Raw genomic sequence first — 71,632 nt, forward strand, 5'->3', positions numbered from 1 at the left:
TTGAACTCCTGTCTCTGTGAGAATGTATACTTTATGCTCTCTGAAATGTATGACACCCAGCTTTAAAAAAAAAAAAAAAAAAAAAAAAAAAAAAAGTGGGGGTAGGGAAAGAGAAGAGCTCCGCACTTCCCTTGTGATATCAAAGTACAACAAATGTGCTAATTTTTTACATCCTCTTTAATGCCAGAGATTGGCATAAATGGTACATTCACTAAATTCATCAAATAAATTAGAAAAAATAGTTTGGATCAAAGTAGAATTTCCACAGGAACGTGCCGTTAAGCCATTAGAGTAGAACTGTTGTTACCTGTCTCTCTAACACTAACATGGATAACCTAAGGGAAGTGCCCACCGCTGCGGGTGGGGTATTAAACGTGGATAACCTAAGGGAAGTGCCCACCGCTGCAGGCGGGGTATTAAACGTGCATTTTTAATCAACTACCTCAGGTATTCAGGAATACAGTTAAAAGCAAAATTATTCCTTTTTTGAAAATTTTATATACTTTATAAAGAAACTCCAACCGTTTTTTAAAAAAAATAAAATTTAACAGTTATCAGCTGATAGGCAAATAATTGAGAAAGGAATTTTACATCTGGCTGGTGACAGTAAAGTTGGAAAATTAATTTTGCATTTTTTGAGCCTTTTGACAATAGTTGGAAAGTCCAATAAATGTTCAAAGATTTGGAGCAGTGCCTATTCTCGGAGAGCAGCAATGCCATGTATTCCTTTGTCTATAGTTGGGAAGGCTGATGTACTAACAGCAGAGTGGTGGCGGGTTTTGGAATGGCTAATCTAGAAAGAGCTTCAGAAGACTTGGATTTGTTTTAGCTATGTTCATGAATGCATAAATGCTTTGTCACTATCTAAAGGAAACACGTCACTGAAGAAATGCAGAATTTAAACAAAATCAGCTTGAGTTTGTCTCACAGGATGCTCAGCTTGCTAACACACGAACGAGATCAGGTGATACGGTGAACAGACACCAAGAGAACTGCTTTGTGGAGACCGGGGGCAGTCAGGTGGTGTGCCGGTGAAGGCAACAAAAAGCTCTGTCTCCTTGTGCTAGGCACTGTCATGGAAGATTTTTTTATGCAGTGGAAGTCAGTCCACTGAAAGTATTATCTAGAATGTAGCAGGGTTTCTGTATACCCTGCTCACTTGACAGTAAGTACAAGTAGGGAATGCACCAAATGGTTTTGGTTTGAAAAGATCTGTGAAAACACCTAACTGTTGAAAGGAAAACCCTTTGCCCCTTCCCTCACTTCCCTCCCTGTGGGTGGTCCTCAAGGCCATGCTGCTCTCTGAATTGTTTTTGTTACTTTGTTCTAAGGTGGTTACAGTCTGATCACACTGGCCTTGAGGGCATTATGTAACCCTTCAAAAAGTCATTTTGCCTCATTTGTATTTCAAGATTAACTTTACATGTTTCTTTTTTGTGAACATCAGCATATCATTTAGGCATTATGAAAATGATTTGAAATGTTTTCCGAAAAATTTTCATAAGACCAATTTATTTTGTAGTTTTAACCAAAAAGTGCCCCTTTTACAACTGAATTCACCTAACATTCATATTTTTTTCATACAATGGAGTTAAACTGATTTAAAAAAAAAAAAAAAAGTGATCGGTTCTTGTCTTTGGATTTCAGAGGAGATGTGTCTAAGGCCAGAACACTGCCTCAGTATTTGGTTTTTACAGTTTTCTTTTTAAAAACTGACAGGTGCTACATTCATGTCTGCTGGTCTCAATTCTGCCATGCTCACATCTAGCCTTCAGAGTGGCAAATCATGTGTTACTTTCACTTAAACATTGGTGGTGTGGAGTACCTGGCACAAGGAGTAATCCTATAATTGAGTTTTGTATTCACCATGTACGGATCATTCTCATCTATAACGTGCCCCAAACGCAGCTTCGTTTTCCAGGTACCTTGATACAGAATAAAGTTTTCATCATAAGCCACAGCTTTGTGTAGCGTTTTCAGTTGTGTGTTCTTGAGTCTGTTTCTACCACACACTTCTTACACTAGACAGTGATCGACTGGGAAGTTGTTTGTCAGCCCTGTCTGGTACACAAAGGAGAACCTTGATTATCCTACTTATTATAGACTAATAACTACAGATTTGCTTGGCTTTTTCCTAATCATCGAAATAATCTGAACAGAGAATCTGAGTTAATCTTGGAGATCAGTACTAGGATCCTAACCCTGATAGGATCTCAAGAGGAAAGGCAGTGTGCTGAAAACTGGAATTGAATTACTGGTTCTTGGCCTGTGAGCTAGTTTTTATCTACAGTCTGCACAGCCGTCATCAGCATGAGTGTCCAAGGGGTTGAGTAGACAAGGCTAGAACCTGCACTTACAGATGGCTCAGACACATCTTAGGGATGAAAGGCATCACTTTGTTTATTCACATTTGAACTCCACTGGAGTCAGGATCATCTTCTAGTCCAAGAATGAAGTCTTCAGGTAATGTCTCAGCTGCTATCTGGGCTAACTGATCATCAAAAGAACGTAGAGTCCATAATTTCTCTAATTCGTAGGTTTCTCTGGTTTCTGGAAGCATCAAATGGATCACCATACTGCCTATCAAGAACAGATAAAAATTACAATGAATAAAATTAATTTGCTTGTATTTTTATCAATGCCTCTGTCCCTTACCTTGGACTTCTGGGCAGATGGTACATCCCTTCCTACAAAGTGATGCACATCTGCCACTTAGCATGGAAATGAGGTCACCATGTAGCATCAATGACTGGTCTGCCAGATTCCTTCCTGTCTCCCAGGTTTTACTTTTCTGCACATTTTGTGAGCAAAGGTTTCAAAGACAATAGTCTATCAGATAGGGCTCGCCTCCAGGACAAAGGACAATTCTGCTCCTAACAATGCTTGAGTATCTATAAACATCTTTGATTGTCCTAACTGGAGAGAGGGGATCGGATACAGCTAATAAGCACCCTGTTCTGCAGTAGTCTTGAAGATGTTCTTCAAGGCCACAACAAAAACATCTGACCAAAACATGAATGTGACAAAGCCCTGGTTACAGCCTTGCTGTTGCACAGCACAGCAAATGAGCCCTCTTCCTCCATAAAAGACTCTTGGTGTATATGTTATCTGGCTGCACAAAGTTTATGATGCTGGTTACTGCCATTGCTGTAAGAAACGAGCTGCTTTTTCAGAATGGTCTTCATGAAACTGGAAAGGCAACTTGTGACCTGGCTAGTTTCCTGTCAACTTGACACAAGCTATGATCATCTGGGAAGAGAGAACCTCCATTGAGAAAATGCCTCAAGATTGGGCTGTAACATAAGCAGGCAAGCCGGTAGGGCATTTAATTCGTGATTGATGTGGTGGTGCCATCTCTTGACTGGTGGTTCTATTAAAAAAAAAAAAAAAAAAAAAAAAAAAAAGCAGGCTGAGCAAGCCACCAGTAAGCCCTAAGCAGCACTCGTTCTTGGCCTTTTCATCAGCTCCTGCCTCTAGGCTCCTTCTTGTCCTAGTCGCTCTTTTCAATGATCAACTGTTACATGGAAATGTCAGTGAGACAAATCCTTTTCTCCCCAAGTTGCTTTTGGTCACAGTGTTTCACCGCAGCCACAGTGACTATGACAGCTGGAAAGTAGGCTAAAATCTCAGATGCCTGCCTCCTGGCCCCAAGCAAGCAAGCATATAGCTGGCTATCGTTTCCCCTTAGTACTACAAATGTGACTGGGGGGGGGGGTTGAAACTGGCATATTAATACACCCATTACACATCTGTGTGGCCCCTTACATATATAGCATATAGTATGTCTTCTCTCAAGAGTTTACTATCCAGAGTACTTTGGTTAGGCAAAGCTTTCACATGTGAATGACACCACCTGAGCTATAATTAAATCAAACTTTTGTTACTTGAAACCAATTTCAAAAATCTTAATTTGCACACACCAGCCATCTTTTTGTAGCTGAAAACAAAGTTTAAATAATGGGTATGTATCTGTAAATTGCATTAATAGTAACTTACCAAAGTCCACACACAGCCAGTCATCAGCGTCCTTCCCTTCGATCTTGACATACGGATCACTTCTACATTTCAGGTGTTTATACTGGGAAAAAAAAAATTGGGTCATACATTTAGGGGAGAGTCTCTGCACCTACTTAGGACCTGTGAGTTTTCTAGGGCTGAATTTGGAAACTAGCTATTCATTTCTCACAGCCATCACGGGCAATTATGACTGCCCCATGATTCATAATTTACAGAAAATAATTTTATCCCTGAATCCTCTCCTCAGCTATATTTCTGTGGACTCAAATTGCCCAGGTCCTTCTAAGAAGGTCCCCTCACTCATCCTGAGTGCTAAGTACGCATCCCCCCCCCCCCCAGCTCCCCTCACTCTCTGGGGAAGCAGACCCTGTTTAAGACTAGGTCTCAGTACTGATTCCACACAAGCTTAGGATATGCTATAAAGCATTTTGTGTCTGATTTTCACCAAAGAACTATGGACATCAGTGCTCACCTGTTGCTGATACCATAGAAAACTGTTATAGAAGACAGGGAATTTGTTTGCTTGTTGAGACAGGGTTTCTCTGTGGCTTTGGAGGCTGTCCTGGAACTAGCTCTTGTAGACCAGGTTGGTGTCGAACTCACAGAGATTCACCTACCTCTGCCTCCCGAGTGTTGGGACAAAAGGTGTGTGCCACCAACGCCCGGTGAGACAGGGACATTCTAAGGACAAAGGCAGCTGAATGTGACCACACATGTTCTTAATTCAGGGAGGCTGAAACAGGTACTCAGGCTTTTTTATAGCAACTACTTTACTCACCAAGCCATCTTCCCAACCCTTCTCCACTTCTTACACAGGGTCTTGCTTTGTAGCCCTAGCTGGCCTCAGAACTGTGATCCATAACACTTACATAAAAAAGAGTGTAGCTGGGCTGTGGGGTCACACACCTTTAACCTCAGCACTAGGATGCAGGAAGATCTGAGTTCAAGGACAGCCTGGCCTACAGAGTGAGAACAGTCAGGGCAACACAGAGAAATCCTGTCTTGACAACCCCCCCTCCCCCCAAAGCAGAGTATAGCAGTGTGCACCTGTAACTACAGGCAGATCTCAGGGGCTAGTCAAGACTGAATCAGCAAATCCCAGTTTAGTGAGACTGTCTCAAAAAGTAACTTTGAGAATAGAGGAAGAAACTGGATGATGACCTCTGACCTCCACATGAACATAATTCCAAAGGCTAGTTGAGTGTGGTGAATTAGTTGGCAATCACAGCACCTGAAAGGCTGAGGCAAGTGGATCACAAGTTCAAGGCTAGCCTGGTTACACAAGGAGTCTGTCTTAAAAAAAAAAAAAAAAAAAAAATTACCACAAAGATTTAATGTGCAAGTGTGTGTGTGTAAAACAGCTGAAAGAGTAAACATCAGACTTCAATTACCCTACCTTCAATAATGGTTAGAGCAATCACATTTTTAAGGGACTTAATCAATGCTATCATCTAGACCCACTGAACAAATCATTCCATGTCACAACTGTATACTACTTTTCTGGTTATACCAGGAACAGTCTATGGCAACACATATTAACCAGACCACAAAGAAATGAGTAACTTTTTAAAATCTGTCATTTTGAGACAGGGTCTCACTATGTAGCTCTGGCTGGCCTCAAACTCAGATCTGCTTGCCTCTGCCTGCTAAATGCTGGGATTAAAGGCTTCCGATACCATATATTTATTCCTATACCATATAAACTTAATATATTTTTTTAATCACATAAAATATGTTCTCGCAGGGTGTTGGTGGTGCACGCCTTTAATCCCAGCACTCGGGAGGCAGAGGCAGGCGGATCTCTGTGAGTCTGAGACCAGCCTGGTCTACAAGAGCTAGTTCCAGGACAGCCTCCAAAGCCACAGAGAAACCCTGTCTGGGGGCGGGGGGAGGGGGGAGTTCTCATAGTAACGGAATGAAACTAGAAATCAACAAAAGGCAAATCTACAGATCGTGGAATTTATCAGTGTGCTTTAGCTAGCATGTTTAGAAAAGAGATGAAACGAGAAAACGTGGAGACATGAACATTAACTTTTGAGATACAGCAAAAGCATTGTTAAGAGGGAACTAAGAGATGCAGATGCATGCCCTGAAATCCTGACTGCAGCTCAACAGCCAAATGTGTACTGTAGAGAACAAGGAAATGAAATTGTCCATCACAGGGGCTGGAGAGATGGCTCAGAGGTTAAAAGCACTGGCTGTTCTTCCAGAGGTCCTAAGTTCAATTCCCAGCAACCACATGGTGGCACACAACCATCTGTGAGATTTGGTGCCCCCTTCTGGCCGGCAGGCATACATACAGGCAGAAGAACATTGTAGACATAATAAAAATCTTAAAAAAAAAAAAAAAAAGAAAGAAAGAAAATGTCCATCACCTAGACACATGACAAGGATGCCCACTTCAATTGGAAGGTCTAGCCAGAACAATTAAATGAAAGATAGAAAAGGCATCCAAATTGGAAAAAGAAATTTTTTTCAAAGAGTAAAATAGGAGCCAGGTCATGGTGGTCACACCTTTAATCCCAGGCTAGGGCTGTTACACAGAGAAACCCTGTCTGGGGAGGGGTGGGGAAGGGATAAGCTTGGCAATGGAGGGAAAGAGGCTTGTCCACTGCAAACCATAAAGCACTGCAAAAAGATACTAATAAATGGACAGATGCCCATGCCCATGGACCGTTAAGATGCTGTACTAGTTACTCTCTGTTGCAACTTATAAAAGGAAGAGTTCGTTCTGGCTTCTGGTTCCTCAGAGAGCCATAAGAGTTGGGGAGGGATGGTGGTAGGTGCTGGGGTGGGAAACTGAGATGACATCTTTACCACAAACATAAAGCAGAGGGTGACTGGAAGTGGGATGGGGCTATGAACTCTCAAGAGTCCACACCCAATGACATACTTTGTCCAGCACAGCTGCACTTCCCATAAACTTCCCAAGTGGTACCACCAGCTGGGGACCAAGTGCTCAAACATCTGAACCAATGAGAGATGCTTCTCATTCAAACATTACAGACGCCAATACTTCTCAAGCAACCTCAAAATGGATTAAAATACCTAAGCATAAAACTTGAAATTAAAACCCTCAAGAGAAAAAGGAATAATTGTTCGTGAGAATTAAATCCTTTTGGAGCTTAGGGGTATAGTTCAGTTGTAGGATGTTTGCATGGCATGCTCAAGACACTGGTTTCAACTGGAGCACTATAATACATCAAACGACACTATCCACAAGGTCACATGACCACCACAGAACGGCAGGATTTGCAGGTCACATATTTGACAAGGAATTTATATACAGAGAACAGAACTCTTTAACAAGACTGATTTTTTAAAACCAGGCTAAGCTTCAACTCCAGTGTGCCCAGGGTCCCCTGATAAACTGGGGCTTTGGTTCCAGTGGTATCCAAGGTCCATGTGGGTGTGGGGTTCTGACTCTAAGATTCCAGGGGCCACTGCAGGATCCTGAGGATTTTGCTGTGTTCCCAGAGGTTACTTTGGGCCTTAGGCTATAACCACAGTCCCCACTTGCTTGGGTTTGAAGTTTGGTGTCCTTCCTTTAGCAGTTCAGACTCCACCTGGCTGCCTTAGTACAAGCTGTGCAGCCCCACCCCTGGTCCTCGCACGTGACTAAAACAGGAGCACCTCAGCAACTCAATTTGGCAATCAACACCAAGCTTCACCAGTCCACACAGCCGAAGCTCAGTGTATACTCCTGTAGCACAGTGGTTCTCAACCTTCCTAATGCTACAATCTTTTAATACAATTCATGTTGTAGTGATCCCAACTATAAAATTTTTTTCCTTGCTATTTCATAATTAACTTTGCTACTGTTATGAATCATAAATATCTGTGTTTTCCAATGGTCTTAGGTGACCACAGTGAAAGACATTTGACCCTAAAGGATCACAAGCCACAGGGATAACCCACAGGTTGACAACTGCTCCTTTAGGAAGGGTTTCATAAAATATCCAACAGGCTCACAAGGGGAAGTCAGAACAAATCCACTCTAACAGACATATAAAACATGACGCTACCACCTATACCAACCCACTAACTGCCCTAAGAAAAAACTAGAGATAGTTGAAATGCATGAGAAAGAATTCAGAGGTTTACTTTTTTTTTAAGGCAAATTTTTTTTAAGATTTTATTTATTTATTATGTATACAACATTCTGCTTCCATGTATATCTGCACACCAGAAGAGGGCACCAGATCTCTTAAGGGATGGTTGCGAGCCACCATGTGGTTGCTGGGAATTGAACTCAGGACCTCTGGAAGAGCAGTCAGTGCTCTTAACCTCTGAGCCATCTCTCCAGCCCCGAGGTTTACTTTTTTTAAAGAATTAATGATCATATATAAAATACACAAATCAGGAAATCTATCCAAGACTTTCACAAGGCAGTCTCCAGAGTGGACTGTAGCAGTTACTAAATTGAAGGTGAAAGTCTAAAATGTAGAGGCAAAATTCAAGGAGACTGAAACATTGAAAAACAAATATTTGAATGTCGTGTGTGATGGCACATGCCTTTAATCCCAGCATTCAGGAAGAAAAGATAGTCATCTCTTCGAATCCAAGGCCAGCCTCGTCTACAAAGCAAGTTCTGGGATAGGCAAAGGCAGGGCTACATGGAGAAGTTCCAGGATAGGCTCCAAAGCTACACAGAGAAACCCTGTCTTCAAAAACAACAACAACAACAACAACAACAACAACAACAAAATAATAGTAAGAAGAAAAAAGAATCAAAAGGGGGAAAAAGGAAATTTAAAAAAAAAAAAAAAAAAAGGACTGGCCACCATTGACAGACAAGGGAATGCATAATAACAATTCATTTTGACCAAATGGGCTCCATCCAAGAAAAGCAAAGTTAGTTCAACATAACAAAAACAAAAACAAAAAAAATCAATGATGCTAGAATGGCTCAGCATGCCTTTGTGATAAAAGTTCTGGGGACTTTAGGAATAGATGGAACATACCTCAAAATAATCAAGTCTACTACATATAACAAACAGGTATCCAACATTATGTTAAATGGAGACACACAGTATTTCCTCTAAAATCAGGATCAAGACAAGAATGCCCATTCATTCCTCTTATATGATACAGTATTGTAAGTTTTAGCTGTATCAATTAGGTAAAAGAAAGACAAAAAAGAGAAAATAGAGAACTAGGCCAGTTTAATCTCAGTAATTGGGAGGTAGAGTTGAGTAGATCGCTGAGTTCAAAGCCAGCCTGGTCTACAGAATAGTCCCAGAACAGCCAGAGAGCTACACAGAGAAACCAAAAAAAGCCAGGTATGAAGCACACCTTCAGTCCCAGCACTCAGGAGGCAGAGATTATGGATCTCTGAGTTCCAGGACATCCTAGTGTTTTACAGCTGAAACCTTGTCTCAAAAAAATAAATACATAAATAAATAAATGAAAGGCAAACCAATCCTTTATTTGTAAAGAACACAATTCTTTATATAAAAGACCCAAGAGTCTACTAGAAAACTCTTGAGCCTAATGAAAACTTCATGTTGCAGAATACAAAGTCAATGTGTGTGTATCTTTAGTGACTTTCACATACATCAACAATGTACTCTCAAAGAAAGCAACTGTGTATATACGTATATGTGTCTTTAATTACCACTATATATATCAACAACGTACTCTCATAGAAAGCAACTGGGGAAAACAATCACATTAAAAATAACTTCAAGGGCTGGTGAGATGGCTCAGAGGTTAAAAGCACCGACTGCTCTTCCAGAGGTCCTGAGTTCAATTCCCAGCAACCACATGGTGACTCACAACCATCCGTTATGAGATCTGGTGCCCTCTTCTGGTGTGCAGATATACATGGAAGCAGAATGTTGTATACATAATAAATAAATAAAATCTTTAAAAAAAAATAAATAACCTCAAGCCGGGCGGTGGTGGTGCACACCTTTAGTCCCAGCACTCTGGAGGCAGAGGCAGGCAGATCTCTGTGAGTTCAAGACCAGACTGGTCTACAGAGTGAGTTCCAGGATAGGCTCCAAAGCTACAGAGAAACCGTCAGGAAAAACCAAAAAAATAAAAATAAAAATAACTTCAAGGAGCTGGAGTGATAGCTCAAGTGGCTGAGAGCACATGCTGCTATTCCAAGGAGCAGGGTTCAATTCTCAGCATCCACATGGCAGCTCACTCCTGTTCCAGGGATTCTGATTCCCAAATACAGACATACTTGCAGACAAAACACAATGATTATAAAATAAAAAATATTACTTTTAAAAACTTATAAAAAAATAACTTCCAAGCCAGGTGCCTTTAATCCCAGCACTTGGAGGCAGAAGCAGTTGAATTTCTGTGAGTTCAAGGCCAGCCTGGTCTACAGAGTGAGTTCCAGGACAGTTAGGGCTACACAGAGAAACCCTGTCTTGAAATTTCAACAAAACAAAACTTCAAAAACAAGTATTTAGGAATGTATCAAGCCAGAGAAGAGCTCTACAACAGAAACTTGAGGACAGGGAAAAAGAAACTCCCAGAAGACACTCAGAAGGAAAGAGTGAAAATGGCTTTACTACCTGAATTAATTTACTGATTTAATGCGATACCTACCAAAATTCCAGTGCCATATTTCACAGGGTTAAGAAAAAGAAAAAAAAAAAAAAGGAAAAAAGAAGGAGAAGAAGAAGAAGAAGAAGAATTTATATGGAACAAAAGACCATGAATAGCCAAAGCAATCCTAAGAAGTAGGAACAATGCTGGCCTCAAATTATACTACAGAATTATTTTGATGGACAGACTGTCACAGGTATAAGAATAGACAAGTAGGGGCTAGAGAGTTGGCCCTGTACTTAAGAGCATGTATTGCTTATGGTAGCCAACAACCATCAGTAACTCCAGTTGCAGGGAATAAAACACCATCTTCTGAGCTCCAAGATAACCAGGTACACAAGTGGTGCACATACATACATACATACATACATACATACATACATACATACATACATACATACATTCTGAGCATGTATGCAAGCATATGCATGCATGCAAGCATAAAATTTTAAAAGTCTAAGAAAATTGTTGGGCATTTGTGGCACATACCTTTAATCCCAGCACTTGGGAGGCAGAGGCAGGTGGATCTCTGTGAGTTCAAGACCAACCTGACCTACAAGAGCAAATTCCAGGACAGCCTCCAAAATCACAGAGAAACCCTGTCTGGAAAAAACAAAAGAAAAAAAAAGTCTAAGAAAATTATAAATGTAAAAGATTTATAGGCCAATGGGATAGTAGAGGACCCAGACATAAAACTGCTGTGCTTACTTAATTTTAAAGGAGACAAAAACAGATATTGGGGGGGGGGGGGTCTGATTGAACAAACGGTGCTGGTAAAACTGGCTATCTACCTCAAAATAATTAAATGAGATACCTTCTACCGAACTCATGGATCCAAGTCTTTAATTTAAAACACTAGAACTTTTAAAAGAAAACATAGGGAATTCTCTTAAGACATTGGGGTAAGCAAGAATTTCTGAATAGAATACCAATTGCACAGGAACTGACCCCGAGTGTCAACAGACTGGGGTACATGGAAGTAAAAGACTTTGAGTCTGGTTAATTTCACTATGTGATGTTTACTATTCACAAGTCCTTGATAATAAATTTTAATTTAAAAAAGTTAAAAACAGAATGACTGTATGATCCAAATATTACACTTCTAGAAGCACACCCAAAATAATTAAAATCAAGAACATGACTAGGCAGTTCTATGCCCACATTTAAAGTAGTCACAACAGCAGAAAGCTGGACACAACCTAAGTGTCCATCACTGGGTGAATGATAACCAGGGCTATACAGAGAAACTCTGTTTAAAAAAAAGAATCTTCCTCTCTTCCTCCACACTATCATATTGTACCAGGTCTGCTTTCAAACCTGGTATTTTATGGGCCTTCTCTAGTCATCCTCAGCTGTTCTTAATTGCCTTTTGTTTGACCAACTTTTAACAATTATGGTCTATTCCCCTGTATAATGGTGCAAAAATCCGACAGAAGCTTCAGTATGTATACTTTCCTTGTTCTGAATCACACTCAACTGGAAAATGAACCCTCTTCCTTTCACACTGTGAATTTACAGGGCAAGGGTTACCTATATTTCACTTTTACCTTCCCAATACTGCATAGTGTTTGGGGAACATCCTAGCAGATGGGCCTGGGCTACGGTAGCTGAACAAGATAGACTAAGCAAGACAGAAAGGCAGAGATCCTCTTTTAAACAAAACACCTTTCCTAAGGTGCTTTTGAGCTTGGCCATCGCCATAGCAACAAAAAAGAAAACTAGGACAAGAAGCATTGCCTAGAACTTTTTGAAAATTATGCAAATTTATATGGCTGTCCAGTGGCAGAAATCACAGCCACACGTGGAAACTGTGGCTAGTTTAACTGAAGAACTATATTTCAAAGTCTGATATACATCTGAATAGCCATTTCTGGAACTGGAGAGAAGGTTCAGCAGTTAAGAGCACCTGTTGCTCTAACGGAGGACCTGTTTGGCAACCACATTTGGTGCCATACACTCACACAGGCATATACACATCCATTTAATTTAAAGTGTTTTTTTGTTTGTTTTTAGAGACAGGGTTTCTCTGTGTAGTCCTGACTGTCCTGGAGCTCACTCTTGTAGACCAGGCTGGCCTTGAACTCAGAGATCTGCCTGCCTCTGCCTCCCAAGTGGTGGGATTAAAGATATGGGGTCACCACACCTGGCTAACTTGAAATGATTTTAAGGGCTGGAGAGTTGGCTCAGAGATTGACAGTACTTGGGCTCAATTCAGAGCAACTACACGGCAGCTCACAACTTTCTTTAACTCCAGTTCTATAGGGTCAAACACTTTCCTCTGACCTCTGAAGGCATGCATGAGGCATACACATAAAATAAACATGCTGAATCTTTTAAATAAATTTTAAAACTCTTTCAATGGCCACTTGTGGCTAGAGGCTATCATACTGGTGTTGTTCTAAAACACTCTGGCATGTACTATCTTCTGGCTTGTTTCAGGGTATTAATCTTTCCTGTCACAAAAGACAAGAATTTGAAATACCTGGATTCAACAGAGTTAAATACTTGTTCCCAAGCCTTTCACTGTGAAAAACCATTAAATGACTCTTGGAAATTCTGAGATCTGTGCTTTCTCTGTAGCCTCTCACAGTGGCTTATCCCAAGGATTATTCCCACCCTAATGTACTAAAGTTATTCTCTATGTAAACGTTCAAAACAAAAGATTGCATAGCATCCTACCATCTTCACAATGTAGTAGGCCATAGCGTGTAAGTGTCGGCTGGAAGTCCCACTACCAACTACAAAGTAGTCTGCGTATCTCATTTCTGGAGGAACCTTGATCACACAAATGTCTCTTGCATTTTCTTGCCTCAGAAGTGAAACCAGCATATCGATGTCAAACTTGGCGCCAATGTGATCTGAAATGTAGAAGTACCTGTGTCAGATGGCCAAGGAAAAAAAAAAAAACAGACCTACAGGTATCCAGAGAAGCAGACAAGTCGCAGCTCCTCCAAGAGTGTATTTACATCCAAAATGATTTGGTGAAAAACAGGCAGGAGGGTCCCAAGTTCAAGGCTAGCCTGAGCAACTCAGTGAGACAATGTCTAAAAAAATTAAAACAAAACAAAACAAAAGCTGAGAATGTGGATCAGTGGAGGGATGCTTGCCTGGCACGTATAAGGCCCTGGATCCAATTCCCAATATCATCTGCACTCAAAACCAAGCAGCGAACCAAAACAAAAATGAGCTCAAAACTGAACCTGGGCAGCAGTTTCTTAAAGCACAGTTCAGTTTTTCCAGGCAGAATGATCAGATCACACAGACACTGAATACATTTGCTATTACCAAAGCAAATGTACCAAAGCAAGTAGCAAAGACACAACATAACAGCAAATGCAGAGACGCTACAGGCAAAGCAGTAGCACGGCTGGCAGAGACGTCAACATCATGGGGCATGTTAGATTGGATCACAGCTAGAAAGGTCACTGAACCGTAATTGCGAGGTAGGTGGGTTCTCAAGAATTATCTGGTCTACAGCCATCCACGGGTAGGAAGAAACATGGCTGTCGGGACTAGCGCTGCTGAGACCAACCAGTTAAAAGAGTTAACAGTGTAAGAGGGTCTCATTTTGAGACATGTTTTTCTTGTTAAGCAATCAGGGTTAACAACTGTTAACTTGTCTTTTTCTTTTTGTTAGCGATTTAGACAGCGTTCTAAAAACGAATGCTAGAGTGTATAAACTCGCAGTATTTTAATTTCAAAGCACCTGGGAGTTAAGTCCACCGAAGGCTCGCCCTCTCCTACTCTATCACCTCTCAGAGAGCATCTTCTTGCTGTCATTGACCTCTCTCGCGAGCTTCCGAAACCGCTGGCAGTAACTGACGGGTCTTAATCGGGCCGCAACTCCTCTCAAATCTTACACGGGCGGGAGCTCCAGGCTGCTCAGAACCCTCACGCCCCAACACACTCAAAATCCCTTTCCTACGCCCCTGGGTGGACCCTGGGGCGGGGTGCGAGCAGCCGCGTGGCGGGGCTTTGCGGACGGCCTGTCTCCTAGCCTCCGGGTCTCTGGGCTGGAAGAGGGAAGCGGCCCGGGCAGCCTCCTCTCAGGTCCCTTCCAGCTCCGCGTGCGCCCTGCACTCGCCCCGGAGGCCGCCGGGGCCGGCCCTGCCACCCGCTGTCCCGCCCGCCTACCTGCGGCCCGGGGCGGCGGGGCGGCGTCGCCACCGGTCCGCTCCTCCGGCTGACGCCCCCGGGGCAGGCTGCTCTCCGGGCTCGGGGTCAGGCGGGTCGCGGGCCCCGCCGAGAGCCATCGCTCCGCCGGCCGAGGAGGCCGCGAGGGGCCCGCTCGCTGCGAGGCCAGCCCGCGCCACAGCAGCGGCCACAGACGGCGCGCACAGCCCGCGCTCATGGCGCTCGCCGCGACTCCGCTGGGGGCGGGGCCCTCAGAGCGGCCCCGGGATTCTACGTCACGGCGTGGGCGGAGCCCGCGACCGAAAGCGGAGGCGAGGAGGGCTCGGCCCAAGCTGGGGCGGTTTCCAGGAGAGCAGGACGGGAGTGGCGTTGCCGCTTTCGGTCCTAGGCCGGGCTTGTCTCAAGAGCTAGTTCGCAACAGCCAAGACTACGTAGAGAAACCCCGGCTCCAAAAGCCAACAAAAAAACAAAACAACTAAAGCGAGTCCAAATAGTCCTCATGGGACTGCAGAGATGGCTCTGCGGTGACAAGCACCAGCTGCTCTTCCAGAACCCACAAGGTGGTTCACAACCTTCTGTAACTCCAGTTCCACGACGTCAAACGCCCTCCTCAGGCCTTCAAGTGCGCAGACATATGGAGGCAAAACACCTGAAACACATAAAAAAATAAATAATCCAATGACTCTTTCAAACAAACAAAAAAAAAGTTTTGGCAGTGTATCCAATATGGTTAGTTGCCTCCAGAAGAAGATATGGGTTATTAAGTGAAAGCCTCAATGCCAGGTTTAGGATACCATCCTCAGTACATTACTGATCAGGGAGGCCCCAGCCCCCCCTAAAAACAACCTAGGCTATTGCAATTATTTTTCAAGACACGGAGAAACCAAGCCGGAACTAATCTGAAAACTTTCTCCCTGCAGGCCAGCTTTCATAGTATCAGGAGGTGGTGTGCAAATCACTGGGGGAGAAAAGTAATCAGACTTACCAGGCAGGTTGTGCCTGCCCACTGGTGCAGCAGTGGGATGCGTTATGGGGTTCACCAACCACTTTCTGATTAGATTTGATTCTACCTTAGGGGAGGGAATTCATGCCTCGTACTGTAAACCTTGTCAAAACAAAAACATGCCTGGGGAGGTTATAGGCCCTAGGGGTAAACCTACTACTATTGTTTTGCTAAGTGGACATGTTGTCAAACTGCCTTTTAAATGTTTACATTAGGGCTGGAGAGATGGCTCAGAGGTTAAGAGCACTGGCTGCTCTTCCAGAGGTCCTGAGTTCAATTCCCAGCAACCACATGGTGGCTCACAACCATCCGTTATGAGATCTGGTGCCCTCATCTGGTGTGCAGATATACATGGAAACAGAATGTTGTATACATAATAAGTAAATAAAAGCTTTAAAAAAATAAATGTTTACATTAATGGAGTAATGCCATTCTCAACCCCGGTCAGAATGACTTCTTTATGCAGTGGATAGCAGTTAATACCGAGACTCATAAGTGGCCAAAGTACTGGAACTCTGTGAATGTTGAGTGCTTACCTCTAAATGGGACATCTATGTCAAACCCTCCCCTAAGGTACGGGAACCATCATGGTGCCGAGAATGGGAAGCCGTAAGAACTGGGGACTGGGAACGTGTGTTGTGAGACGCTGTCCTGTGGACATGACTCACAGCAACTATAGTTACCTGCATGAAATCAAACCAACTAATATTACAGCATAGAGGGGCCATGAGGCCTCACCCCTAGCTGAGGAGCTACTGGCAACTGGTAGCTGTTGGGGGAAGAGGAGTTATTTTTCTCTCTAGGTGGACCAACTGGTAGGTCACTCATGCTTCGGAGCATAAAGGTAGCACTGACTGAACTCAGGGGCTACACAAAAAAACGGACATGAATGTGGGAGGGGCTGTTGGGGGAAGAGGGAGGAGAGAATTGGGAGCAGATATGATCAATATCAAGATATATATATATATATATATATATATATATATATATGTATTATGTATATGCATATATAAAGTTGCCTATGGGTAAATTTGTAAATATTCTTTAAAAATATCCAGATTCCTTTGAAAACATGAAATCCTATGAGAAAACCTACTATCCTGGATTAAAGCGGGACAAAGAGTAAAGGCCATATTTAGGAAATGTTCGAGGGTCAGCCCCTCACTTACAGCCCTTGCATGAAGTTTCCACCAGTGGACAGCCGTGTAGGGGCCACCTCTGTGAGAATGCTGGAGTGACCAGGGTTATATACTTAGTGGACAAACTGAAAACAAAAGGCAAATTTCTGAGAAGAAAGCTTCCTGAGTAGCCCCAATACCCAGAGCTCTGCCAAATACATATTAGGTATCCCAAGTTGACTGATACTGCTTAATTCTTTTTGTTGCTCTTGTTCATATGTTTGTTTTGATTTTTCAAGATGGGGTTTCTCTTCATAGCCCTGGTTGTCCTTGAACTCTGGAACTCAGTCTGTAGACCAGACTGTCATTCTTTTTAGTTGCTGTTTTTCTGAAACAGGGTTTCTCTGTGTAGTCTTGTGCTATCCTGGAACTCACTCTGTAGACCAGGCTGGCCTCGAACTCATGGAGAGCTGCCTGCCTCTGCCTCCCCAGTGCTTGGATTAAAGTCTCGAGCCACTATCGCCAGGCTGTTTTGTTTGTTTTTTAAAGGAACATCAAACATTAATGTTGGGAAATGTTTTATCAAATTCAAAAACTTGCGAGGAGTGGCGGTGTATGCCTTTAGTCCCATATTGGGAAACAGAGGTAGGTGGATGTCTGTGAGTTCAAGGCCAACCTGGGTCGACTTAGTAAATTCAAGGCCAACCAAGGTTACATGGTAAAACTCTGTCCCTAAATAAATAAATAAATGCAGAAAGAGTGTAAGTTCCTGTGTGCACAGCCATAGTGATAAGCTCTGAGTGATTCAAGCTGCAACATAAGAATGTGAACTGACTACACCACCTCTGCCCTTGGCAACATCTGGAATAGATGATTGCGTTATGATAAAGACTCAAGACTCATTTCAAGAGGCTTTTGGTCCCTTTTATGGAATTGTTTTTGAAAGGGGATAAACTAAACTAAAAGGCTTCACTTCTAAGAATGAAAGGACCAGACCCTCACTCAGCCCCTGCTTTAGCAGCCATGACAGGCTATAGAAAAGTAGTCCTCTGACACAAAGAACTCCCCAGCCTCCTAAGTACTTGGTTCCTGGGAACTGTTTGGCCACAAAAGAAACTCCAGGCCAGACCAAAACCTCCCCTATAGTCTCCAGGATACAGTTCTGAAAACTATAGGTATCTATGAACAACAGGCCACCTGCAAATAACAAGACAGAGCCATAGAAACCACAGAATGTCCCCTCTCAGCACTGACCAATGAGAATACCTGGTACACAGGTATTTCATGCCAAAATACGACTTTGAGAAATTCTCCTGATTGTTCCCAAATGTCAACCAATCAGAAACCAACCTGTACCTACTGATGTAATCCTGTAACTTTTGTCTTTAAAACCTAGCAGTAGACAGGGAACTTCACCCCCTCTGGAGGCTGCTGCATCAGCTAGCTAGACGGGGTCCCTCCCTTGGTAGGATAAACAATTAATACACCTTGTGCATTTGCATCGGTGGTCTGTCTCCCTGGTCTCTTTGGGGATCCTTGTGACTCAGGCACAACACTACGATCAGACTTAAACTTTGTTTCCAGATAACAATTTCTTTTATAAGGTGGGATTAGATAGTCTAATGACCCCTATCTTTGAAATGCTTAGATGGAAGGAGTTGAAGCCCAGGGGAGTTTCCTTGAAGGAGTTGGGGATTATTAATTAACCAGGATCCATGACTATGAGGCCTTTCTGAATACGGACCTTAATTACACTTCTGGTGCCTCCAGCTTCCTGTGTGACCTATTAGCAGCTAAGTCAATTTCCCCCAACTCTGTTTCCTGGCATTTTCTGGGAAGGTGAGAACTGCATTTTCAAGACATTCTCTGCTGCTAGTCCCAACTGTGAGGGCAAGGAATCCAGCCTGGAGTGGGGATGGAGGTCTGTGACACAAGGAATGTTAGCTTCTTGGGGAATACAGGGCAGTGCCTTGAAGTCACCCCAGCACTTCTCACAGAGGATCCACAGGAGAAGTCACCTCTTCTGTCATGTGTACTGTCATGTGACACCAGGCAGTCCCTAAGGCCCTGCAAAAAAAAAAAAAAAAAAAAAAGAGGCTGGTGGTGCTAGCAACTTATCTTAGTGGATAATGACTCTTGCCATCAAGCTTGAGAATCAGAGTTTGATTCCCAGACCCAATAAGATAGAAGTAGTGTGCTGGGCCGTGGTGGCACACGCCTTTAATACCAGCACTCAGAGGCAGGGCAGGTGGATCTCTGAGTTCGAGACAGCCTGGTCTACAAAGTGAGTTCCAGGACAGGCTCCAAAACTATACAGAGAAACCCTGTCTCAAAAGAGAAAAAAGAAAAAATTATTTTGTTACCTACCTTGTAGAAGTCCTACTTGAAAGTGGGGGTGTGGTAGTTATCTTGCTGTTACCAAATACCCAACAAAAAGCAACTGAAGTCGGGTGGTGGTGGCTCATGCCTGCTCTCTGAAGGCAGAGGCAGGTGGATCTCTGTGAGTTTGAGACCAGCCTGGTCTACAAGAGCTAGTTCCAGGACAGCCTCCAAAGCCACAGAGAAACCCTGTCTCGAGAAACCAAATAAATAAATAAATAAATAAATAAATAAATAGCAACTGAAGACAGTTTATTTGTGCTTACAGTTCGAAGGGACACAGTCCATCCTAGTGGGGAAGGAAGGCACAGTGGTCACTCTATGTTCATAGTCACAAAACAGAAACAAGTCCCAGTGCTCGGTGTTCTGTCTCCCTCATACTCAGGCTGGGACCACTGAGTGTACCCTTCCTATCCATTTAAACCTTCCTAGAAACACCTCATAGCCATACCCAGAGATGTGGTTCCATGGTGACTCTAAACATAGTCAAGTTGACAAGACATAGGGAACAAATTCTTTTTTTTTTGCAGGGGGTGGGGGGGTGGGGGGGTGGACAGGGTTTCTCTGTGGCTTTGGAGGCTGTCCTGGAACTAGCACTTGTAGACCAAGCTGGTCTCGAACTCACAGAGATCCACCTGCCTCTGCCTCCCGAGTGCTGGAATTAAAGGTGTGCACCACCAACACCCAGCGGGAACAAATTCTTTTAAAGGGACGATAACAGGGAACAGGTAGCTTAGTGGCATTGGCTTTCCAGTGCCTCAGGGCTGCTCACAACTATCTATGACTCCAGTCCCAGAGGATCTGATGCCCGCTTCTGTACTCTGCTGGCACCACTCACACATGTGGTGTACTGTTTGTAACAAAACAAATTTTAAAAAAATTAAGAGAGAGATAAGTCAGGGACATAGCTCAGTGGCAGAGCACTCCCCTTTGAATGCCCAAAGTCTTGAGTTCCATACCCAGCACCACAGGAGAGAGATGAGTAAAGGATGAGTCATAAATGTAGGGGTACAGCATTGTTTCTGACCCCTAAGGGATGTGGAGTCTGGTGTCCACCTACTCAGATGTTTTATGTTGGAGCTGAGGCATGTCCAGTGAGCTTCGGGCATGTCCAGTATGCCCTGAGGACAGGGAGTGGGCATGGAGGCTTGAGATAGAAGGAATGCCAGGATGTACAGAGCTGGTGGATTGAAGGCACCCAGAACCTCTCACACAGAAGTTCTTACTTGGGGAGGCATCACTTCTACCATTTCTTCATAGCCTCTTTATTAAGCCAGGGTGCAAGCTCTGTTCCCCACACTTTCCTCAGGCAGCAGGTTTCCTGAGTTTTCAGGGCCATTGTTTTCTGGAGTTCAGGTTTCTACACACCTGCATTGTTTCTGGATTGCTGGGTCCTGTCCTGCAGCCAAGCTAATGTTTTCCTCCATAGCTTGCATGGGCTGGCTAGAGACCTGTCTGTCTCAAGTACCCTGGCTTTGGATAATGAACCAACGTCTCTCTTCACACCAACAGAGGCAAGGACAGTTTCCATATTCTACATCACCCTGAGTATGTGATTCACACTTCCTTAAGGGCATCCCCCTCCCCCACCCCCACCACTGCCATCAGTGTCAAGCAGCAAGCGTTGGGTAGGACAGAGGAGGAAAGGTAGTGAAGCTCTGGGAAGCTCGTAGGCTGAGAGACCAGGCTGCAGCACACACCCCCAACCCTGTTTCAGAGAGGAGAATCTAAGCTGCTGCCAGCACTGGAGAGGCCACCACAGGGAGGAAACACGAACAGAGCAGGGAACGGAGTCAGAAGGAAGGTGAGAAGGTTGCAGGACCCCATGGCATCTACCTCCAGGGGTTTTGCTCACCTTGTGCTTTGCCGAATGGGCACCTTAAAGGGAGGTAAGATGGGGAGACCAATTCGAGACACACTAGGCCAGCAGCATACGCTGGAGAAGGAACTGCCCCCCTGAGCAGTCTGGACTGTAGAGATAAGATTTACATACCTGACCTAGAAAACATTTTGTTCTCAGAGCCCCAATGCAGTAACATTAAAGAATGATCCAGGGGACAGAGAGAGGGCAGCTAAGTGGTTAGAGCACTTGCTGCTCTTGCAGAAGGTCCAGGTTTGATTCCAGCAGTCAGTTGGTGGCTGGAAACTTTTTTATTTATTTATTGGTTTTGGGTTTTGGTTTTTTGAGGCAGAGTTTCTCTGTGTAGCTCTGGCTATCCTAGAACTTAACTCGGTAGACCAAGCTGGTCTCAGAGACCCACCTGCCTCTGCCTCCTGAGTTCTGGGATTAAAGGTGTGCACCACCATCTCCTGGCTTCACAACCATTTGTAACTCCAGTTCCTAGGGAATCCTATTCCCTCTTCTGGCCTCCTGGGGCACCTTGCACTCATGTGGTGCACATAGGTACATACAGCCAAAACACTCTACTATTTTGTTTTCTGTTGCTGTGATAAAACACTGTGACCAAAAGTGAGTTGGGGAAGAAATGCTTTATTCCATCATTAAAAGAAGTCAGGGTAGGAATTCAAGGCAGGGACTGGAGGTGGAAATTGAAGCAGAGGCCAAGGGGGAACACTGTTTACTGGCTTATAATTCATGGCTTGCTCAGCTTGCTTTCTGATGCAACCCAGGACCACCAGATCAGGGATGGTACCATCCACAGTGGGCTGGGCCACTAGCTCTATCATTAGTTAAGGAAATTCCCCCACAGACTTGCTTATAGGAGGTCTGAAGGAAGCAACCTTCAATTGAGGTTTCCTCTTCCCAGATGACTCCAGCTTGTGTCAATCAAATTGACAAACAAAACTAACAAAAACCAAAAAACTACCTAGGGCACACTTATACCCACAAAATAAAAATTTAAAAAGATTCAGAACTGCCAGGCTATGGTGGCACACACCTTTAATCCCAGCACTCAGGAGACAGAGGCAGATTGATCTCTTGAGTTTGAGGCCAGCCTGGTCTATAGAGATAGTTCCAGGACAGACAAGGCTACAAAGAGAAATCCTGTCTGGAAAAAGCAACCAAACAAAGCAAAATTCAGAAGTACTGTGGGCTAAGCTTCATTACAACCCCATTCTCAGGAGGTAAGACATCAAGTCCTGGGTGACTCACGTCTCCTGAGACCTAAGTAGCTTCTCAGGCATTTTGTCACAGTGGCTAAGCTCTAACTAATATACCACTACTGTCAACTATCAATGTGCACCTTTAGTCTGCATCTTTCTCCCGAGTCCCGAATTTACATAACAATTACATATTTCTACTTGAGCATTTGACAGCCTCTCCAATATAAAGGCACAACAGCAAGCTACATATCTGTAGCTTCCTCACTCTACTTATCCAAGCAAGTCCTGCCTACCCCTTCAAAATGACATCTGGACTGATACGAGATACAATGTGGACAAAATGTTAAAGCATGCCTACGTGAGGCTGCTGAGATGGCTCAGCCAGTAATCACTGCCACAGCTGATGATCTGAGTTCCATCGTTAGAGCCCCAACAAAATGTGGGGATCAAAGGACACCTTGGACAACTTGTGGGAGTCAGGTCTCTCCTTCCACCATGTGGTTTCTGGAGATTGAACTCGAGTTGCCCGCATTGGTGGCCTTTACCTACTGAAACTCCCGATGGCAAAGTTTATGGTGCATGACTACAACTCAATACAACTTAGAGAGGAGGAATAAGAAGGCAGAGGTGAGAAGCGCGGGTGATTACTGGCTTCGGAGAGAGGTCTCAGTCTAGAAAGAGTTTGTCTAGAGAAGCTACTTAGGCCTCAGGGGACTCGGGCCACCTGGGATCTCAGGAAATCTCCACTATTTCAAGCTGAATGAGTCAGGCCAGTGCTCCAAAGGCAAAGGACTCTGGAAACCTAAGATCAAGGTGTTAGCACATTGGCTTCTGGTGGGGCCTTCTACTTCTGCTGTGCTCACTTCCCCTGGCAACACCTCATCTGCTTGTAAGGACATTAGCCTTCAGGCTCTCACCTTAGGAGACTTTAATCTTAACTCCTTAACTGGCTTCAACATTTAAATTAGTTTTGGGTTGGGACACATAATTCAGTCATAACAGATATCTTTGTCAGATTTCCCTTGGTTTATGATGGTGTACACCCCAAATAAACTAAATTTAAATGAAATTATAAATTGTAAATTGAACATATGGTAATAAAAATGGCAGGGGTTCAATGCTCTTACCCACCCAGCATCCCAGCCAAACACACGTACCACAGAGAGCTGGCCTTCTTCTCACGACTGTGCAGCTGACTGGGAAACTCAATGGCCACTGCCCAGAATCAGAGGAAATATTACATACCACAGATTGCTATCCTGAGGGGGAGAAAAAAGTCAAAACTCAAAATCTCATTTCCAATTTCTACTGATTGTGTATTATTGTCAGCCCACTGGGACATGAACCATCCATTACAGTTGAGGACCATATGTCTAGTTCTTGAAAATGCCTAGAAATCCCTTTTGTCTTTTTAAAAGCTGTTGATTTGGGGCTGGAGAGATGGCTCTGTGGTTGAGAGCACTTGTTCTTGCTGAGGACCATGGTTCAATTCTCAGCACCCACATGGTGGCTAACAACTAACTCTCTGTAACTTCAGTTCCAGGGAATCTTGTGCCCTCTTCTGGCCTCTAAAGGCACTGCATGCACATGGTGGTACATAGACTATCTGCAGACATAATACTCATACATGTAAAATAAACATTAAAAAAATGTTGATTTGTATAGGAGTTCTCTGTATGTTATTCATGATTATTCTGTGTCAATTATATGTTTTAAAGATATATTTTCATCTTTTCCAAGTTTGTTGTAAGAAGTTTCATGTTCTTTATTGGGCTTTTTAATGATTTTAAATTTTTTATTTCTTTTGAGACACGGTATCATTATGTAGACTAGAGGGGCTCAAGCTCACAGTATTCCTCCCTCAGCCTCCCAGGCTAAGTAAGACATATTTTATTTACTGAAGTTGGTGGTTTTCTTTTCACTTGAGCTTTTATTGTCTTGTTTAGGAAATTTTGTTGTCCTGAAGCCACAAAAATATCCTGTATATTCTTGTAAATTTCAAAGTTAATCTGTGTCTTATCCAGTGTTTTATTGTTATGAAGAGATACAATCACCATGGCAACTCTTATAAAGGAAAATAATTAGGAATGGCTTGCAGTTTCAGAGGTTTAGTCCATTGTATCATGGGTGGGAGCACTGAGCCATGCTGGCAGAAGTAGCTGATAGCTCTAAATCAGGATCCGAAGGTAGCAGGAAGAGAGTTTGGAATATCAACACCCACCCCCAATAACACACTTTCTCCAACAAGGCCACACCTCCTAATCCTTTCAAATAGTGCCACTCCCTGTCGACCAAGTGTTCAGTTTATGGGGGCCGTTCTTATTCAAACCACCACAATCTGCACATTCAGGTCCTTGGGGGTTCTGTCAGAAACTGTTTTTGTGCATGCTGCATAGCCAGGGTCCTCTCCTCCCCCGGGACCTGGGCACTGTCTGTTGCGTGGCTCCTCTTCTTGCTGCTCTGCAGGGTCACTGCTGTCAGAACCATACTCCTGGACCACTGTCTCTGTCTCTTCAGGGCTTTTCTGTCCACTACCACACAGCCTGGGAAATTCCTTCTGTGTATTTCCCAGCTCATTGGTTCTCTCTCTAGCTATGTCCAGTGGGCTGTTAAGCCCTTTTGAAACACTAAAATAAATCATGCAAAAAGTCATTAACACACAAAATCTGAGCACCAACTGGATGTTGTGGTAGAAAAACATGACTGCTAATTATTTTATATGTGATGAGATAATTGTATTACATATTTTAAAAAAGGTCTTGTTTTTTTAGAAAAATATACTGAAATATTTTGGAGTAAAATGACATAGCTTCTGGGGTTTTCTTTAGAAATTAAAGTGATTAGGGCCATCAGACGGCTCAGTAAGTAAACGTACTCTCCAAGCAAGCCTGGTGACTTGGGGTTGATCCCTGGAACTAAAGGTGGAAGAATAGAACCCATTCCATTATGTGGCCTGTTGTTGGTTGTTTTTTTTTTTTTTTTCACTCTTAGCTCTTTCTCTTTTTTTGGGGGGGGAGGTTACCCAGCTCACAAATAAGTACACACAGAGCCAGCTTTTCTTAACCTAAATTATCCCATCTATCTTTTGCCTCTGGGCTTTTATCTTTCTCTATTTCTGTATACCTTTCTTTACTTCTTTCTTCATGGCTTGCTGTCTAGCTGAGTGACTGGCCCCTGAAGTCCTCCTCCTCCTCTCTCACTCCTCCATCCCTTTTCTCTCTTTTTCTCCTCCTATTTATTCTCTCTGCCCGCCAGCCCTTTTTATCCTTTCTCCTGCCTTGCTATTGACTTTATTGGACCAATCAGGTGTTTAGACAGGCACAGTAACATAGCTTCACAGAGTCAAACAAATACAACGTAAAAGGATGCAACACATCTTTGCATCATTAAACACACAAACAGCATAAACAAATGGAACACATCTTAAAATAATATTCTACAACAATTGCCTCTGACCTCCACACATGTACCATATTGAATGTGTGCCCCCATTCACACACGCACACACACACACACACACACACTTTAATAAGTAAATGTGATAAAATAAATTTAAATGATTGAAGAGATCAATTAGATAAGGTTCACTATAAATTGAATGAACCCTGAATTTGAAGCTACACTGTGAGTTTGGGGCTTTGTTGTTTTTTTGTTTTTTGTTTTTTGTTTTTGTTTTTCTGGAGACCAGGCTGGCCTCAAACTCACAGAGATCCATCTGCCTCTGCCTCCCGAGTGCTGGGATTAAAGGCGTGCGCCACCAACGCCTGGCATGCGTCTAAATTTTAGTGTCATGGTTTTGGTTCATCAAGACAAAGTTGGGTTCTCTTGCATTGCTTTAGCAGTCTGTCAGTCTCTTTCAGCTTTCTCTTCCCAAATATATTATATAGGCTGAATTTTATTTTCAAATTATAATGCTTGCTATATTACCCAGGCTGGCCCTGAACTCCTCCGGCCTCAGTTCCTTGGGCTGAGTCCACGCCACCACACCCAGATGAGACTCATTTACTCTATGATCAGTATCGGCAGTAGTTGCTAGTCTGTTTCTCTTGGCTCTTTCATAAAGGATTATTTGTACATATGTTCAGTGAGTTGCTTTTAATTGCGATTCCATGTTCTTGAGGTTTTATCTGTGGCTTGGCATTCCTGCAGGGAAAGTTCACGTGGCTTCTGCCAGGCGGCCAGAAGCAGCCATAACCACTTTAAGCATGATGTTTCGCTTTTACTTTTGTGCTAACTTGAGGTTTTAAAAAAGATTCATTTGTATTTACATGTCTGTATAAATGTCTGCCACGTGTGCATGGGTCCCCTCAGAGTCCTGCCTCAGGTCCCCTAGAGCTGGAGTTATAGGTGGTTGTGAGCTTCCTGACATGGGAACTGAACTCCGGTCCTCTGGAGGGACAGTCAGCACTCTTAAAACCCAAACCACCTCTCCAGACCCTGTAAATTCTTGTTCTGAGCTCACATGCACAAGGATCCCTGTTAGGAATTCCTTTCTCTTCAGCCTCCAGCCCAGCACAGGCCCTACCCCCACCCCCTTCCAAGGAGGTCTCTGCTCTGCCTCTGTGTGGAATTCTCTGTTTTGTTCCAGGATGTCACTAAGCATCCTGGCTTTATGCGGAGCGCCATGCATGGCAGTGGAGGGTTGGAGGACAGAAGGAGGACCCTTCTGTCCAGGCTTCTTCATTTGCTGATCTTCAACCCAAAGACTGGCTTTTTTTTTTTTTTTTATGTGTGTGTTTGCTTTGCTTGAGTGTACATCTGTGCACCATATGTGCCCACAGAGGCCAGAAGAGGGCATTGCACCCCCTGGGACTGGAGTTGTGAGCTGCCATGTGGGTGCTTGTGGTGATATTTTGTTTATGCTATCACAAATAAAGCTTGCCAGAAGAGTACAGAGTTAGCCACACTAGTTAGCCATAGAGGCCAGGCAGTGGTGGTGTGCACACCCTTAATCCCAGCAATTGGGACACAGAAGCAGATGGATCTCTGTGAGTTCAAGGTCACCCTGGGCTACATGAAATTGGTCCAGTCTAAAAGAGAAACAGAGTTCACACAAAAGTGATCCTAGTACCTGGGATCACAGGCCTTTAATCCCAACACTAGGGAGGTGGAGACAGGAGTGATATGGCTGGGCAGAGAGAGGTATGTACGGTGGGAGGAGACAAGCTCAGAGCAGTCTGAGGATGTGGTCTGAGCCTTCCTAGAGAGGGCCGTCGTCTGAGGATTTGTAGAGAGGGATGCAGTAAGAAGATGCGTTCTGAGGACTGGTGGGGACAGGATCTCCCCTTCGGCCTTCGCATTGGCAGAGGTAAGAACTCTGGTGGCTGCCCTCTCTGCTTCTCTGACCCTTCACTTTTCACCCCTGATAGCTGACTCCAAGTTTTTATTATTGAGACCAATTAGAATTTGTGCTAGAGGTGCTGGGAATTGAACCCAGTTCCTCTGCAAGAGCAGCCAGTGCTCTTAACCACTGTGCAGCCCCAAAAACTTTAGGCCCCCAGGTTGTCTCTTTGCCCCTCCTCAGAAAACTGCTGGTTTTCCCCTCTTGGGCAGAGTTGTCTTTTGGGGGCAGGGGCTTCCTGTCACCTCAATCATGTGTTAAAAGCTGGTGAGACTCCCTTTTCCAGCCTCCTGACAGGATCCTTGGTGCTGCTTCTTCTCAAAGGCCTGGCACTCCAGCGTTCCCTACACAGTACAGCTTATCGTCACTCAGATTCGAGTAACAGAACTTGATTAAGAAAACGGAATCTTGGGGCTGGAGTGGTGATTGCTCTTGCAGAAGTACCCAGCTTGGGTTCCAGCACCCAAGTCAGGCAACTGATGATTGCCGGTAACTTCAGCCCTGGAGGATCTGATGCCCTCGTCTGGTTTCTGAGGGTCCCCCTTGTACATAAGTATAAATAAATAAATCTTAAAAAAGAAAAAAATAGAGAAGGTGACATATACTTGAAGTTCTCTGCATAATTCTTGTTTTCCTAATAAGGTCCAGATCACATAGGTCACAGATGGGCAAACTCTCTGTAAAGCGTCAGGCAGCAAACTCTCTGTAAAGCGTCAGGTCCTTAGGTGTTGAAGGACCTCTCGCCCTCCCTCAGAACCACCCAGCTGTGCTGCTGTGGGGTGAGCAGCAGCAGATAAGAACTAAGGGTTGCCTGCTTGGAGGTGTAGGGAGGCAGGGAGGCAGATAGGAAAATATCTCAGATCCATCGAGCCCAGGATTTAAGGCTAGCCCAGGTCATATGGTGAGATCTTGTCTGGAGGAGGAGGGAAAGGGGAAGGAGAGGGAGCTGAAGAAGGAAGAAGGGGAGGAAAGAGAGGAGGAAGAAGAAAAGGAAGGGGAAGAGTGAGAGGAAGAGGAGAAGAGAGAACAGTAAATACTTATGGATACTGAACTCTGCATTTTGCATAATTGTTTTTGTTTTGTTTTGCTTTGTTTTTTGAGACAGGGTTTCCTGTGTGTCCCTGGCCATCTTGAAATCACTCTGTAGAGCAGCCCGGCCTAAACTCACAGAGATCCGCCTGCCTCTGCTTCCCTAGTGCTGGGATTAAAGGTGTGCGCCTCAGCCACCTGGCCACATGATTATTTAATATCGTCATGAATTGCACTGTTTCCCATCCCTGCTTTCTTTGCCTCCTTTTTCTTTCTGTGCGTGGATGGGGACCACACGACCTACCTTGTGTAGGTGGAAGTTTCCTGTCTTGGAGCCCCTCAGTCCCAAATACATAGCAGCTGCTTTTTTAAATTACCACACAGAGGCTTAGTATTACTGATGGCTCAGGCTTATTATTGGCTAGCTCTTACAACTTAAATTAACCCATTTCTATTAATCTGTGTATCGTCACATGACTGTGGCTTATCAGTGATGCTTGGACATCTTTCTCCTTTGGTGGCTGGATGGCATCTGCTCCACTCTGCCTTCTTTCTCCCTGTAGCTCTCTTTGGATTTCCTGACTAGCTATATTCTGCCCTGCCATAGGCCAAAGCAGCTTTATTCATCAACCAACAATAGCAACGCATATCCGCAGCATACAGGACATCCCACATCAACCTTGACTCTTCATTTTTCTCCCTAACCATTTACAAGTACAAAAACTACACTTTGCTTATGAGCAGGAGGGTGGTTTGGGCAGGGAAACTGGGATCTACCTGATGTAGAATATCAGTCTCCCGGAGTCCCTGTGGAGAAAGTTAACTGTCCTCATTTTCCACAGTAGAGTATCAGAACCCGAAGACTTAGAAGTGGCCTCCACCTCACCCCCTCCATTTGACAGTTAAGGGGCAGAGAGGGAGAGACAGGCTTCTAGGTCCCTTGCTAGTGACAATGTGATGTCAGGCTGGAGCACAGGCCTCTCCACTCCAGCCCTATCTACTCTGGCACTCACTCAATTCCAAGCCAGATTTTATGATTATCTCTACAACCACAAAACCCTCCTGCCACGTGCTCATCAACAGCTCATCTCTTTCCAGGAAAGCGGAATTTATTTCATGCAAACATTCAAAGTAAGGACTCAACCTCTCAAGTTTTGGTGTTTGTGCTGCTGGCATCTGTGCAGCTGTCATAAACAGCAGGATTGTATTTTGAGTGTAAGAGGCATTTTCATTAGCAGAGTGACACTGTGAGATGCCTGGGGAAGTTAAGCACAGACCAAGAATTGGCTAAGTACTAAAACCAAAGTGCCAAAGAACCTGTCTTAGTCACTGTACTACTGCTAAGAAGAGACACCTTGACCAAGGCAACTCTTATAAAAGAAAGCATTTAATTGGGGCCTTGCTTATAGTTTCAGAGGTTAGTCCACGGTCACATGGGGCTGAAAGTTTACAACTGATCCACAGGCAGGCAGGTAGAAAAAGTGAGATTGGGCCTGGCATGGATGTCTCCCCCCAATGACACACCTCCTCCAACAAGGCCACATCTCCTATTCTTTTCCAAACGGTTCCCTCAAATAGGGACCAAGCATTTAGATATATGAGCCTATGAGGCCCATTCTCATTCAAACCTCCACAGGGCCCATAGAAGGGCTCTAAGGCAATTTTCATTCTAGAATCTTGAGAATAGGGATGGCTAAGGATGTGTAAACACAAGTTGCCCTTGCAGGTGAAGTGAAGGCCAGGCCCCGGGTCAGTGAAGTTGCTGCAGAAACCCCGTGTCCAGTGACATACTACACTGGCCCAGTGACACACTTTACTGGTCCAGTGACACACTACGCTGGCCCAGTGACATACTATGCTGGTCTGGATCTAAGCGCCACAAACTCAGTCCTTGTGTCTCTTAATCATCTCTTTGTTCTCTTCTAGACCTAAAGCCACCCTAGCATTCAATAAAAACATGATTAAGTGATCAAAATTAGTCTTCAAGGGACCCTTGAATGTGGACCTTTGGAATAGGTGCCCTGAAATGGTACCTAACTCCAGCAGCATTAAAAGCATTCTTCAACATCCATGACAACAACAAACACCTTCAAAGGATTGCCCTCCCCTCCTCCAGCCAGGATCCAACCAAAAGGAGGTCACCTTCACCCTCAGGATGACTGTCCACTCGTCATCTCGTTGTCACCTGAGCCTGAGAGTTTTGTGCGCTGTGTGTACAATGAGTTCTGACAGCATCGTCCTTCAAACTTTTATATCACAGAAATCAACCCTGGGAAACTAGTATTTCTGAATGACTCAGAGGTACTCAGAATGTAGACATTTATGAAGGTCCTAGGAGTAAGAAATTCCTGGAATAATTTGTTACCTGTACACTCACTTTCCTTGGGACGTTCCAATTCTCAGCCAACATCCATCAAATCATCCCACTATCTCCTATGCTGTTTTCTCCATTTTGCAGATAATGCCCTTGGAAGTTAAATGAGTTCTCGTCAGCATCACTTAGACAATATAAATCGACACTATGTGCTATTTCAGGCCTCTTTCCTGCTATTTGCTAGATTAAAAATTGGTTAAATGAAGCTAGATAAAATTGTGGGCCCGAGGCCTTAGTGACTGTTACGGATTTGCTGTTCTCTGCTGCCCCCTGTGGATATGAGAAAGGGAGAGCAGGTTCCAAACCCAATCTTACTCATGTCCTAGAACCCCAAATCATGGGGTCCCACCTCCACAAGAGTGCCTTAGAAGCCAAGGGGTTGTGGCTTGGCAGTCTGTCCATTCTATTGCAACCTGAAATCACTGTTCTGTTTTAGGTACTAATTATCTGGCTCTTTAGTCATTAAAAAAAAAAAAAAAAGCCTCTCCCTGCACACTGCTTCTGTCCTCAGGCTCAACATGCACTGTATAACAGGAGACATATCAAGAGTACCTTTACTTTCATATTTTTTTTCATTGGTGGGAGTCAAGTCTAGGGCCACCCGTCTGCTAGGCAACTGCCCCACAACTACCTGTCTATCTGCAGTCATTCTTGGAGATGGCTGTGGAGCAGCCCTGTGAAGTACATCCGAGAGCACAGCATACCCTGTAATATGAGACAGAGGTGGGAAAGGCTCCTAAAATATCACGGCACTAGGTCATTTGGCTTGAAGTGTCAGGGTTGGTCTCAGATTCAAGGCCTCTGTTTGGGTGTCCATGCCCAGGACTTCTTCAATTGCTCTGCAGCAGGGCCCCTGTGTTGTGGGGCTGCCCTGCAGGTTTTAGGGTGTTCAGCAGCATCTCTGGGCTCTCCCCTCTACATGCCGGTAACACTCAACCCTAGTTGTGACAATGACAAATCTCTCCAAACATTGCTAAGCATCCCCTGGCTGAGAATCCCTGCCCTACAGCCATCACATAAATAGCTGGCTGGCAATTTTTGCATTCTTTGGAGGCAATTTCCAAACAAAAACCTTCTTTTTGCTTCTAGGCCATCGGGGGTCAAAAGTACCAGACTAAATGTTGGTCCCCTGAAATACCTCAAAATGAAGTTATTCTATAATACTGTCTAGTATTTGGGGGTTTATCCAGATTTACCCAGTTGTCCCCTAAACTATTGTTCATGGCCATTTCCCACCCTCTACCATACTGGACTCCAATTGCACTAGGCTGCTGTTAAGTTTCCGCTGGTGTAGAAGAGTGTCGTGTGGGTCAAATGTGGTCCACCACATGCTTTTGAAGTAGGTTTGTGCTGGAAGGTAGCTGTGCTCATTCAGCAATGCACCATCTCTGGTTCTCATGCTACTGAGAACTTGGAGGGAAACTACAAACCCACAAAGGCTAAGATATTTGCAAACTTCATAGAAAAAGTCCACCTACTTGTAAACTAGTACCTATTCCTTATTTATAATAAGATGTTGACTGCTCAGAATCAAAGACTAAGGCCTCTTCTTTATTAAAAAAAAAACAACAAAAACAAAAAATAAAAAACCCTCCCTTATTTAATTAAATTTCTTTTTCTGTGCTAGAAATAGAGCCAAGGCAAGCACTCTGCTGCTGCACTGCTTTTCGCCTCCCCAAATTCTTCCTTTACATGTTTATATGGGTGGAATGGGGGTGGGTAGGATGAGGGATGGGGGGGCATGGGAGTATGGGAGGGAGAGGAAACTGGGATTGATTTGTAAAATAAGATTGTTTCTTTCTTTCTTTTTTTTTTTTTTTCAAGACAGGGTTTCTCTGTGTAGCTTTGGAGCCTATCCTGGCACTCGCTTTGAAGACCAAGCTGGCCTTGAACTCACAGAGATCCACCTGCCTCTGCCTCCCAAGAGCTGGGATTAAAGATGTATGCCACCAACGCCCGGCTTAAAGGACTTTTCTGTGCTAAAATCATAAATGTAATTGAAAAGCAAACAATACGTTAGAAAAATAACAATCCCACCGAGGGCTCATCTCATCCCACATTTTATTTTTCAAGAAGGAGAAAAAAAGAATGTCATGTCTAACATATGGCACAGGGTTTTACTTACAAATAGAGGTGAGATCCTTGATTATTTCCTATATGACTTTTCACACAGAAACTGATAGGAAAAGAAGTGGCCTACCTTACAAAAACCATAGCACGCCATTCTACATAGGAACCCTGGAAGGCACCAAGAGCCAGGATGTGCACAACAGCCCATCAACTCTGAGTGCAAGACCAAGTCTCAGCATCACTGTTGGTATACAGAAAGCACTAAATAAATGTTCCTGGATAAAGAATAGATGAGGATGTCATCCAACTAGACAGGAAAAGTTTTCACCCTGATAAAATAATCACACCCGCTAATTAGACTGTCTTTAATGAGTATAGCATGTACACACACACAATACAAAAAGCTTGTATTATCTTTCTGCCAGGAGCTCAGGCATGTTCAGTTAGATGGAGCCTGGTCTTCAGGTCAAGAATAATAGCACATGGCTATTTGGAAAGCTGGGAAGCATGTAGTCTCCTCTCCTAGTTAACCTAGGACCTTCAGGAGCAATGACTTTCCCGTCACTCTTCAGACACAGTGTGTGCGTCCTACTTACACAGTAAAAACCAGGACACAAACAGGAGGAAATACTAAGTCATTTCATGCCTTCTCTAAAGCGCCATATAACTAGCCTCCTAAACCATCATAGATATTTTACAATGATCCTTTGGAAAAGAGCGTTTCTAGTCCCGTGCTTCTGCACGGCTCACATAAACACACTGGAGTGGGCTCCTGGTCAGAAAGAAGGCTGAAGACTTAGGGCATCCCCGGCTTGCTGTGCAGCAGCGGATCCTTCTCCCGGTTTCTCCGGAAGAACGGGGCCTTTGCATGGCTGAGGAAAACACTCAGGCTTTTGCCTTTGACCATCTTCCTGGGGCGGCTTCCTATAGGCTTGTATGCCTGGTGTTTTCTGAAAACAAAGGATTTTAAAAAATACCTTCAGCCTAACTAAATTCTTTTCTACAGTGTTTTTCATGCCAGGTGCTAAAAGAGCTAACCATCCAACCCAGTCTGTCTCTTGGGAGACCCCCACATCTTAGAGGAGTACAGCTACTTTCTCTTCAAGAAGGAAGTGCCCACGTGGAGATTTTGTTAAACATCACACAGACACAATTTTGACAAGTTACTGACATCTGGGAGCACTTTTGGGTTTAAAACAAACAAATCCAGCACCACAGTAAAATTAATAGGTCCCAGTTTGGTACTCATGGTTCTGCGGATGAGTTTCTTCTCCTACACAAATATTTAAATGGAAAAAAGAAAACGGCATGTTGGTACGGAAGAATGCTACTTGCTTTTGACTACCTGCTGTAGAGATGTACCCTGTTAAAACGAGAAACTTACTTGTACAGCAAGATACCGGTAACCATGGTGACAAACAGGCCCAGGCAGCCGATGGAGATCAAGGCACCGTTTGCCATTCTCAGAGGGGAGGCTCGGTCTTTAAAGCAGAAGGAAACCCACGTGAGCTGAGCTGCGTTTGTTCGGAGGGAAGACATGCGCTTGTGGTGCCGCTCAATGAGGGGGGAGCCGAAGACCCCGCAGCACTCTGGGCATGAGGTTCCCTTTCCCATTAAACAATATATAGACTGTGTGCTGAGAATACATGGCAAGCATGGAAGAATGTCACAGTCTCGTGACACCCTCTCAGGACACTGCCGAGCTGTTGGCACCTGGGTGCCAACAGGTGCTACCTGTTGATCCACTGTGCTGGCTACCTGCCTGCCTCTTCACCTCAGGTTTCCACAATTCTGGTGCCCTCCCAGCATTCCTGAGTGCACCATTCAGCCCTTCTCTGTCACTACCCTGCCTGCCTCTCCTAGGCAAGCACTATAGCCATGTGGTATACAGGCAACACACACACACACACACACACACACACACACACACACACACACACACACTCTTTAAAACAAAACCGGCTGGGTTTCAGCCAGTCACAAGCAGTTTAACTGATTGACTCCAGGCCTCACTGAGAAAGCAGTCCACGTTGGCTGTCCCTGGGTCCTGACAGCATGTGCCTCTTTGAGCCTCTTCTGACTACAGAGCTGCTCAGTTTGTAAAATTGAATTGGTCTAAAAATTTTTGTATAACATCTGTTATTGCTCAGGAAAGCAGGGGTCTTCCTTGTTTTGTTCTTTAGCCAGTGTAGACTTCTATCCTATTTGTGCTGGGCAGCAAAGTGGACCGCTGAATGACAGACTACCAACCAATAACAAGAATTCCAGCTTAAACGTCAGAGGGCTTCCTTTTGAACTATGACTATTTCTGAAATTCTGATTTTGAAATTCAAGTTACCAAGTTAGAAGACTCACTGGATTAGTTTTTTTTTTTCTCCCTTCAGACTTTTGTGTGTGTGTGTGTGTCTGTGTGTGTGTGCGTTCGTGTGTGTGTTTGTGTGTATGTGTCTGTGTGTGAGTGTGTGAGAGAGAGAGTATGTGTCTGTGTCTGGGTGTGTGCGCGTGTGTGAACTTGTGTACGTGTGGAGATAAAGGACAACTGCAGATACCATTCCTCTTTTTGTTTGAGACTGGCTTTCTCTTTGGCTTGGAATTTGGCCACGTATGTTAGACTAGATGGCCTGTGAGCTCCCAGGAGTCTGCCTGTCTCCACCTCCCATTTTACCATTGTTGGGAGTGAGGGTGTCCAGCACCACTCTCAGCTTTTTATGGGTTCTGATGATCTGAATTCTGGTCCTCATGCTTGCAAGGTCAGCATTTTACTGACTGGAATATCTCTCTATCTCTCTCTCCCTCTCTTTCTCTCCCCCCTCTCTCTCCCCTTCCCCCTCTCTCTCCCTCCCTCTCTCTCTCCCCTCTCTCTCTTTCTCTCCGTCTCCCCCCCCCATGGGCTATGTCCAAGTGGTCCTTGAACTTGCAACTCTTCCTAAGTGTTGGAAATATAGGCATGTCCTACCATATCCCCTCAAATTTCTCTATTCTTATTTTTGTCTTTTGATGCTGGGGGTGGAACCCAGGGCCTCACCCACGCCAGGCAAGCATCCTACTACTGTGCTCCACCTCAGTCCCCTTTATTTAGTTTTTGATAATGGGTTTAAGTCATATCTAAAGTGATCACTCACTGGAACAAAAATCACAGATGCTAAGAGTTAACCTTACAAACCTTGCAGGAGATTAGCAGTTTGCCAGCACAAGGAAACAAAATGGAGTAAGCTAAGATTCTTTTCTTCTTTTTGGTTTTTGGAGACAGAGTTTCTCTGTCTAAGACACTGGTTGTCCTAGAACTCACTCTGGAGACCAGGCTGGCCTTGAATTCACAGAGATCCATCCACCTGCCTCTGCCTCCCAAGTTCTGGGGTTAAAGGTGTGTGCCACCACTGCCCAGCAAGCTAAGATCCTAAAGGTAATTCTGAAAAACAAGGAGCTTGGACAGTCCTAGCTCCACAGCTCCTGGAGGTCAAGACAGTGAAATAGTCACAGGCCTGACTGTTTCATTGTATCTCTCTCCTCCCCAGCTCCCAGGCAGATACCAATATGCCCTGTCCTGTAAGAGGCAGGATGCTTTTGCAGTCTTGTTCTTAGATAGGTTTCTTTTCTTTTCCTTTCTTTTGACAAACCTCACTATGTAGCCTTGGCTGCCTGGAACTCACTCTGTAGTCCAGGCTGGCCTGGAATTCATAGAGATGCACCTGCCTCTGCCTCTCCAGTGCTGGGATTAAAGGCGTGCCCCACCATGTCCAGCTTAATGCCAGTTCTTAAATCCTATTAACAAGAATTCAAAGAACCTTGCTGTGAGATAGACATTGCTAGTGAAGCTTTTGAGGGCTTTAGTATTGGGTGTGTAGTGTAGTAGGAAATGTTCATAAAATTATAAAGCAAACCTCACCTTTGCCAGGGACAGAGATCAGGGTGCTGGTGAGGGCTAAGCTTGCATCATCACCCAGAGTGAAGTTCACACAGTACATGCCAGACCCATTGAAGGCTCTTCTCACAGATAGCAGACACAGCTGGTCCACAGACACTGGGCTGCAGACCCTGTTCTGGGCCATCTGGCAGGTAGGGTCAGAGATGATGGTGCAAACTTCTGTGGGGGTGCTGTGAAATGGAATTGGGGTGAGGGCACACAGATCACATGAGGGAGAAAAGAGTACAATGTCACCAGGTTTTGGTGGTGTTGGTATTGAGGGGTTTTGCTGGTTTTTTTGTTTGTTTATTTGGTTTTTCGAGACAGGGTTTCTTTGTGTAGCTTTCGAGCCTGTCCTGGAACTAGCTCTGTAGACCAGGCTGGCCTTGAATTCACAGAGATCCATCCACCTGCCTCTGCCTCCCAAGTTCTGGGATTTAAAGGCGTGCGCCACCAACGCCTGGCATAGTAACAGTTTTAAACACTTAAAAGGCTTTTTGCCTTTCTTTCCTCCCCCCAGCTCTCTTTCTTTCCTTTTTTCTTTCAAGACATGGTTTCATGTAGCCAGGTTAGCCTCAGACTCACTATATAGTTAAAGCTGACCTTGAACTTCTGATTGCCCTGCCTCCACCACCAGAGTACTCTGATGCAGGCATGTATCTCATATTCTGTTTTATGCAGTGATGGGGATGGAACCCAGGACTTTGTATGTGCTCAGATGCACTCTACACTGCCCCCTCTTTATTCTTTATTTTGAGAGAAAGGCTCACTATACAGCACATGCTCTCCTGCCTGCCTTAGCCTCTTGACTGCTGGCGGGGATTACAGAGACACACCCCTTCTCCTACACCCGGCTTGTCTGAGGTTTCTAATATGCAGAATTTTGAATCAACTTCAAAGGGATGACGAGTGGCCACGCCCTTTATTCCGGTAGGGGCCTCTGGCATGGCACTGTACTTACGCCCCTTTGCAGGTCACAGTGAAGTCCATCAGGGAGTTCTCAGGCTGGGGCATGGGCACTGGGACGTCTGCTATCTGGATAACGTTGACTTCTAGGATCCCCTCTAGTAAAACAGCCACCATAGAGAAATGTTAAAATACAACAGAAAGCAAAGGAAACCATTCTGCCATAGACTCCTGTGCTGAAATCCCAGCTCTGTTACAGTGTGAGGAGGCGAAGCCTCTGCTGGAGATGTGATCAGCACCCTTATGGAGAGAGCCCAGGGAGCCCCCTGTCCCCTCTGCATGTGAGGATACAGCAAGGGGGTGGCCTTCTACGAACCAGGAAGTGCTCCGCACCATCACCAGATCTGGCATCCAGCCTTCAGGACAGCAAGCAATGACTCCCCACTGTTATAAGCTCCCCAGCCTACATACCCTACTACAGAAACTTAGACAGACTAAGAGATGCCCCTTGACAGGAATGAAAAGCAAATAGTGATAGCCTGCTTACTAAACAGGAATCCAGCAAACATGGGAAGTTGTCCCCAGAGCTTTTCATTCATACCCATGCAGCGTTTTCATAGTCACACGGACCTGTTCTACCCTCCGAGATTCTTTGCTCTAGAGCCTGGTGCGTGTTAGAAGATGGCACCCCCTTTCTGGGAGCTGGTTTAGGAAAAGGTGACTGGGCAGATGCTGCCCCCAGGCTCACAGGGTGACCAGCTCCTGGGTCATAGGTGGCTGGTCCTGTCCCCAGAGACACTGCACAGCCAAAGCTTCTAGCTCTGTCTCTAGAAACATGGATGCCCAGGCTAGGCTGTGGTGCCACCTGTTTTCTCTGCTGGGACCTTGGGGCAGAACCTGAAGTGTGCAGCCTTGTGTGGTGGCTGGCTCATTCCCCCTTTACAGGCAGAAAGGAGTGACTTTGTAAAAGTCACAGTGGAAGCAGTGGGCACTCCATGCTGGCTTTCTTTCCCCCATCCATTGAGATTCCTGGAGGCTCCCATGGGATCCAAGCCCAGGCTCTTTAGCATGTGGGCTGCCCCAGGGGTGAAGTTTACCAGAAAGCATAAGGCTGGTAGGTGGATGAGTGGAACATGGAGACTATGAGATGTTGCTTTTCACGTTTGCATCACCTTGGACAAGACAGGTGACCCTGCTCCTTCATCTCTACCCTTCTAGTGTGAGCAATGTGAATGGGTGGCCTTGTAGGTTCTGGAATCCTTCTCCATTGGTCTTTAGCCTTACCTACAATTGTGATGGTGGCTCTGAAATAACCGTATCTGTTTATCTGGCAGTTTTCGCTGGAAAAGTCCCTCAGCTCCATGGAGTTATAAACCATAGACACTAAAAAAGTTCAAATAATAAAAGTTTAAAATAAATAAGGATGGATAATATAGTGGAGGCAACATGATATAACAAAAAATAAAGTCATTTTGTCCATCTGTTTTTTATTATTTTTGTTTTGGCGGGTTTTGGTGTTTATCTTTTTCCAGACAGGGACTCACTGTATAGCCCAGGCTGGCCTTAACTCCAGATCTTATTATCCCTACTTATTACTTGGTATTGTAAGTGTGAACTGTCATGTCCAAGGCACCATCTGCTCCTAGCTCCATCTTCCCTGTAGAAGAAGTCAGGCATGGGGGCATAGGCCTTTAATTTCTGCACTTGAGATTGTGGATTCAAGGCCAGCCTGGTCTACATCTCAAGTTCCAGGACAGCCAGGACTAAAAACTAAAAACCAAAACCAAACAAAACCAAGCATCAAGAACTCCAGAGCTTTCAAATTAAGGCAGAAACTTGAAATAAATGTGTGTAGATTCCTATATATGTAGGTGTTATGGCCATTTACGACCATAAATAAGCTGCAGGGAGGGTAGGGAGCAGAGGCAGCCTTGAGCGAGTGAAGTCCTAAGTGAATGTGTGCTGTTGACACGGGCATGAACACCACACATGGCAGAGAAGAGGGTTCATATGCTTCATCTCAGTTCAGCTTAAATTGTTCAGCCCAAGAGGACAGTGATCTTAGCTCTGTTTTGTTGATGAACAGCACATAGAAGAAAGATGAATTAAATGGTGTGTGGACAAACAAGGGGTACCAGTGTGAAGGCCAGGACACCTCCTCTACTGTGACCTGTTCGTGTATTCTGGTAGGTCTTTCACTTTTCATTTGCTTCCTGAGTTTAAAAAAACATCTGGGGTTGTGCTTTGAACTTGAGTGTGACTCAGCAGCACGGTGCTCACCTGGTGTGGGCAATAGGAGCACTGGCTGCTCTTCTATAGGACCTGGGTTGATTCCCAGAACTCACATATAACTTCAGTCTCACGGGATTTGATGCCCTCTGCTAGCATGGGACTGAACCAGGCATGTGTGTGGTGCATTGACAAAGTGACCATACACACAAAATAAGTAAATTAATGTTTAAAAAGTTTAAAGGCTAAAAAAAAAAAAAAAAGAGTAGGTGTGGTGCACACTTGTAATCCAGAGGCTGAGGCACAAAGGTTGCAAATTCCTGTGGCTACATAGTAAGACCCTCTCAAAACAACAGAAGAAAGAAAAAGAGAGGATCCCAGACCACAACTCTAGCAGAATACTCCTGCTGTATGGGAGACCATGCTGACACCAGGAGCCCCAAGACTGAATAGCCCACGGAGCTAGAATAGAACCAAACATGACTGGCAAAAAAAAAAAAAAAAAAAAAAAAAAAAAAAAAAAAAAAAAAAAAAAAAAAAAAAAAAATCAATGATTCCTAATAATAGTCTGACATTCTGCTACACTCATAGGTTGGTGCCCAGCCCAGTTGCCATCTGAGACTTTGTGCAGTGGTTCATCAGCAGGACAGGTGACCACAGACATCCGCTCAGTCTTTCCCCATGGACTCTAGACCAGGAGGCTGGTCTGTGTGAGGCTGCTAAGAATCCTAGTTCTTCCCCTAAGAGATGTAGGATCCCTTCGTTTAAGTTCTGGGTGAGCAGAATTTAGCTGTCAATTTGAGTATGGAACCACGACTCTGTTGTATTTTAAAGTAAGACTTCTTTAGGAGAAAGACAACAAAAGTCAGTGGTCCTGCTTTAGGTAGAATTATTTAGATGCACATGGGATTTTGCAGATGTCGGATCTGTGTCTTACAAAGGTTGTTCTGTTCCTCAGATTTACTCACAAAAGTCTGAAAAATGAACAAGAGCAGCCAGAGAAAGAGACAATTCTTTAATAGAAAAACAGGACGTGTCCCACTCTCATGACTCAGTCAGCTGCCTAGTGCCCTCTTCAACTTGGCTTTGGTTTTTCAGGCCTGGGGTTGCACTTGGTTATTTATTTAATTTTGAGACAGGGCTTCAAGCTGCTTCTTGTTTATTTATTGTAGTGCAGGGGAAGGAGCCCAGGCCTGCATGTTGCTTCTCAGCTACATTCCTGGAGCCCTAGACTTCTGAGCTTAGCTGAACGTTATCCTGAAGCTACTCACCAAGACATAGGGCACATCTTTAATTGCCAAATAATAAAGTTCAGTAATACAAGCCAGGCCAGTGAGATGGCTCAATGGGTAAAGAAGTTTGTTGTGTAAGCCTGAGAAATTGATTATGATCCTGGGGTCCCATGTGGAAGGAGAAAACCAACGCCATACACACACACACACACACACACACACACACACACACACACACCACCCCCACCACTAATAATAATAATAGATACAATTTTCAAAAAGAATACAAACTCACTTATATGGTCTACATAGCTGCAAATGCTCTCTAGGGGAAAAATCCTTTTATGTCATGCTTAGCCACGTGGCAGCACATCTGTAACCCCAGCCCTGGGCTGGGTGGAGACAGTTATATCCCAGGTGGCTCCCTCGACAGCCAACCTAACTGACACAGCAAGCCCCAGGTCCAGCAAGCTATCCTGTCTCAAAACATAAGGATAAAGGCCATAGTGGAAGACACCTGGCATCAGCTGCTGGCCTATACACACAGACTAGTGTGGAGTGAGGTGACCCACACACATATGTATACAACACACAACACACACACACACACACACACACACACCAAAAATGTAAAAGTCATGGTTAACTTCTGTAATCACTTGGGACCCTGTTTCTAAGCCTTCCCCCACCCCAGCTGCTTTAAGGCATTCTGGGTTGACTGTGGTGGAGTTTGCGCACCGTTGCATGAAAATAGATCTCTTCCCTTCTCAGTAAAGCTGAGTGCATAAGGGGTACTGGCTTTTGTTTTATAGGACAGCATAGGGAAAACAATAGCAACAAACTAAAATACCCCTTAAAATTGGCTTCAGAAATATTTTTGACGAATGCTATGATATAGCTTCTAAGAAAAGCAAGCTGTTTTTTTTATATAAATGTGACTCTAAAACTCAAAATTAAATAACTTAGCCAGATTTTGAAACACTAAGGCATCTATAACTTATTTAGAATTTTACAGCTTCTGTCTCGATTTGTAAAGAAGATACACTTGCAGATAAAGAAACTGGTTCTTGGGATTAGAGATGTAGCTCAGCTGGCAGAATACTTGGCCAGCATTGGTGTGGTGGTGCATGCATGAAATCCCAGCAACTGGACAGTGAAGGCAGGAGGAGCAGCAACTCCAGGTCATCACCCTTGGTGCTGCATCGAGTTTGAAGCTAGCCTGGGCTATGTGAGACCTTGGGGAAAAGGAGGAGGAGGGAGAGAGAGGAACAGGAGGAGAATAAGCAAGCAAGAAGGAAGTTTTCCTAGAGGCCGGGCGTTGGTGGCGCACGCCTTTAATCCCAGCACTTGGGAGGCAGAGGCAGGCAGATCTCTGTGAGTTTGAGACCAGCCTCTCTACAAGAGCTAGTTCCAAGACAGCCTCCAAAGCCACAGAGAAACCCTGTCTCCAAAAATGAAGCTGTCTGGATATGCCTGACACTGTATTTATTTAATGTTTTATTTTTAATTTTTTGGTTTTATGAGACAGGGTTTCTCTGTGTAGCTTTGGAGCCTATCTTGGCACTCACTCTGTAGACCAGGCTGGCCTTGAACTCACATAGATCCACCTGCCTCTGCCTCCTGAGTGCTGGGATTAAAGGCCTGGGCCACGGCAGCCAGGCTGTTGTTACATTTGTAACTGACTTGGGAATCCCTTAACTGCTCACCAACAAGCAGGCAGGGTGTTTGTTAATGCGCCTGTGAACGCCTGTGAACACTGTGCTGCCGCCCAGTCAGGGGGGATAGATTTCTATGCGGCAGTAACTGAAAGCTGTCTGTGTTTAGTGAAGAGAGGCAGATCGCAGAGCAAAGCATATGGCAGGAACCCATTTACGTAGAATCCCAAGTGACAAAACCTATGTGCCCATGTAGAATGCTTGTAAACACGCAGAAAATGATCTGGACAGAAGCATGACCAGCAACGTCAGGGTGACCCAGGGGAGAAAACACAGGGGGACTTCTCTTGTGCTAGGCTTCCTCATGGTTTGTTTGAATTGTTACTAAGAGATGTGAATTAATTTTACAATTGAAAACATTCTATAAAGGAATAGCAATGGGTGATGAAAACCTGTCAGCAGCACGGAAATCGCTACAAGTTTGAGGCCAGCCTAGTTTAAAGATCAAGTTCAAGGCCAGCAGGGCTACATAGTGTCTCCAGCTGATTGACTAAGTTATTTAATAACTAAGGAAAACTCCCACCCCCACCCCCACCCCCTCGTTACCCAGAAAGTACTCACTTAAAGAAGGGCTTGGTGTTGGCAGTGTGGTTATTGGCTGTGTGGGTGCTGTCGGTGTGGTTATTGACTGTGTGGGTGCTGTCGGTGTGGTTATTGACTGTGTGGGTGCTGGCGGTGTGGTTATTGGTTGTGTGGGTGCTGTCGGTGTGGTTATTGGCTGTGTGGGTGCTGGCGGTGTGGTTATTGACTGTGTGGGTGCTGGCGGTGTGGTTATTGGCTGTGTGGGTGCTGGCGGTGTGGTTATTGGCTGTGTGGGTGCTGGCGGTGTGACTGGAGGTGATGAAGGTGAAGGGCATGACCCAGACACTGCAGCTTGCACGGTGAGGTTAAGATTGAAGGTTCCATTGAGCACATACGTATGGTTCAAAGTGTGATTGTTGGAGACAAACAGGCCAGTGTTGTCCCCAAAGTTCCACTTGTAGGAAATGGCAGAGTCATTGAGGAAGTGGCTGGGATCATGAATGAGGACATCGAACACAATGGGGAGGTCTCTAAGGAAGGTTTCATCAGATGAGTTCCGGTCATTCTTCTGGGACATGGTCACAAATATAGGAATCTGATCTAGAAGATGCACGGAAGAAAGGAAGAAAACACATTGTTGCTTGACTGTGAGGGAGGGCTACAATGATGTGCTCTGGATGACAATTAAAATGAGACCTTCTCCTATGTAAACTTTAGAGTGTCTCAGCTGGGGAACAGGTCGGGTGCCACAGGACTCAATATTTCAGCTCTGCTCGGAGCCCAGATAAATTTTATCCTAATTCAGACTCTCCTAATCTGCTGACTCTCTTAATCTGCTGTTGTCCAAAGGGCCAAATGCCTCGTGTTCCACAGATGTGAGCTCACAATACGCACCTGTTGTCACATAGATGTCTTTCACCTGAGCAATGGGAATGTATGCCCGGCCGTGTCTTCGAAAGACAGCCACTTCCATGACCTGATGGCCAAGGGTCATATTGGCTGTGTTTACAGAAACCCGTGCTGAACACCGACCCAGTTTTTGGAAATACTGACCTGTGGAAGATGGACATTTTAGTTATTGGTGATATGGCATGATCACTAGACAAAGCTGTTTCTGAAAGGCTAGTTAAAGGCTGCCTGGAGAGAGAACAGGCTAGATGCTCCGGAAAGGGGGGCCATGCTATGGTGCTGGACTCTATGCAAAACCCGATTAGGCAACTCTATAGTTGTGCGCAGACAACTGCACACAGCTGGTTACGGTGAAAGAGCTCTTTAGTGAGACAATATAATTAGTCCCTAATTTACAGGCCAACACTTTATTAAGTTTTGATGAAAATGGTGAGGTATCTGGGAGAGTTTTTAAAAGTTCTTTATTCACAAATCTATGTTATTTTTGTAACTATTTAAAAAGCAATTGATATAAGTAGTTGGGCATGGCTCTGTTTAGATTTTCTGGGAGACTGTACCTCCATTTTCTAGAAGTACTTGTACCTAAAACAACAAGACAGGAGAGAGGGAGCAACTGTGGGTCACAGATGCAAAGGGAGTGCCTCCATGAACACATTTGAGTCACTCCATTTCCCGCTGCAGCCAGCCCTGAAACTCACTGCAGCTGGCCACAGAAGTGGCAGGTCAGTGAATGACAGGCTTGGGGACCTGACCAGCAGGGCTAGGACGGCACCTGGGGAAAGCCAGTTTCTGACAGGTATGCTGTCTGGCGTATTCTGTACTTGCTCAGTGGTCTTGCTTTGTTGATGCTGAAGGAAAAGGATGCTTGAAGAGAAGGGACAAAACTGTTAGAAATCTAGGATTGCTCAATTGGAACAGATTCCAAATATGTAGCCTCAGTTGGCTCCTGGGTGTGTATGTGTGTGAGTGTGAGTGTGTGTGAGTATGTGTGAGTGTGAGTATGTGTGTGTGAGTGTGTGAGTATGTGTGTGAGTATATGTGAGTGTGAGTATGTGTGTGTATGTGTGTGAGTGTGAGTATGTGTGTGAGTGTGTGTGAGTATGAGTGTGAGTATATGTGTGTGAGTGTGAGTATATGTGTGAGTGTGAGTGTGTGTGAGTGTGAGTATGTGTGTGAGTGTGTGTGAGTATGAGTGTGAGTATATGTGTGTGAGTGTGAGTATATGTGTGAGTGTGAGTGTGTGTGAGTGTGAGTATGTGTGTGAGTGTGAGTATGTGTGTGTGAGTGTGTGTATGTGTGTGAGTGTGTGAGTATGTGTGTGAGTGTGAGTATGTGTGTGAGTGTGTGTGAGTATGAGTGTGAGTATATGTGTGTGAGTGTGAGTATATGTGAGTGTGTGAGTATGTGTGAGTGTGAGTATGTGTGTGAGTGTGTGTGAGTGTGAGTATGTGTGTGAGTGTGTGAGTATGTGTGTGAGTGTGTGTGTGAGTATATGTGTGAGTGTGTGAGTATGTGTGAGTGTGAGTATGTGTATGTGTGTGAGTGTGAGTGTATGTGTAAGTGTGTGAGTGTATGAGTATGTGAGTGTGTGAGAGTGTGAGTATGTGTTTGAGTGTGTGAGTATGTGTGTGAGTGTGTGTGTGAGTATATGTGTGAGTGTGTGAGTATGTGTGAGTGTGAGTATGTGTATGTGTGTGAGTGTGAGTGTATGTGTAAGTGTGTGAGTGTATGAGTATGTGAGTGTGTGAGAGTGTGAGTATGTGTTTGAGTGTATATTGTGTGAGTGTGTGTGAGTGTGTGTGTGTGTGTGTGTGTGTGTGTGTGTGTGTGTGTGTGTGTTGCTGACTTTGTAACTCAGGGCTTTTTATATGCTGGCTATGCATTCTACCACTGATCCATATACTTGGCACTCTAGTGATGTACTGAGAATACAGCAGTCTTGTTAAAATGATTAATTTTGTTACTCTTAAAGTAACACTTCACTAATAATGCAGCAAAGTGAACCAATGACTTTTATGTTCTTGGAAAACAGAGGGTAGACTATGCCAGAGAAAAACAGTGTCTAGGTTGTTCTAGACCCACACAGTGGTGTATTATGCAGCCATTAAGACAACGTAAGGAAGTTTAAATAATATAGTCATATGCTATGATAGCAAAATAAAAATGCGTATCCATTATGATCTTAAACAAGAAGCATCAATACTGACAGCAGCATCACTAACAGCGATCATCTCCGGTGGTATTTGTAGATGACTTTTATATTTTGTTTGTACTCTTCAATGTTTCCAAATTTCCAAAGCAAAGAGAAAATGCTTCTTTGACGTTCACTAATTCACTTAGAACACCTACAAATAATGAATAAACAAATGTGCAACCATCTACTGTTCAAGTAAATATTTTGCATAGTACTATGTTAGACTAATCGTCTGCTGTTGTGTAAGAGAGAGCCAAATCCACATCCTTCTCGTTCTCACTTTATTCTGTGGTGTCCTGCAGACTTGTCGCGGTTAACCAGGATTTCACTTTTCCCTCACTGTTCCCTGAGTTAGGAGAGCCAACAGAGGAGCGCGTGTTATTCCCGTTAGAGAATGTAGGAAGACAACGTTAAAGTGTGGCAGAAATGTGAACAGCTGAGAGTCTGTAAAACACACCAAGTGTGTGAAAGATGTAGACAAAGCTCCATCTCTTCCTTCCATGGGGGTGAGGGAAGGGCTTGCCATCAGGGAACTCCAGGTGCTCGCTGCGGCTGCTGTTGCCTTCCCAGTCGCCATCCTCTGCCCCTGCTGTCCAGTTGTAGACATATCGGTCAGGAGTGAATCCCAAATCTAATCAAGAAACAAACAGGGCGAGTTAATTTTCTGGCCTCCAAATGTCCAATGCTCAAACACTTCATGTTCCCGGAACCGAACCACCGTAAAAGCTGCTAAGGACTAGCATCTCCCTCCCTCCCTCCCTCCCTCTGTTTATTTGCTATACATACAGCACTCTGCCTGCGTGTAACCCTGCAGGCCAAATTGGGAGCCACCATGTGGTTGCTGGGAATTGAACTCAGGACCTCTGGAAGAGCAGTCGGTGCTCTTAACCTCTGAGTCGTCTCTCCAGCCCCTAATGTTAATGTTCAGAATCCATCCGTGGTGTATTGATAACTCGTGCACTGCGATTATGCATTTCAATAAAGTATTATAGTATCAATTTCCAGGAACCGTCCATCTGGAGATTTTACTTAACAGGTGTCTTCCTGTTGACTCTCCAAATCTCCGTGCTATTCAAAACAAACTACAGGGGGCATCGTCTTCTAGCTGCACACTCTCCTCAGCTTCTTTTCCTCACTCATTTGATACCACAGCTAAGTTCTGAGTCTCTGCTAAGTCCTAAATCTTCAGCAGAAGACCCCCCTAAAGGGAGTGTTTCCTCAGGTCACTGCAGCGCGTGGCCACGCCCCCCCCCGCCCCAGCACCCCCTCCCCCGACAGGACACAGATAAAAAGAATCTGCCTCCTGCCCAACAGCTGAATCTTCACCTCCGGGCAATCTGTCACCCTCTGCTGGCATCTGAGGACACTTGCATACACAACAGACACACATCTACACATAGGTAAATAATAAAAATAAATCCTAAAAAGGGGATCTCTTGGCTTTGCAGACACCAGGACTGTAAGATGGCGACCAAGCTGGTTACTGGTGTGGAATGTCACCCCCAGTGGCACCGCAGGAGCCTTTCACAGAGGTTACCACGGTATTAAAGTACACCAATGTGCAGAAAGGCAGCATCGAAGGGCCTAGCAGGGTGCTGGCAGCCCTCCGTGGTTTTCAGCTACTGCCTTTCTTACAGGGAACTCAGACTGGAGCCAGTGAGCTGTGATGCAAGTGACGGCTGGCACTGCATGCCTGAGCATAACCTCTCCAAATGTGTGATATTTTCCACGTAGTTCAGAACAATCCCTTCGTTTGTGTCCTTGAAGAGCTCCTTATCAGGCTACTAGTTGTTATTCCTTTTTATTCTTAAATGGTCCCAGACACAGTCAAGAGAAACCCCTCTACATTGCCTCCTGTGCCCTTTTAACACAACTCCACTGGTCTTTGAGTTTTTCCTAGTTTTCTGTTACAGTTAAGGTGTCTCAAGCCAGGAGTGATGGTGCACACCTTTTAAGTTCAGCACTCGGCACGGCAGGCAGAGGCAGGCAGATCTCTGAGTTCAAGGACAGCCTGGTCTACAAAGGAAGTTCCAAGACAGTTAGGGCTACACAGAGAAAAACCTCTTAAGTGTGGTTATATATATGCATATATATATTTGAGTATAGTAACACATACCTATAATCCCAACACTCTGGAGACTGAGGCAGGAGGATCATGAGCTTGAGGCTAGCCTGGGCTAGATAGGAATACGAGAGAGAGAGAAGGGAGTGTGAGAGGGAGAGAGAGAATATTACATATTTACCACTAGATAAATAATTAACCTCCATCCATACAGAATTTAGTGTTTTCCTTGAGGGAGATTTAAAAAGATAATGAGGGACGTACACAACAGATCTGCAGAAGCCGTGATTGGCACAGGCAGCTCACAGTGCAGGGACATCTTCACTGTTTGAGTAAGCTCAGGGGTTATCTGAGATCTCCAGAGTGAACAATCCTGACAAGAGAGTTTTCCCTGATGTATTTATGCTCTTTTAACTTGGGTAGTAGACGTATTTCTTTAAGAGCAAAATAAAATCAGACCATTCATCTTCAGCAGAATATTCTGTACTAGCAGAATATTGTCTGCTTAAAAATAGTAGTCAACAGAAACAAACCTGTCAAATGGGGCCCTGGGTGGTATCGATTTTGTGGCCAAACAGGCAAAAAACCGAGAATCTGAGTATAGACAATGTATTCTCTGTCCAGGGGACACGAAGCACTAGCTGGGTGTGACAGTGGAGGAAACACAGTTTGGAATGTGTGTGTAGCCCCGGGGATGGAGCTCAGGGCTCTGCATGTTCATGGAGTTTGTCCTATCTCAGTGGCAGAGCTTAAAGGGGGATTTTGGCAGGAGCTGGAACCAGCATGGGGAAGAGGGACAGGAAAGGGGAATTGCAGATGGACATGATCAAAGTTCATGACTTATGTATAGGAAAATATTTTGTACAGTAAATATGGGCTAATTAAAAGGGAAGTGAACCCCCCACCACCACTCACACAGGAGCAATTTGCTAAGGAGGGTTGGGTAGCGTTGACACTGGTGAGGGGGCTGGACAGCTCCACACATCCCTGTCACCCAGCTTGAGGAGGAGGGTGGCAGGGGTTGGTGACAGCACCCGTGAGCATTAGGATCATGGTTGGGGCTCCAGGAAGGAGCTGGCCTTCTTACCATTTCTGCAGTTCTTCTCATAGACGATGTTACCATTGGCATCTTCCTTCTGGCATCTGGGGAACACCAGGTTCACCACAAATGTGATATTGGAACCCACCAGAGCTGGTGAGTCACTGGTCAGGACTGCCTGCACACGGCCTCCTAGGGCAACAAAGAACGGGGTTCATTCCCTCAGAAGGCCTTTCACCAAAGGTGTTTAAAATAAAGTAATATCTATTGGTAAGGACTGTGCCATCCATAGGCCTCTTTACAGTGTGTTAAATTTACTTCCTGGATACTAACTTTAGCTTTCACAGTACAGTATCATAGAAAAAGTAAGTTGAGTGATTAAAGGATTTTTCTAAACATGGAACGAATATACAAAAGGGGTTAGAGAGATGGCCCCGTGGTTAGGAGCAGTGGCTGCTTTTTCAGAGGGTCCTGGTTCAACCCCAGAACCCACATGGCAGCTCACCATCATCTGTAAGTGTAACTCCACTTTCAAGGGATCTGATGACCCTTTAATGACCTCCTTGGGCACCAGGCACACATGTGGTTCACAGATATCATAGACAAAACACCAACACACACACACACACACACACACACACACACACACACAATCTGATTTTGGATTGAGGAAGCACATGTTGAAAGTGTATAGATTTTAACCTTAAAACCACACGACTGGAGGCTCAGCCTTTGGCCTTCCTGAAATGATACGCCTTCTGCAAGTCACACTTATGGGTGATGAGGCCATGTGTCGGCTTTTCTGAGGTTGCCTACGCCACGGTAGTCAATAGGTTTGAGTCCAAATCTGCTTGCTCTCTAAAATACTTGCAAATGTCTAAAAGTCCAGGTGATATGGTGACTTAGAAAGTGAGGGTGTTGGGAGGAAGGAGAGCTTGCTATACCCAGGGACTGCTCATTTGCACCTAGAGCACGGTCATTCGTGAGGGCCTGAAGCCTGGAGTCCAAGGCCCTTGCCACAGCTGCGGGAGATTTCTACTTACCTTCCCAGGAGTCCTTCCACCTGCCGTCTGCCCTCTTCCACACTGGGTAGAGCTTTTCATTCCACTCATTTTCATCAGAAGACCAGCCACGTAATTGGCTGCGTTCCCTCAAGTGACCTGGATACTGTTCATGGCCCAGCACATCACGAAATCCTATGTTCGTGTTTGGAAAACAAAAGATTTTGTCTGTTCCTTTTCTCATTTAGCACTTCTATGGCAATGGTCAATGAAGCTTTTCATTTTAGATTACTGGGAAGCACATGTATAATATAGCCAATATATCAAGTAAATAAAGGTGCTTTAAAAAATGTCTGGCTAGGCCTGGCGTTGGTGACACATGCCTTTAATCCCAACACTCGGGAGATAGAGGCAGGCAGATCTCTGTGAGTTCGAGGCCAGCCTTGTCTACAAGAGCTAGTTCCAGGACAGCCTCCAAAGCCACAGAGAAACCCTGTCTCGGGAAAACAAAACAAAACAAAACAAAACAAAACAAAACAAAAGTCTGGCTGGGTGCAGTGGCACACACTATTCCCAGCACGTGGGATGCAGAGGAAGGCAGACCTTCATGAAGCTGAGGCTAGCCTGGTGTACATAGTGATTTCCAGGCCAGCCAGAACTATATAATGAAACTCCAAGTTTTTTTTTTTTTTTTTTTTTTTTTTAAGTCTACTGAGGCTGGTGAGCTGTCTCAGCAGGTAAGGTCACTGGCCACCAAGACTGACAACCTGAGTTCCATCCCTAGAACTCACACAGTAGAAGCATGTCCACTGACCTTCACACATGCCCCACCCCAACACAAATAAACATAAAATAAGTCTACTTAATGTAATGACAGAGATTGTGGGTTTGAACCTAATATCTTTATCTTTTCTTATCTATATATTTTGATTTTTTTTTGAAACAGAGACTGCTGTATTCCAGGTTGCCCTCAAACTTACTGTGTAGCCTAGGATAACCTTGAACTCCTGACCTTTGTGCTTTCGCTTCTCAGGGGCTGCGATCATAGGTGTTCACTAAAGCTACCTTCTCTTGTAGTTTGGGGGATTATAACTGGATTCTATTTTATCTCCACCACTGAATTATAAATTATATCTCTTTGCTTTGTTTTGGTTTCTCTAAAGTTTGCTGTAATTCTTTGAAAATTCCTCATAATCTTAAATTGAGTTTTTTGGCTGTTGTTTTGCTTGTTTTGGTCTCGCCTGAAAACTTGGCTGGTCTTGTGGTCTCTGTGCACTTTGAACATTGTAGCAGATTGGCTGATCCTTACCCAGTGGTCATTGCCTGCCTAGTCCCCTCTTTTAATCCTTGTCTACAACAGATCACGATTCCAAAGGCTCAATGCCCCAGCTTTCTTTGCAGTGTGAGTTGGGGAAGATGATTGTATCCTGGCTTAGGAAAGCGGGGAGGAAGTCTGCTGGGGTTTGTGGGAGGTGTCCCTCTTTACAAAGCAGACATGTGAGAGATGGCCTCGGCCTTCTCTCTTCAGAACTGATTTCAGAGGCACAGCAAGGGCATGACGCTTGGCCATCACAGCCATGTTTAACCATGAATACGCATGTGTGAGGAAACAGCCAACAGTCAGTGGTGTCAGATTAGAATGCTGAAAGAAATGATAACCACCTAGATGACATTATTGGGTCACTGCTCTGGTGCCGCCTGCCTGTGGTGGTCTGAATAAAAATGGCCCCCATAGGCCCATTGGGAGTGGCACTGTTAGGAGGTGTGGCCTTGTTGGAAGAAGCGTGTCACTGGGGGTGGGCTTTGAGGGTTCAGATGTTAAGCCCAGTGTCTCTCTTCCTGCTGCCTGTGGATCCAGATGGAGGACTCTCAGCTCCCTCTCCAGCACCATGTCTGCCTGTGAGCCACCATGCTTCCCGCCATGCTGATAACGGACTCAACCTCTGAACTGTAAGCCAGCCCCAATTAAAAGCTTTCCTTTATAAGCATTGCTGTGGTCATGGTGTCTCATCACATCAGTAGAAACCCTAAGACACTACCTCTGGGCTGAATGTATAAGATAAGAAGCATCTTAACTTTTTCTATTCCAGCCCAAAGCTTAACTGTGTGACCTAAGGCAGCCTCTAACCACACAGTGTCTACAACTGTTTTCTCATCAATTTATATGATCCTGCATCTTTGCCATGAACTCTTGTAGACCAGCAACTGTCTTCATGTCTTAGATGCTGGAAGAAATACCTTGAGGCGTGGTATTTAGTGGCTACTCATAGAATCCATTTTGGATGCATGCACTAATCTGTTTCTTCTATTCAAGACATTGCCTCTTACGTGCTGAGTAGAATGATGGCTCAGGGTACTTAGAACTCTGGGTCCCTCACAGTTTAGCAAATGCTTACATGTTAGGGAATCTGGGCTACATCCCCTGCCAGTGTGTGTGTGTGTGTGTGTGTGTGTGTGTGTGTGTGTGTGTGTGTACAACTTCAGATGCCATCCTCAGAAATGCTGTCTAGAACTCACCAATTAGGACAGAGTGGCTGGCCACCCAGCCCCATAGATCTGCCTGTTTCAACCTTCTTTACACTAAGAGACGGGTATATATCCTGCTTTTGTGTATATGCCCTGTTTACACTAAGAGATGGGTGTATATCCTGCTTTTGTGTATGCCCTGCTTGTTTTGTAGCTGCTGCATATGGAATTCAGGCTTGTGCCTGTGAGGCAGGCAATGTACCCGCTGAGCCATCTCTTAACTTCTTGTTGGTTTCTCAACAGAGAGGCAGATGCAGTGGGAATAGCATTGAACGGGTGAATGGTGCCTGGTCTCTGTCTTGTGCAAAGAATTAAGCTGCTTCCTTTCAGCCTCCCTTTAGAGATGAAGACATCGAGGTCTAGAGAGCTAAAAGCTTCACCAGGGTCATCTTGAGTCTAGTGCAAAAGGAGATTCACCTCCTTCATGCCCACAAGCGCTTCTTTCTCACTGTTCAGAGTCTTTGCCCTCAGATCCGGAGGAAGAGTGTTTTTAGAGATGCAACCAAAGCACAGATGGTGTTGGGGTGTGACCCAGTGGTACCGTGCTTGACTGGCATGCAGAGGCTCTGGCTTTGAACTCCAGCACCACCAACCCGCCCCCCCCCAAAAAACCAACAACACAGACAAAACCGCATAGATAGGTGTTTTGCTTGTAAACTTCAGAAGTCAAAGGAAAGTACAGCTGGGTGGTGGAGCACGCCTTTAATCTCAGCAGAATTAGGTGGATCTCTGTGAGTTTGAGGTCAGCCTGGTCTACAGAGTGAGTTTCAAGACAGCGGGTCACACAAAGAAACCCTGTCTTGACAAAAGAAAAAAGGAAAGGAGGAAGGAAGGAAGGAAGGAAGGAAGGAAGGAAGGAAGGAAGAAAGAAAGAAAGAAAGAAAGAAAGAAAGAAAGAAAGGAAAGGAAAGGAAAGGAAAGGAAAGGAAACTACAGGGAGCAGAGGAGGAGCAGGGAAGTCAGAAGCAAACCTGTTCCATCTACCCTTCCAGAGCTCAGACCAGTCATAGAATCATTCATTAGAGGAGCTGGGGAGACAACTCACTGGTCGTCTGGGCAGCTCTTGCCACAGACACTGAGGGACCAAAAATTCAAATTAATAAAAGTTTAAAAAACTAGGGCTCTAAAAAGAAAAAAAAAGGGGGGTGGGGACTTCTAATGGCTGGGAGTGCCATGGCTGGCGCCTGAGCCCTACTCCCAGAGAAGCAGAGGTGACTATCCATCACTCCTGTTAGCATTCCTTTGCTAATTGCTGGTTGTAAAGGTGCCCTGCTGGTTGTAAAGATTCCCCTGCCCAGGGGATAATTGACAGACCCTATGACTCTGTAACCCTGCAAGCCGTGCCCTGTCTTATCTCAGTCAAATGTATCTCCCTTAAAATGTATGGTTACTGACTAACTCTGTACTTTGTATGACCTTAAGTAACCATGGAAACTCTGTAATTTGTGGCCTTCAACCTTATGGTCTGCCCCTTTAAAAGCTTCTCTTTTTGGCTGGGTGGGATCTCATTTGCCCACCATGCAGTGAGATCCTAGCTGGCCAGCTTGAAATGAAAAGAAACCTTTTGCTTTTGCATCAGAGTGTCGACTCCTTGGGTTAGTGTCTGGGCTCCGCAAACCTGGCACAACAACATGAGTGTGGATCTTGGCAGCCATGTCAAGGAGCTCCAGCTACAGGAGATCTGGCGCCCTCTTGTGGCCTCTTCAGGCACCACCCCCACAATAATCTAAAGGTTAAAAACAAACAAAAACCCCAAAAAACCCACAATAGAGAAAAGACACATCTTAAAAAGCAGCAAGCAGAGATGAAAACATCAGGATTTAGGGTTAGACAAGAATTCTTAGGTTAACACCAAAAGCATAATCCATAAAAGGAAAAACTAACGTATGAGCCCTTATTCAAGTAAGAAACCTCTGCTCTGTGACATCCTCTGGGAAAAAGCAACAGAAAGCTACACCACAGTTCCACCAATACTAAAAAACAATTCAAGCCAGGCATTGGTGGCGCACACCTTTAATCCTAGCACTGGGGAGGCAGAGGCAGGTGGATCTCTGTTAGTTGGAGGCCAGCCTGGTCTACAAAGCTACATAGAGAAACCCAGTCTGGGGGTGGGGGGAAGCAATTCGGATTTGAAAATGGGACAGGACATGAGCACACACTTCAGAAGATGTGCAGACATCAGACACTAGCGGGTCACTGATGTGCCCTTCTGCAGACCAAAGTAAACAGTGGTGCCAGTGTCTGCCTGGTGACAGCAAGGAATTAGAACTTGAAAAGGTGAAGCCATTCTTCTAAATTCTAATAAAAGTCAACATGCCCCTTTTTTCTTATTCTTGAGACAGGCTCTCATAGTGTAGCTCTGGCTAACCTGGATCTCACTTTGTATACCAGGCTGGTCTCAAACTCACAGAGATCCCCCTGCCTCTGCCTCCTGAGTGCTGGGATTAAAGGTGTGCGCCACCCTCACTCGTAGAGAAATGAAACTTGTAACCACACAAAAATTCACACATGAGAAATTCATAGCATCTTTACTCGGAATAGTCCAACTTGGAATACCTCTGATGCCCTTCAGTGGGTGGGCGTTAAAGTGGTGCATCCTGACCATGAACTACTTACTACTCAGGAAGAAAAAACAAAACAAAACCAGACTATTGATGCAGCAGCAATATCAATACATCCCAGGAAACTAAGAAAAACCCCAGGCCAATGTCTAAAGTCACATACTGTAAAATTCCATTGTGTACATTCTGGAAATAATATAATAAATAATAAGATTATTTAAAGGACAGTTTCCTAGTGGCCAGCAACTGGAGCTGGGAAGAGGAAGGTATTTGGTTTTAAAAGGGCATGGGATTGTTGTGGTGGCTTTGGGCATGTTCTGTACTTTGACTGTCTTCCTATCAGGATCTTGGCTGTGATACTTGGTTGTCCAGTTTTGCACTTGAGCAAACTAAGTAAAGATTATATTGGAGCTTGTCTGAATTATTTCTTTCAATTTCGAATGCATGCACAATTTCCGAAAACATAGAAGTTCAACTGAAAACCAGATAATCCCAGTAGCAGACAGCCCTATTATTCAATTTCTGGCTGTTTGTTTGTTTGGTTGGGTTTTTTTCGAAGCAGGGTCTCACTATGTAGCTCAGGCTGTCCTTGAACTCATTATGTACTACTAAACTGTCTCACGGAGAGATCCATTTGCCTCTTTGGTGGTTTTGGGACCACCAAAGGTGCGAGCCACACGGCCTGGCTTTGGTTGCTGTTTTACTGACTTTTAACAACTTACTTCTATTATTCCTCCAGGCTCTTAATAGTCTGTCCGCGGGAGGTTGGGGGGGGGGGTGTGGTGGCGCTCAGATCGGTCCTTAAGAATTGCCATTGAATATGTGTTCTGGCCAGGCATCTTTGCTAGCTGATTTCCCAAGATTCTAGAACCCACTTTTGCAAACGAGGAAAAGGAAACTTAGTGAAGCTAATTCCTCACTCGTGCCCAGCCTAGCAGCTGGCACGCACCTAACTCCGTCCTACCCCAAACCCTGGCAGGAAGGACGGCGGATGAGATGGCATGCATCCCCTTCCATCGGCTTTCTGTGTGACCCGGGGCGAATTCCTGGCCCGCTCAGTGGCGGGGTTTCTTATCCGGGGAAACCCGACAATCACAAGGTCAGATTCCCCTCGTTCTGTGAAGGCGATATACCTAGACACGAGGTGGGACATTCCACCTGGCACCTCGCTGCCTGCTGTCTCTGAGTCTGAAGTCCAAAGGGGCGCGTCCCGGGCTTTGAGCACTCGGGGCGGGGTTGTGGTGGGACAATCTTCTGGTGTAGGGTTCCCCAGCGGTTCCACTTTGCCTGGCCTGAGATCCACCCGAGTCAGGACGACCTAAGAGAGGGCCTGGCTTGCACTAGAGGAGGCAGGGAGATGAGGTGGCCCGCTCCTCTGCAATTGTCCCAGGCCAAGGTGGAGTTGGGGGGTTACCTGGGGTAGCTGGGGTAACCACCAGGCGGCCACACTCGGGCTCAGGGAAGATGCGGGTTCTGGCTGGGCCCTGTCCCCTGCAAGTGAGGTGAGTGGCTCTTTTTCCCCCTTGCACACTAGCTCTGCAAAGCGCAGGACAGCCACACCCCGGCGGGGACAACAGGGCGTGCTGTAACATTGCTCCACCCGCGCTGCGCACCAAGGATGCTGGACCAGGATGCCCAACTCCAGAAGACGCCCCTGCACTTATTGGGCATCAGCGTTCTTGGCAGGGCCCCTGCCGTAGAGCTCACCCAGGGTGGAGCCTGCTGGTCCCTGGTATCCTCACTGGAGCCGCAGTGCGCCCTGTGGTGAGCAGGGGGTACGGTTGGGGAGCTCTGCAAAGTTAGCAAGAGCCTCCTCATCTAAGAGCTCCGCCCTTGTGAGCGGGAAGCAGATGAGGGTGGCTTGGGAGACTTGCTTTATTCTTGGGGTATGGACTGTACTCCCGCTTCCAGCTACAGTCGGGTCAGGGTGGAAACGGCTTCCAGTGGCCGCGTGGCTTTTGCTTTATGAGCCCCAAGCAAATAACACAGTCCCCGCATTCGGAACAGACCCCGCTTCCTGCAGACCCCCAAACACACGAGGGCCCCCGACCCATCGCTTGTACCAGCCAATGCAAACGCCCTCAGAGGGCGGGACTCACGCTTGGCGTCCTGGAGCGGCAGTCCTGAAGCCAGCAGCAGAAATCCCAGGACCCCGAAGAGACTTTCCATGCTGAGTCCGAGCGCCCGCAATCAGTCAGGGCTTGACTCTCACTCCCCACGCCCATCCACCAGGAGTCACCGTGTCAGCCTCCTTCCTGCGCCCCGCTCTGTTTTATGAAATACCGGGCCCGGGAAAGATCATGTGATGTTTTAAGCAGTGTGGCTTGATCTCTCGAATTCCACCTCTTATGAACTCGTGCTCATGACTCACTCGCCCCTGGCGTCTATTTATTGACTTGGGGTGCACGGTATTTTCATTTTGTGATCCTACATTTGCTCCTCGCTTTTCTTTTCTAGCACCTCTCCCGCTTTCCTAGCTCAAAGGGAGCTTCCTAACGTCCTATTCTGACATTCTTCCTTGCTGTTCATAGGACGCATCTTTCCAGAATTTGGACAGCAGCACCAGCTAGCATTCCTTCCCCGCGCCCAGGGCAGACAGATACCCTGGTGTCATTCCAATGAGATGCCATTGTGCTATAAATTCATGGATACAAACATTTCGTGCTGGGTCAGAAATTGCGAGGTGGGGACAGCCCACAGGCGTCAAGCAGTGGAGAAATGTGCCACACAGCCGTTTATGACGTAACCACTCGACTCCATAGTATGCTCAGAACAAACTGCATCATTTTTGGTATTTGCTCTTAGCGCTTGTGTGTGTTACATAATTTCAGGTGAACTGTGTGAAGCACGCTGCATTACCATATAGCAAGCATTGAGTGTAGAAACAACCTTGTCTGGAACATACATTTCATACACTCAATCATTTATGGTTATAGACAATGTGGAAGTGTGGCATGTGAGCCTCTCACTGGTGCGATGGTCTCTAAGGAGCATCCCTATGGCTGATTTCCGGGCATGGGAAGTCCTGGTTATGGTACACACTGACTTATGGTCCATTGTAACAGGGGGATTAGGGCTGGAGTGTGGAAATGAATCTGAAATGGAGGATTCTACACATTGACAAGGAAGCAAGTCTCCAACACAGAGAAGTGAAAAATGGAAATATTGGCTTGTGTAATGTAAATAACACATAGAGCTCTGTTTGCTTTACACAACACATATAACTTTTCAATTAGAAACAAACAGTAAGCATTGCGGTGAACTCCTTTAAGCCCAGCACTCAAGAGGCAGAAGTACCTGGATTTCTGTGCATTCAAGGCCAGCCTGGTCTATATAGCAAGTTCTAGGTCAGCTAAGGCTACACAGTGAGTCCCTGACTAAAAAACAAAACAAAAACAAACAAACAAACAAACAAAGCAAGCATTGGAGCTGGTGAGATGGTTTAGTAAGTAAAGGCATTCTCTGTCAGTTGAAGACTTGAGTTCAATTCCTGGAACCTACATGGTAGAAGGAGAGAACAGACTTCAAGTTGTCCCCTGATCTTGATATAAGAGTGGTGGCATGTACTAATTTCTCTATCTCCAAATAAATGTAAACAATAACAAGTTTTCAGCATTTGACAAATATCCTCTGGTGTGAAGTGTTGATGCCCTTTGTGGCTTGCATTTTTGGTGAGATGAGAGATGTGTTTAAATAATTGGACATGTTAAACTTTTCTGTAACAAAATCTTAGTTTTGTTTAGGAAGCTGCAACAATCAAATTATCTTTTATTTTTTGCCTTCCCTGCCCCATCAGGAGAGGTGGCAGCCACGAGGGTAGGAGTCAAAAGTCAGCTGCTGGAGGTAAACTAGAAATGGGAAGTCTTCCTCCTCCTCCTCCTCCTCTTCCTCCTCCTCCTCTCCTCCTCCTCCTCTCTTCCTCATTCCTCTTCATCTTTTTCCTCCTCCAGAGGATTGGGTTCAATTCCCAGCACCAACATGGTGGCTCACAAACATTTGTAACTCCTGTTGAAGGAATCTCACAGCTTCACCTGAGCTCCTCAGGCACCAGGCATGCCTGTATTCCAAAGAGCTGTAAATGGGACAACCTGTTTTTGATAATCAGACAAGGGCAACATGAGGTACCCAAGGTCAGGTCTGTTGGGGAGAAGGAATATTCAGACCTTGTTTTATTAAAAGAGTTAGGAATAACTCACTGAAAGAAAGGAAGCATCTGGACTCTTTGGTGTTGCAATCACTCTGGTTAGAAATGGTGTTGAGGGGGTGAGCTATAGTCATCTCCAGAGAAAAAGCCCCAAGAGCCTCTCAGCACCTTGAGTGCTGTCCCTCCTTCAGGCGGCCACTGTCTTGGCTTTTGCTGTGCTTAGGATTCGATGACTGAAGCAGACACCCAAAGGGACACACAAAACGGCAGGCTGCAGCCAAGCCTAGAAGTCCCCGCTGGACCTCAGTAGCCCCGTCTGGCCTCTAACTTGCTGTACCATTGAGGATGACCCTGGACTTCTGATCTTCTTGCTTCCACGCTCTAAATACTGAGATAACAACTGTGAGTAACAACACCTACATGGTGCTGGCGCTGGGGAGCTAACCTGGGGCTTTGTGTGCTCTAGGCAAGCACCCTGCCCACTCACCTTTATCCCCAGGGCTCCCTCAACTAACATCCTTTAATTTTAGAAATTGCTCAGTCCAAACCAGAGCTTTAAAAATGAGATCACAAATCTAGTTAAGATCTAGTCCACTAACACTTACATTCTTTTTCTTTTTATGTGTATGGGTGTTTTGACTACTTATATGTTTTTACACTACATGTGTGCCTGGGGCCTGTAGAGGCCAGGGGAGGGTGTCAGATCCCCTGGAAGTGGAGTTGAAGATGTGTGTGAACCACCATGTGGCATGTACTCTGTGGAGCCATCTCTTTAGCCCACAGACCCCCCAACTCATAAATAGTTACTCTAAAGTTCCTTTTAACAAATGGCCAAAACTCAGAGGCTTAAAACAACTGCAGTTTATTAGCTCACTGCCTGCAAGTCAGAAGTCTGAAATGGGTCTCAACGAGGTCCCGTCAGCACAGCTCCAGTGACGAGTCCCCTTCCTTGCCTCTTCTCCACTCTCTGGCTTCTCACACCTTCCGGTTTGTGGCCAGTCTCCCTCTCAACATCCATCACTGGTAATGGAGTCTTTCTCACATTTCCATCTTCCGGTGTGGAGGCTCCTGACCCTCTCTTTGACTTACAGATCCCTTGTTATTTCATAGGGCTCACCTGGATGTTCCAGAACCTTTTCCTGTCTCCAGGTCAGTGGTCAAACACTTTTGATGCGGCTTCATTCCTCATATTTTGGTATTTGCCATATCACAGATTCATAGGTCCTGTGGGTTAGGGTTAGACATGTCCGGGGCCTTTATCCTTCCTCACAGTTATCCAGAAGGTGGCTTGCAAGACAATATCATAAAGGTGGGTGATTGGAATGCTGTTGGACAATAACCCCCAAATTTCACATACCTGTTGAAATTTGTGGCAGAGTAGGAAGTTAACAATAAACTCAAAATAAAGGGGATCAACTCCTAGAGAGAGGCAGCCCACGTGACTGCCAGGCCGTAATGTGGGCTTTTAGCACATGTCTTGAGCAGAGTCACGGTTTTCAGATTTAGGCATTGGCAGATGACTAAAAGACTTCTGCTGTGCCCAGTTCTTGGCTCTCTCCTGTGCAGTGGCTCTCTGCATGAATGAGTAATTAAAGCCTTGATTCTAGGGCTCAGTGAGCTTTGAGCCTACTCTTTCCCCCCAAACATTTTTTTTCCTGTATCTTCAGAAAGGAGGAGAAAAGGAACACACAGGCTAACATGACCTTTCAAGAGGTTCCGTCCACTGCTAGCTTGTCTTCTATTACCACAGTTTGTTTATGTGGTGTGCACGTGTGTGCGTGTGTGTCTGTGTGCCACACTGCATGTGTGGAGGTTGATTCTTCTATCTTGTGAGTTCCAGAAACTGACTCAGGGTGTCAGGATTGGTGCCAAACAGCTTTACATGCTAGGCAACCTGTGTCCGTTCATCCATCTATCCGTCTGTCTGTCTGTCTGTCCCTCCTCTTTCTATGGAATCTGGGCTGACCTGAAACTCTCAATCTTTTTGCTTTAGCCTGCCAACTGCTGAGATTAGATGAGGGAGAAGAACACGACCTTCCTGTTTTATTGACACCCACCCCTCATACAGCTGCTTGCTGGATTTTTGTTGTTGTTGTTTTCCAGACAGTGTTTCTCTGTAGCTTTGAAGCCCGGTCCTGGAATTTTGTAGACCAGGCTGCCCTCGAACTCACAGAGATCTGCCTGCCTCTGCCTCCTAAGTGTTGGGATCAAAGTCATGTGCCACCACCGCCCGGCTGGATTATTTTTAAGGCAGTCTTAATCTTTGTTGGTGTGTGGATTTAAATGAAGTCTTGTAGAAAGAATGATAGACCTTTGAGAGGCTGGAAGAAAGTCAGACGCATTTCTAGGGAAAGTGCGGGCTGGTTCTTGCATCACAAATTGAACTAAGGCCTAAACACATATGGAAAGAGCAGCCAGGCTGAGGGGCCACATGAACAGAAGAGAGACTGTATTCTTTCAGTCACAAAAAGACAAACATGGTATGTACTCACTCATATATGGATTTTAGACATAGAGTAAAGGATTACCAGCCTACAATCCACACTGCCAGAGAAGCTAGTAAACAAGGAGGACCCTCAGAGAGACATGCATGGTCCCCTGGAGAAGGGGAAAGGGTCAAGATCTCCTGAGCAAATTGGGAGCATGGGAAGAGGGGGGAGGGAGCTAGGAGAACGAGAAGGGGAGAAGAGGAGGGGTGAGGAAGACATGATCCAGCAGAAAGGCTGAATCGGGGGAAGAACTGAAGAAAACAAGAATGGAGATTCCATAATAGAGGGAGACATTTTAGGGTTACAGAGAAATCAGGCAAATGTCTGGAGATCTACAAAGATGACACCAGCTAACAATCTAAGCAACAGAGGAGAGGCTACCTTAAATGTCCTCCCCTGATAATGAGATTGATGACTGACTTACACACACACACACACACACACACACACACACACACACACACACACACACTAAACTAGTTAATATTGTCCTGGGATTCTCACATAGATAAAAACAATCAATGTTTTTAGGCTGAGGATATGGCTCATTCAGTAAAGTACTTGCCTGGTAAACATGAGGACCTGAGTTTGATCCCCAGACCTGAGTTAATAAGGTGGGGAGTGACACCGTGCTTGGAATCCCAACAGTAGGGAGCCAGAGTCCCCAGCCAAGCAGCTAATCCCAGGTCTGTAGGAGATCCTGTCCCAAAGCAGAAGTGGATGTCATCTGAGGAATGGGACCCAAGGGGGTCCTCTGGCCTCCATGCACACGTGCAGAAACACATGCAACCCCGACCCCCATACATGCGCCTACACACAGATGTGCACAGTGAACACATGCGCACAAAAGAATGAACGTGAATGATTACTTCAATAACAGCCTTGACCAGCAAGGGTTTTGCTGAACTTGAGGGGACACAGGAGAGTCAGGCTCTTGTCCAGCAGGAGGCACCAACCAGGTGAAGAAGCATGTTGAATGCTCTGATTGAACATTTGAGGGTTTACAGGGTAGCATAGAGGGAGGGGCTGTTGGGGAGGCCCTGCTTAACGCAAATATAGTGAAAGACACAAAAATTAAAACTCCTGTAGCTACATTTTAAAATGTAGCTGTTGGGACTGAAAGATGGTTCAACAGTAAGAGCACTGGCTGCTCTTCTAGAGGACCCTGGTTCAATTCCCAGCACCTGCATGGCAGCTCACACCTGTCTGTAACTTCAGTTCCAGGGGATCTGACACCCTGACACAGGCATACATGCAGGCAAAATGCTAATGCCCATAAAAATAAATAAGAAACAAACACAAAGCTGTTGCACTGGTTTCATTAATGAGATATTCTTTTAGTCCATGCAAATTGCTCACCATGTGTGTTTTACAGTGCACAACAGTTTAGACCTACACACTGTAGGTACTCAAAAGCCATGTGTTTCGGGGGCCAGTCTCTTGGACAGCAGTTCTGGAGGGACACAGGGGGATTCCTGAGGTGTGGTGGCTTGAGATACTCAGAGAAAGTTGTGGGAAGCTAAGCCCAGAGGAGTGGTAAAGACAGAGGAGTGCAGTTGCCTGTGACCTGCTCACAAGAGAAGCCAGCAAGGTTCTTGTGGAAAGAGAGTGTCCCCAGTGGATGTCTGGTCCCTTTTCTCTCTGATTTATCAGGAGTGGATATTTAAAAAGAGGTAACAGAGGCCAAGTTCCCATCACACGTAATTGATTTAATGATCATTTCCACACTCGACTGCCTGTCTCCAGCACTCTTCAAAGTGGAAATGCATCTTGCAACACTTCAGTTGTAAAGCTTTTGATCTTAACTAGTCATTAGTGTCTTGCTCAAGATAATGTTTCAGTGTCAGCTGGTAAGTAACAGTCTCTCAGGCAAGGGGCTTTGTGGGGGGCAGAGCCCCCGCCTACAACTTCAGCTTTGTTCTGAATTAGCCTCAAACACACAGAAGAGTTCCAAAGCTAACACAAGAACTCAGGCACCCTTTGCTCACACTTACCAATTTTAATATTTCAGCGTATTTTCACACCTAATTTACATGTGTGTGTGCATGTGGGTGAGCACACACACACACACACACACACAGACACACACACACACATGCACCCCATTTTTAATGAACTGTAAGTTGCAGACATTATGCTCCGTTGTGCTCATCTTCAGTTGATGTTCCGGAGGTGGACGCTGCTCTTGTTAGCACAGCTCAATTGGCAAAACTGGGGGACGTTACATAATACAGTAATGCAATATTGCCAATCATCTTAAAAACATACTGAGCAATTTTGCCCTACCCCTATCCCAGTCAGGGTCATATCCAGGGTCATGGGTTGGATTTAGTTATGCCATGTTTATCCCTTTAATCTGGAATGTTGCTACTGCAGCCCGTTGTGTTTCATGATGTCGCCCTTGGTGAAGACTAGTTTGTGTAGCATGCTCCTCACTTTGGAGTGGCCTAATGCTAGTTTGGGGGCAGGAACGCCACACATGTGAATTCACTCCCTTTGTAATGCACTGCTTATCTCTAAAGCCTTTTTATTGGTTTTGCTCAATAAATTAATGATGATAGTATTTATTCATTCATTTAACACCGGGTTTCATATATCCTAGGCTGGTCTTGAACTCACCATGTGGCTAGTAGTGAAGTGTTTGCTACCTTTGCCAGATTTCATTCAGTGCTGAAGATCACACCCAGGGCTTCCTGTAAGTGAGGCACACGCTCTGCCAACTGAAAAAGTACATATGGCACAGGGCAAGACATAGAACCTGGGACATTAGTGTTACATTAGTGTTGACTGATTACATCTGGGAGACTAGTTGTCAATAAGGAGGGACATTTACCTCTCGTTTATGTGATATATTTACACTTTGTGACCATAAAACTTAGCAAGCTTGTTCTGATTTCAGTATATATAGGGGACTCCGGAAAATGTTTAAAGTGTGAGTTCATGAGGGTATGCTTACCAAGTATAATGAAATACATTTAGTTCACATACAGAATAGCATGGCCTTTCTTGTTATAGCAGGTCAGTGTCTATAAAAGGCTACCTCTGGAAGTTTCCACCCTGCCCTCAACTTCCCACACTTCTGGGTTCACTAGGTTGGGACAGCAACTGCCTTGTATTTACCGTCTTTTTAAATAGTCTTGTGCACAGAAAGCCCACAGACTTTTAGAGCTGATTGGCCTTTTTCCAGCAATCCTTTACAGAATGGAAACACGATGGGAGTTTGCTCAAGGCTTTTAGGTTTTGGCTAAATATGGACATGGAGGGCAAAAAAAAAAAAAAATCTACTTGGCTGGGGTGCTCAGCTGTGTGAACTGAGTCCAGGCGGTGCTGCAGGTCAAAGATTTCTGAGTAGAGTGGGAATCTGTGCCTGGCATTGCCTCTGCACCTTGGATCCTGCCAAATTTTGCCCGGATCCCATCCATGCTGCCTCCCTTCTCTTCCTTCCCGCCCCTTCTCCACAGCTGGAAACTCTAGTCAGTTCCCCATGCGTGGCTGCGTGTGACTGGATGAGAACATGTGTGTGAGTGCATGTGCACACACACATCCTCGAGTGTGCATGTGTGTAGCGTCTTTCCCCCTGACAGGCTCACCAACACTCCAAGAAATGGCCTTCTAGAGTGAATTCTGAGAGTGACCACAAACTTCTTGACTGAAGGAGAGAGGACTGTCAGTAGCAGAATCCCTGGCCTCCAAAGAGCCTCATGGTTCTCTCGGGCAGTTAACTCCCTCTGGGAACTGCTAAGTGAGCAGAGATCACCACTCATGCATGGCTAAGTTCTTAAAGACAGACCCACTGGTTCTTGGAGAGAAAACAGACAGAAAACCCTTTTTTCACACCCCGCCGCAGCTCTAGAAGGGTTTTCTGTGACAGCACTTAGGCTTACTGTTTAATACATTCTTAAAATAGTAAAGTGTTTTCTGTTTAACTTTTTAAGGTTGGATCGGGGTCTAATATGATGCAATTATGGTTTAAAACAAAATAAGGGATTTATAAATTCAAAAATAAATGACTCCAGTGTGAAAAGGGAGATTTTGAAACCCACAGCAAAGGGTTTTTAGATTGCACAGAGGCCGGAATTAGCACAGAAGCTCGTGTAGCCCACACAGTATTGGCTCAGGCACACTTAACTTTAGACTGGGACTCTTAGAAAAGGACCACAGTTGACTGGCTGGTACAGAGGTAGGCTATGACGTCACAACATGAGAAAGCTAGCACACATGCCTGCCTGCCTGCCTGGCCACTAGCCCCTTTGCTTTAGATTCTTAAGAATCTTTCCTAAAATACTATGGTATTTTTCAAGCCTGTTTTATGCTCATAGCCAGAGCATATCTTATGATGTCAGTAACTCAGATATTTCTGCACAGTTAGCCCAGACTTTTCTCTGTTGGCAGAAATCAGTCCCTTCATCATCAGCCAGGTGTGGTGGAAAACACGGATTTATATCTTTCTGGAGCTTATCTTCCTACTTGGTATTCATTTTAAAATATAGAACAAAAATTTACATCCTTCCAGGCAATGGTGGTGCATGCCTTTAATCCCAGCACTCAGGTTAGGGTTAGGGTTAGGGTTAGGGTTAGGTTTAGGGTTAGGGTTAGGTTTAGGTTTAGGTTTAGGGTTAGGGTTAGGGAGGCAGAGGCAGGCTGATCTCTGTGAGTTTGAGACCAGCCTAGTCTACAAGAGCTAGTTCCAGGACAGCCTCCAAAGCCACAGAAAAACCCTGTCTCGAAAAACAAAGACAAAAACAAACAAACAAAAAGAATTTACATCCTATCCCCATGTGGATGGTAAGTGCTCTTCTGAAATTGAAGGCTTTAGATAAAGCCCAGAAGGTGCAACTATTGAGGGTCATCCTCCCACCCAGCCTGGCTGAGCTAAGTGAGGGTTTGAGAGGCAGAATGCACGTGGTAATGGTGCACCCAGTGAGAGGACAGCTTTAGCCCTCAGCTGCTTCTGTCTCTCACTGATACTATGATGTTGGGCAAGGGAGAAACTAGTGTGCCTCACTTTTCTTACCTGTGAGATGGGGAGAACATGCATACATAGACAGCAATATCATGGTAGTTTGAATGGAATTGGCCCCCATAACCTCACAGGGAGTGGCACAATTAGGAAGTGTGGCTTTGTTGGAGTGGGTATGATGGCCTTGTTGGAGGAAGTGTGTCACTGTGGAGACAGGCTTTATGCTCAGGATACTGCCAAGTGTCTCTGTCAACTTCCTGTTGCCTGCCTATCAAGATGTAAGGACTCTCAGCTCCAGCACCATGCTGCTCTCCCCGCATCATGACGATAATGGACTGAACCTCTGAAACTGTGAGTCCCCTCAATTAAATGTTGTCCTTATAAGAGTTGTCGTCGTCCAACTGTGTTCATAGCAAAACAACCTAAATGCCCCTCAACTGAAGAATGGATGGAGAAAATGTGGTTCATTTACACAATGGAGTGCTACTCAGGGGAAAAAAAAACAACTACATCCTGAAATTCGCAGGCAAATGGATGGAACTAGAGAAACCATGCTGAGTGAGGTAACCCAGTGACAGAAAGACAAACATGGTATGTACTCACTTATAAGTGAATATTAGGCATAGAACAAAGGATTACCAGCCTACAATCCACACAGCCAGAGAAGCTAGGAAACAAGGAGGACCCTAAGAGAGACATGCATGGTCCCCAGAGAAGGAAAAAGGGACAAGATCTCCTGAGCTAATTGGAAGCATGGGGGGAGGAGAAGAGGGAGGGAGGGAGGAGAAAAAGGAATGGAGAATGGGGGGGACAGAACATGAGGGATCAGGAAGATCAAGTTAGGGTAAGAATAGAGAAGGAGAGCAAGAAAAGAGACACCTTAATAGAGGGAGCCACTACGGGTTTAAAGAGAAATCTGGCACTAGGGAAATTCCACGGATCCACAAGGATGGTCCCAACTAAGAATCTAAGCAATAGTGGAGAGGCTACCTTAAATGCCCTTCCCCTATAATGAGATTGATGACTGCCTTAAATGCCACCCTAGAGCCTTCATCCAATTGCTGATGGAAGCAGAAGCAGAGATTCACTGCCAAGCACTGAGCCAAACTCCTGGAATCCAGTTGTAGAGATAAGGAATGATGAGCAAAGGGGTCAAGACCATGCTGGGGAAACCCACAGAAACAGCTGACCTGAAAGCTGGGTAACCAGCATAAGACTGAACCAGGCCCCCTATGTCGGTGCCCATAAGATGGCTGCACTCCATTTTGGCTCAAGGGCAGGGAGGTCAAAACTGTCTCAGCAAGTCATAAGACCTAAAGGTCAAAGGTGTGGCTACAGTAGGATGTTCGATCTTGGCCTTGGCTGTCTTATTCTAAATAACAACAGACCTGGTCTGAGGTGTGGATACTCCTGACCCTCAAGACCAGGTAACAAGATATTGAATCTAAGGTGTGGTTACTGAATCATTGGAGAAAAAGAGGAAGAAAAGTCTCTTTGCTCCATATGCATGATACCATGTTCCCCTTTTTGGTTAAGGTATATAAGAGTGGTGAAAGATACACTCCTGGCAATTCAGTATTAACTGAATCTGTCCTCCTGGCACTATCCTATGTCTCTGTCTTTCCTTTAATGTCTTTGGCTAGCCCTTTCTTTAGTCCATATTCTCCCTCTCAGGTATGAACCTGGGGCTGCTCCGATGGCCCCGACAGCGGCCCTGCAAAGACAGCTCTCCACACCCCTGAATGTGGGTGTAAGTTGGGAGGCCTGGACAGTCTATGGGGCCTCTGGCAGTGGAACCAGTATTTATCCTTAGGGCACAAATGGGCTTTGGGAGCCCATTCCCTATGGAAGGATATGGATAGATATCTCAGCCTAGATACACTGGGGAGGGCCTAGGCCCTGCACCAAATGATGTGTCAGACTTTGAGATCCCTCACAGGAGGCCTCACTGTTATGTTTTTTGTTTAAATTAGATACAAAGAAAAAGAGGAGGTGCAAGATGAGACATATTAACCATTTTACTATAAGGCCCGGCAGAGTAGGGAGACTAAGAGAGAAGAGGAACAGGGGTAATGGCTGACCCACAAGGCCGGTTGCCATAGAGAGAGAGAGAGAAGAGAAGCAGAAGCAAACAGAGAGCGAAGAAGAAACAGAGAGTAGAGAGAGAGCGAAGAAGCAGAGAGAGAGAGAGAGAGAGAGAGAGAGAGAGAGAGCGAAGCAGGGAAGTTGGAACTTTTAAAGGGAAGACTGTGCATGCACTGAGGTTCCACGCATGCCCAGAGTCCTCATGCAGGCCGTCAATGCGTGGCGGGTGATGTGGTGATGGCACGTCCCTGTGCTGTGCGTGCCCTGACTGTTGTCAGGGGGCGGGGTCTGTCTCTTAAAGAGTTAGAGCCGAGGAGCATCAAAGCCTGAACCTTTCACTCCCCCTCCCTGCAGAGTGGATGGGGGATGGGATGGTGGGTGGGTGGGGTATGGGAAAATGGGAGGGAGAGGGAACTGAGATTGGTATGTAAAATAAGATTGTTTTTAGTTTAAATAAACACTTATTTAAAAAGAGTTGTTGTTGCTCTTCTGTAAAAGTTTAAAAATTAGAAAAATAAAAAGAAACTGCGAGATGGAACCCGGTGTGATGGAACAGGAACCGTAGAGCACATTAACCACAGAGTTTTATTACTGGGCGGGAGATGGTAAGAGGGAGATATGGAGAGGGAGAGAGGGAGGGCAAGGGTAAGACTGGAAGGTAAGAGAGAGAGTGTGTGAGAGAGCATGAGAGTGGGAGAGAGAGTAGAGAGAGGGAAAATGTGGAGGCCACGCTTAAAAGGGGAAGCTTGCACATTCGTACTGATTCCTTACACAGCCCCCTTACGTATGACACAGGGCCCTTTTGAGCTGCCTAAGTATCTGCCTTAGTGCTGGGTGCGTGTCCCACCCATTGTCAGGGGGCGGGGTCAGCATACCATGTTCCAACAGTCATGGTCATGGTATCTTTTCACAGGAATAAAACCCAAACCAAACTAGGGAGGCAGAGGCAGGCGGACCTCTGTGAGTTCGAGGCCAGCCTGGTCTCCAGAGTGAGTGCCAGGATAGGCTCCAAAGCTACACAGAGAAACCCTATCTCGAAAAACCAAAAAAATAAAAATAAAAAAAACAACAACAAAAAAACCAAGGGACCGGGTTATTGCTGTGATAGGTCTGACCATGTGTTTGTTTGGAGGAATTTGGACTCTGATGCCTTGGGTTTGGAAAGCAGTGGAATGCTTTAAGCACTCACTGCTTAATAGGCCATACCAGTAGGAGCATGGAAGATGGAGGTGCTGAGTTATTTGGACTGTGGGGGCCTCACTCAAGAGGTTTCAGAGGAGAATTTTAGTATGTTGCCTAGAGATTGTTCTTGTGATAGTTTGGTGAAGAAAGTGGATGCCTTTTGCCCTTGCCTAAGAGTCTGCCTGAGGCTAACATGAAGAATTTTGAATTAATTCTGTTGGCAGAGGAAATGCCATAACAACTTAGTATAGACTTTGTTGTGTGGTTTTTAGTGGTAACTCTAATGAAAATTTATAATGAAAAGGAGGAAGCTGAGCGGGGTAAATTACAAAATGAAAATTTTGAGAAGAAAAAGAGCACCAGGAAGTGTAACAGAGCTAAATCCTGTGCTCAAGGAGAAGAAGTAGAATAAAGGGAGTGGTGACTTTAAGGCAAGATCTCACCCCAGCAAAGTGTGGACTGAAGTTTCTGTCCTGCAACCCAAATAAACATACAGAGGCTTATATTAATTATAAATATTTGGCCTGTTGCTAAGTCTTATTACTAGCTAGCTCTTGCAACTTAAATTAACCCATAATTCTTGTCTATGTTTGGACACACCACTTGGTACCTTTTCTCAGTAAGGCATTTTCATCTTGCTTCCTCTTTGTCTCTGCTTTTCCTCTTCCCAGAATTCTCCTAGTCTGGTAGCCTCACCTACACTTCCTGTGTGGCTACTGGCCAATCAGCATTTTATTGAAACAATATAAGCTGTTTACAGTGAACAAGAGCATCAGCTAAATTTGCAACTTGTGGAAAGAAACTAAAGTGTAGAGGCAGGTGTGGTGGGGCTTTCATCCCAGCACTGAGAAAGCAGAGGCCAGCCTCTCTCTGA

At 45.2% G+C, this 71,632-nt stretch overlaps 3 protein-coding genes across 3 annotated transcripts in view; 1 reads left to right on the plus strand and 2 right to left on the minus strand.

Annotated features, from left to right (window-relative positions):
* Positions 1-1,960, plus strand: part of Igf2bp3 (insulin like growth factor 2 mRNA binding protein 3) — a 134,486-nt gene extending 132,526 nt beyond the window's left edge. Inside the window, exon 15 of the mRNA XM_027429579.2 lies at positions 1-1,960. This exon is cut by the window's left edge and continues 236 nt beyond it. The gene's annotated coding sequence lies outside the window, so the exon portion shown is untranslated.
* Malsu1 (mitochondrial assembly of ribosomal large subunit 1) lies at positions 1,494-15,098 on the minus strand. The gene is given in 5 exon segments (XM_027429580.2): positions 1,494-2,431; positions 2,433-2,580; positions 3,997-4,078; positions 13,264-13,442; positions 14,719-15,098. Coding segments are annotated over 5 exon segments (657 nt in total). The 5' UTR covers positions 14,936-15,098; the 3' UTR covers positions 1,494-2,400.
* A 17,974-nt stretch (positions 15,099-33,072) lies between these two features.
* Positions 33,073-58,218, minus strand: Gpnmb (glycoprotein nmb). The gene is made up of 11 exons (XM_027429578.2): positions 57,998-58,218; positions 50,854-51,006; positions 49,859-50,002; positions 47,167-47,340; positions 44,501-44,659; positions 43,646-44,206; positions 39,193-39,291; positions 37,964-38,066; positions 36,985-37,193; positions 34,483-34,579; positions 33,073-34,048 (listed from the first exon to the last, which is right to left on the minus strand). The coding sequence occupies exons 1-11, from the start codon at positions 58,065-58,067 to the stop codon at positions 33,895-33,897; spliced, it is 1,923 nt and encodes a 640-aa protein (XP_027285379.1). The 5' UTR covers positions 58,068-58,218; the 3' UTR covers positions 33,073-33,894.
* Positions 58,219-71,632: the final 13,414 nt, after the last annotated feature.

Source organism: Cricetulus griseus, chromosome 8, assembly GCF_003668045.3.
Source record: "Cricetulus griseus strain 17A/GY chromosome 8, alternate assembly CriGri-PICRH-1.0, whole genome shotgun sequence".
In the NCBI taxonomy this organism is placed as follows: domain Eukaryota; kingdom Metazoa; phylum Chordata; class Mammalia; order Rodentia; family Cricetidae; genus Cricetulus; species Cricetulus griseus.

Bases quoted from the DNA above. Each gene is read 5' to 3' on its own strand.
- Gpnmb (XM_027429578.2), bottom strand. From the start codon at position 58,067: ATGGAAAGTCTCTTCGGGGTCCTGGGATTTCTGCTGCTGGCTTCAGGA. The intron at 47,341-49,858 runs GTAAGAAGGCCA...TTTCTTGATTAG, and splicing joins TGAGAAGAACTGCAGAAATG to ATTTGGGATTCACTCCTGAC. The intron at 37,194-37,963 runs GTAAGTACAGTG...TCCATTTCACAG, and splicing joins ACTGTGACCTGCAAAGGGGC to CACCCCCACAGAAGTTTGCA.